Source organism: Petromyzon marinus, unplaced genomic scaffold (genome assembly GCF_048934315.1).
Source record: "Petromyzon marinus isolate PM22_M1 ecotype Great Lakes invasive population unplaced genomic scaffold, UKy_Petmar_22M1.pri1.0 PM_Scaffold_8, whole genome shotgun sequence".
Classification (NCBI taxonomy): domain Eukaryota; kingdom Metazoa; phylum Chordata; class Hyperoartia; order Petromyzontiformes; family Petromyzontidae; genus Petromyzon; species Petromyzon marinus.
Window position 1 is genome coordinate 2,580,586 of NW_027423688.1, and position 72,089 is coordinate 2,652,674.

The window sequence follows — 72,089 nt, forward strand, 5'->3', positions numbered from 1 at the left end:
TCTCCATCCCAAGTGCCTGGACGTGCCCCTCCGACTCCTTCAGCTACAGGCACGCACACGTTCCACAATGTTGGATTCATGTCTGGGGAAGTATACTGAATATGGTGTGCAGAATGTGGAAATATTTTCTGGGTTGGAAAAGACCCAGCTGTAATTAAGCCCGGCTTGCAAACAGATAAATAATTACCACTTAAGTCATTTAAACTCTGTGGTGTGCATATAGCTGTGTGTCTGCAAGCCTATATTGTTTCTCTAACAAATGCAAGCCAATCACATTTTAGAAAAAGTCCTGTAAACTGCAGCTGACTTTATAATTAAATTGTATTCATTCTAACTGAAAGTATTAAAATGTGAGAAAATACATTCGCAACTCTGAATCATGACAAATTATGAGAGGGAGTGAATTAGTTAAAGGCCTAGTCAGGGATTGCCTTGTCTAGTGTAATTACCTCATCCAACATTCACCTATCTGCAGACAAAATTAAGAGCCATGAGGGGAGGACCGATCCTGTGGTCACAATTATACCTTTTGCCATATAGAAATGCATTATCATACTACATTCGAAAAAAAAAACATTCTGGCTGTCTGCCTTCCTGGCTGCATCCATATTACTTATATAACCACTTCAGGTTTCAGCCACCTGTGATTAAGCCAGGTTCACATGTGCAGTGAGTTAATGATCTCAGCCTGATCATCAATGACTTCACAGAAAAGCCCATGAAAACAATGTCGGCTTTACACTAAATCGAGCTAAGTTCCAGCTCTGAAAACCAAAGATCAGACTGTTTTGTGATGAACATTACTCATTACTCTCCATAGCAGGGCAGATATCAAAGTATTTCCTCCTATTGTGTGGGTACCAGAGGGCACTTAAATATTTCTCAGAAGTAGTTATGTGATTTATGCTTCTGCAAACCATTCTCTAACATGAAACTTGAACCATCTTCTTTGGTTCTTTCGGTAAAGTCATGTAGAATGAGAATAAAATAATAAATTGATAAAATAAAATAACACAATAATATTCTCACGACGTTTCGGCCACAACACAAGCGGCCTTCATCAGGTTGTTGTGGCCGAAACGTCGTGAGAATATTATTGTGTTATTTTATTTTATCAATTTATTATTTTATTCTCATTCTACGTGACTTTACCGAAAGAACCAAAGAAGATGAATCATTGCAGTCACGAAAGCTTTAAATCGAAATGAAACTTGAATTTGGAGCTTTCGTGACTGCAGGAATTATTCTTTGGTGTTTTATTATTAATTTTATTATTTCTTATTTCTACGTGACTTTACCTAAAAAAACATTCTCTAACATGCGATGGTGCACTGCTCAGGCGATGAGGACAGGCCTCATGCACACACATGGAGGTGCGGGGGCTGCCGCATAAGGCTCTGGTTACCTGGTGCTGCAGCCCGGCGATCTGGCCGTGCATGCACTCCATCTCAGCATCCGTGTGCTGAAGTGTGTGCTGCAGCTGCACCACCTCCTGTGCCCTCGCGGCCTCCTCTGCCCTGGAGACTCCCAGCTCGGCCTTGAGAAAGTCCGTCTGTTGCTCCAGAGAATTGCCTGTCGGAAGGGACACAAAACCATGGCGATGAAGACAGTACAGCCACCAGTGGCAGCAGACAGAGAAGGAGCAGCAGCTCAGGAGGAAGAGTACCAGCAGCGGGAGTAGTAGCAGACAGAATAGGTCTGAGGTCCCTCAGACCTATTCACCAGCTTGCATGCAAACACAGGGTCCAGAATAATAATATATGCACAGGAAGGGCCTAGTGAGAGAGCAGTTAGTAAACCCAGTGCAGTCCTATGTTAGACAGCGGAAGTGGTCCACGTGGGAAATGAAGTAAAAACGAGGAATTACTCGTTTTAACTCGTAAAAAGAAGTTATTGGTGCACAGTGCTCGACAAAAATTAGTGTTCAATGGGTCCGTGGATTCAGAAAGATTTTGGAGCACAGGCCCCTACCCACCGGTCTCCTCGCAGCAAGCGTTAGCCTCCTGCAGTCGTTGCTGCAGCTCCAGTACTTCATGCCGCAGGTTGTCCACCTCGGTCTGCTGCACCTCTTGGTTGGTAAAGAGGTCGCGCATGTTCGCTCTCAGCTCCGCGGCCTCGGTGCCCAGCCGCTCGGTTTCAGTCCCGCGCTCTCGCGCCTCTTCCCGCGCCGCCACCAGGTCTGCCTCTGAGCGCCGCAGCAGCTCGTCACGCTCCTTCAGCGCCTGCGGGCGGAGACGGGCAGCATCTAAATTACACGTACTTACAACATGTAATTTGAATATATTAATAAATTGTTTAGCATTCATTCAAAATATTGAGAAAATAAGTGGGCTTGGGCAGGACACATTGCTGTTGCAAGAAGGGGGGTGGCTGTTGCAAGAGTGGAGGCCTCACCTTCTGGAGGATCGTGATGTGCACAACGTGAGCGTCGTACTCTGAATCGTCGTGCATATGTGATGCACGATATTCGGCCAGCTCTATGTATGCCAGATGCAGAGTCGCATCGTGCTCACGCCTCAGCTGCTCCTCGCGCTCGCCCCACCGCACTGCCTCCAACTCCACCTGCAGGCTGTTGATGGCCTGCGAGTGTGCCATTAGCTGCTCACGGGCAGAAGGGCACAGTGTCACAGGCACGTGCATGCATAGGTGGGCAGCCCTTCATCACAGACACATGCAGCGTGCAGATGAGGACAGGTACAGACATACAGACACACGGAGCATGTAGTTGTACAGAGAGATAAGAGACTATAGACATGGGCAGGAGGCACAAGAAAATAAATTACAGATGCAGAGACATACACACAAAGACACAAGCAAGTCATACAAATTTGGACACATTATGGAAAGACAGTGCATGTGGAGAGAGATGTACATAGCCAAAGGCAGAACATGCAGAGGGAGACAAGATAAGAATGCGGAGACACGGGCATTGAGTACAGAGACGCACATACAGGCGCCTCGCATGCAGACGGACGCACGTGCAGTGAATGCTTTTCAAGATGAAAATAAGAAATTGAGATTCTATTGTAAACAAATCAAGAACTACAAAAATATGCAAGGTAAACACCTGTGGTCTTATTGAACATACCACAATCACGTTTAAAATATTTAGAATGATAATAGAAAGTCAAAAAATAGAACCATGATACATTGTATACATCAATCAACGATTGGTAAGCGTGCATACAACATGGCAACGTTCTTCATCATAAGATAATGAAGAAACTCGTTGCACCCAAATGTTCATCTTCAAATTGAGTCAATATTCAAAACAAATAACTCACAACGCCTCCTCACACCATGTCGGTCATGGGAATGTGTTTGACTATACTTCCCCATGCTGGTCAGCACCGTACAGATGTATTAATCAATAAAACATAATACATGCACATTATGTGGGGAGATGCTATGATACAAAAATTTAGTTTGATCTGCTTTTATCTTTCGTTTTCAACATTATTGGGAATAAAACCATGGACCACTCGCTACAGTGAATTTAGCAAAATTTATTACGGAACCAAAATATAATTAGATGGGTTTTTTGTGCACTCATTTGCAACTAGGCTGAGACCACTATGCTTGAGAATCCGGTTTAATCACTGTGGTTGGGCAGCTGTAATCCACATTCAATCCTGGCATCTCAGCCATGCTGGCACAGCATGTCTGACCCCTGGGGCACCTAGCTACCTCCCAGAATGCACTCATTTAATGTGCCATTTCCTTGACGTTCAGATCGTAACTCTGAATAAAAACTCAACGCATGAATCAATAATGATGCACTTAATAGGGCAGAGCTTCTAAAAGGTGATGTTTCAGGCAATGGGCCTTCATCACATCAGAGAAGTCAAAGCAATATCCATTGCAGCGTTATTGACGAATATGTTGAGGTTTTGTTATCTCTGCTTGTGTGCCACGCAGCTTCACAACGTGAACACATTATTTGGGTCTTTCGGTAAGGCCATGTAGATACAAAAATAATAAAATAATAACAATATCACGACGTTTCGATCGCAACACAAGCAATCGTCATCAAGTGAAGGATATGGCAGGAGAGCTGCCGAGGCAGGAAAAAATATATGGCGGGAGCGCTGCTAAGGTAGGGAGTTAAAAAGGTTTGAGATGGGTGTAGCTCAAGGGTCAGTGGGCAGGGCTTGATGAAATTTGCATGTAAATGTAAGATCGGCGAAATCTTGACAAACGAAGTTTCACTTTAGCCGTGCTCCGTGTAACAAGGGGACAGGGGGGTTGGTGGTGGCCACAGTACCTCCTCAGCATGGTTTTTCTTAAGTTGGTGCAGCATCTCGAGGAGACTCTTCTCTGTCTGGCTCAGTGAGCCACGCAGGGTGGCGAACTGCGCTCTTGCCCTGCTCAGATTGTCCCGCAGGGTCGACACCTCCCGGGACAGGTGGTGCATTTCCTTTTCCGGCATTTCCAACTGCGACGGGAGCAAGGGCACATGGCACGGGCACGTTAGCTCCTCCCAGCGTAAATCCTGCCTTCAATCGCATCGTGACATGCCATTCGCCATCGGATGGTGGAGACAACACCATGGCACATGGCAAGTGAGGTGCCTAATACACAGGTATACACACATAGAACAGATGGGCTGACACCCACACACCCAAGCAAAGGCAACACCACGATTCCCCGCACAGCCTAAACAGAGTGGTAGAATGCGCAGCAGCGCTGGCCTAGGAAACGCACCCACATCATCTTCATTTACATTCGCTCAGCCAATGACTTACGTTTATTCGGGACCTCGGGGTCCCGCCATAAGGTTAATTTGATATTCAGTTTTATCACAGTACGCTCTGAGCCACACAGCGCTCGCCAATTTTTAAAAGACAAACTCGTCCGCCGACGTGTTTGCTCCTCCTTGGTCTCTCTGCCTTAGCCCCAAAATGTCTGGGAATGTCAACATGCCAGTGATAAGGCCGGTCGAGGTGAGTGAGCATATGGCGGTTACACTGGTGAGTACAGTACATAATACTTCCTGATGCTATTATTAAAAAAAAAATTCGTTTGATGGAATGTTTACCATCTGTTTTATTACTCTTATAAAATAGCGCTGATACTCCAATGAAGCCCTCATTTATTGTTCATAAGAGATAACGCTGTCGAGAAGTCATCCCCATATATAATGGTATAACCCTTTTCGCGCTGATTTCCTGAATGCTCACTTCTCCACATAGGCATCTTGAGCCCTAAGCGAGACTGCCTGTATTCATTTCAGCCTAAGTCGACATAGGGGAGTCCCAACACTGGCTCAGATATCCCTCGCCACTGGTGTTAGCAGGTATTTGTGGTTCATGCGGACTTGCTGCCTTGTAAAAGGTGTCAATCTGGTGTTGGGGCAAAGCTTTTTTTATCATTCCATACACGTTTGCATTTTAGCTGGTAAGTGGCAGAGTGGTGGCCTCCACTCCAGCCTAGATTTGTCTGTCCCCTACCTCTCTTACCGAGTACAACTCCTCTGACATCAAAACATGCTTCAAATCGCTTTAGTTCACAGTTCCATTTATTTGGTATAGCCCTGTGAGCCATTCAGCCCTTGAATCGGGTGCAACCGCAACAAACAAAAAACATGAACAAGAAAATATCTTAAACTATTGCCATTGTAGTGCGTATTAATGTGGTGCTGCACTCTGATGTTGTAGAACATTTATTAAAAAGTCTATTTAATTAAGTAGAACGTGTTGTCTATTTTTATTTAAAATTGCGCATTTTGATGTGACATCACATTTCTCAAACCCCCCCCCCGTCACACATCGTCACAAATGTCTGCCCCCCCCCCAAGTGCGTGACGTCATTTATGGACGGCCCCCAAGAGGTGGCACTACGCACCTACACTGTTGACACATTCATTGTCTCATGTGTTGCTTTCTCAACTGTGGTCTGTTGAAGAATATCATGTATATTCTTGCCGACGCAGATAAAGAAACACAGGTGCTCAGATCGCTGGCTTTGCCCGAATTACAGGCCACCACGCAGCGATAAGGAGCCCGCAGCGCTGACGTAATCAAATGCAGCGCTGACGTAATCAAATGCAGCGATGCCGTCATCAGATGCAGCGATTACGCCATCGACTACAGCGATGACGACATCGATTAGTGATGACGTCATCAATTACAGTGACGACGTCAATTTCAGTGAAGAAGGCATCGAATACAGTGATGACGTCATCTATGGCAGTGGTTACGTCACTGGCTTTACCCAAAAAGGGCGGAGCCAATGGCTCGGGCCTTATTGCGTCACCAAACGTCACGTGACCCCCAGGCACAGCTGCTGGGAAATGGCAGTTGACACGAGATGCTATCACCTTGGCAACGCAAACAAGGACCAACTGCCCAGAGAAAGCTTTCTCCGACTAAAATCCTTGATGAAACTCTCAATATGTGATCTTAAACTATGAACCTCGTTACCCACGCATCAAGCGCTCAATTTAAAGTAAAATTTAAATATTTTAAAAAATAATATTTTTTCTCGATGTGATCACAGTACTTTATTTGTTACTTCGTATAACTCCAACGCAAGAGGTGGCGCCACTCACCTCCACTGTTGACGAATTTGGAGTCTCCAGCGTCGCTTGCATCTGCTGCCGTCTCTTGAAGAACTTCATGGCTCCTGTTGGGGGCGCAAGAGACAAACGCAGCCGCTCAGCTCGCTCGCCCTGCCGGAGTGACGTAACGCCATTGGGGTCGGAGGTGAGTGCGCAGGAAGTGACGCAATTGGCCCCGCCTACCATGGGCGGAGCCAGATCACGTGCCCCCAGGCACCCTATGGGGGCAGAGGAAGCTGCCTCCGTATCAGCCAGGGCTCAAAGTTCTCGACGCGGCTTTTGCGTCTGCGATTTGAAACTCGGAACCTCTTCACCCACGTGTCGAGAGTTCAATGTTTGAATGCAATTTAATCGAGGCCACTGTCTTGGTATGGTACTTTGACTGTTGGTGTTTTGCCATCTTGCCCAAGCTTGGATTTGATGTTGACAAATCTACAAGAAGGTATGAGCTTGCACAGTTTGATTTTACATGACATTTATTCGTGACTTGACTACATTTTCTCAATCCTTACTCGAGTATCTTTAATTGCATTTTGTTGTTGATGCAACTGGCTAACCCGACCCTTCTGGACGTGTGTGAAAGAGAACGTCAAAACTCATGTAAAATACAGATTCTGATTTATCTACACGCACACGCAGAAGGCAAACGCGGGTACCTGGCCTCTATGCAGCAGACACGAGTAATTTATTATCTTTCAGGATGTTATTTAGAACTTTATTGAATGTTATGTCACCAACCAAACATCGAGCATAGCAACAAATATCATGCAACACTCCGGAGACGGACACCTCCCTTACCGACCTCACCTCATCCTCATCACCCCTAGCCTCGTCCTCCTCACCCCTAGCCTCGTCCTCCTCACCCCTAACCCCGTCCTCCTCACCCCTAACCCCTCACCTCGCCCTCCTCACCCCTCGTTCTCCTCACCCCTCGTTCTCCTCACCCCTCGTTCTCCTCACCCCTCGTTCTCCTCACCCCTCGTTCTCCTCACCCCTCATCTTCTCACCTCGTTCTCACCCCTCGCCTCATCCTCACCCCCGTTCTACTCACCTCGTCCTTACCGCTCGCCTCATCCTCACCCCTCGCCTCATCCTCACCCCTCACCTCGTCCACCTCACCCGTCGTCCTCATCCCTCACCTCGTTCTCACCCCTCGCCTCTCGTTCTACTCACCTCGTCCGTACCCCTCACCTCGTTCTCACCTCATCCTCACACGGCTACCTGCACTCTTTGTAGTAGATGTGAATAATTGACTATAATTCAGATTGTTATTAATAACTTTATTACATGTTTTGTCACGAATCAAACATCACCTCCTCCTCACCCTTCACCTCGTCCTCACCCCGTCCTCGCATCTCGCCTCGTCCTCCTCACCCCGTTCTCCTTCACCCCTCGTTTTCACCCCTCGCCTCGTCCTTCTCACCCCTCACCTCGTCCTCACCCCTCAGCTCGTATTCCTCACCCCTCACCTCGCCCTCCCTTCGTCCTCCTCACCCCTCACCTCGTCCTCGCCCCGTCCTCACCCCTTGCCTCGTCATCTTTACCCCTTAGCTCATCCTCCTCACCCTCACCTCGTCCTTCTCTAACCCCTCGCTCTCCTCACCTCGTCCTCACCCATCACCTCGTCCTCACCCATCACCTCGTCCTCCTCACCCATCGCCTCGTCCTCCTCAACCCTCGTTCTCACCCCTCGTTCTCCTCACCCCTCACTTCGTCCTCCTGACCCCTCACCTCGTCCTCGCCTCGTCCTCCTCACCCCTTGCCTCGTCATCTTTACCCCTCAGCTCATCCTCCTCACCCTCACCTCGTCCTCCTCACCCCTCACCTTGTCCTCCTCAGCTCGTCCTCTTAACCCCTCGTCCTCCTCACCTCGTCCTCACCCCTCACGTCGTCCGCTTGACCTTTCACCTCGTCCACACCCCTCACCTCATCCTCACCCATCACCTCGTCTTCCTCACCCCTCACCTCGTCCTTCTCACCCCTCATCCTCCTCACCCCTCGTCCTCGTCACCCCTCACCTCATCTTCCTCACCCCTCGCCTCATCTTCCTCACCCCTCGTCCTCCTCACCCCTCGACTCGTCCTCTCACCTCAGCTCGTCCTCCTCACCCGTCGTCGTCCTCACCGCTCACCTCGTCCTTCTCACCCCTCGCCTCGTCCTCCTCACCCTTACCTCGTCCTCACTCCTCGTCCTCCCCTCGCTGTCCTCACCATTTGCCTCGTCCTCCTCACCCCACACCTCGTTCTTCTTACCCCTCATCTTGTCCTCCTCACCACTCGACTCGTCCTACTCACCCCTAGCCTCGTCCTCCTCACCCCTAGCCTCGTCCTCCTCACCCCTAGCCTCGTCCTCCTCACCCCTAACCTCGTCCTCCTCACCCCTAACCCCTCACCTCGCCCTCCTCACCCCTCGCCCTCCTCACCCCTCGCCCTCCTCACCCCTCGCCCTCCTCACCCCTCGCCTTCCTCACCCCTCGCCCTCCTCACCCCTCGCCCTCCTCACCCCTCGCCCTCCTCACCCCTCGCCCTCCTCACCCCTCGCCCTCCTCACCCCTCCTCACCCCTCCTCACCCCTCGCCCTCCTCACCCCTCGCCCTCCTCACCCCTCGCCCTCCTCACCTCTCGCCCTCCTCACCCCTCGCCCTCCTCACCCCTCGCCCTCCTCACCCCTCGCCCTCCTCACCCCTCGCCCTCCTCACCCCTCGCCCTCCTCACCCCTCGCCCTCCTCACCCCTCGCCCTCCTCACCCCTCGCCCTCCTCACCCCTCGCCCTCCTCACCCCTCGCCCTCCTCACCCCTCGCCTCGTCCTCACCCCCGTTCTACTCACCTCGTCCTCACCGCTCGCCTCATCCTCACCCCTCGCCTCATCCTCACCCCTCGCCTCATCCTCACCCCTCGCCTCATCCTCACCCCTCGCCTCATCCTCACCCCTCGCCTCATCCTCACCCCTCGCCTCATCCTCACCCCTCGCCTCATCCTCACCCCTCGCCTCATCCTCACCCCTCGCCTCATCCTCACCCCTCGCCTCATCCTCACCCCTCGCCTCATCCTCACCCCTCGCCTCATCCTCACCCCTCACCTCGTCCACCTCACCCGTCGTCCTCAACCCTCACCTCGTTCTCACCCCTCGCCTCTCGTTCTACTCACCTCGTCCTTACCCCTCACCTCGTTCTCACCTCATCCTCACACGGCTACCTGCACTCTATGTAGTAGACGTGAATAATTGACTATACTTCAGATTGTTATTAATAACTTTATTACATGTTTTGTCACGAATCAAACATCACCTCCTCCTCACCCTTCACCTCGTCCTCACCCCGTCCTCGCATCTCGCCTCGTCCTCCTCACCCCGTTCACCTTCACCCCTCGTTCTCACCCCTCGCCTCGTCCTCCTCACCCTTCACCTCGTCCTTCTCATCCCTCAGCTCGTATTCCTCACCCCTCACCTCGCCCTCACTTCGTCCTCCTCACCCCTCACCTCGTCCTCGCCTCGTCCTCACCCCTTGCCTCGTCATCTTTACCCCTTAGCTCATCCTCCTCACCCTCACCTCGTCCTTCTCTAACCCCTCGCTCTCCTCACCTCGTCCTCACCCATCACCTCGTCCTCCTCACCCATCGCCTCGTTCTCCTCAACCCTCGTTCTCACCCCTCGTTCTCCTCACCCCTCACTTCGTCCTCCTCACCCCTCGTCCTCGCCTCGTCCTCACCCCTTGCCTCGTCATCTTTACCCCTTAGCTCATCCTCCTCACCCTCACCTCGTCCTTCTCTAACCCCTCGCTCTCCTCACCTCGTCCTCACCCATCACCTCGTCCTCACCCATCACCTCGTCCTCCTCAACCCTCGTTCTCACCCCTCGTTCTCCTCACCCCTCACTTCGTCCTCCTCACCCCTCACCTCGTCCTCGCCTCGTCCTCCTCACCCCTTGCCTCGTCATCTTTACCCCTCAGCTCATCCTCCTCACCCTCACCTCGTCCTCCTCACCCCTCACCTCGTCCTCCTCAGCTCGTCCTCTCAACCCTCACGTCGTCCGCTTGACCTTTCACCTCGTCCACACCCCTCACCTCATCCTCACCCATCACTTCGTCTTCCTCCCCCCTCACCTCGTCCTCCTCACCCCTCGACTCGTCCTTCTCACCCATCGTCCTCCTCACCCCTCGTCCTCCTCACCCCTCGTCCTCCTCACCCCTCGACTCGTCCTCTCACCTCAGCTCGTCCTCCTCACCCGTCGTCGTCCTCACCGCTCACCTCGTCCTTCTCACCCCTCACCCCTCCCTCGCCTCGTCCTCCTCACCCTTAGCTCGTCCTCACTCCTCGTCCTCCCCTCCCCTCGCTGTCCTCACCATTTGCCTCGTCCTCCTCACCCCACACCTCGTTCTTCTTACCCCTCATCTTGTCCTCCTCACCACTCGACTCGTCCTACTCACCCCTCACCTCACCCTCCTCACCCCTCGTCACCCCTCGTCCTCCTCACCCATCGTCCTCCTCACACATCGTCCTCCTCACCGCTCGTTCTCCTCACCCCTCGTTCTCCTCACCCCTCAGCTCGTCTTCCTCACCCCTCACCTCACCTCGTCCACCGCACCCCGCGCCTCGTCATCCTCACGCCTCGCCCACCTCACCCCTCACCTCGTCCTTCTCACCCACACCGCGTTCTTCTTACCCCTCACCTCTTCCTCCTCACCCCTCGACTCGTCCTTCGCACCCCTCACCTCCTTACCTCTCGTCCTCCTCACCCCTCGTTCTCATCACCCCTCGTCCTCCTCACCCCTCGCTCTCCTCACCCCTCGTCTTCCTCACCCCTCGCTCTCCTCAACCCTCGTCCTCACCTCGTTTTTCTTCTCACCCCCCGTCCTCACCCCTCGCTCTCCTCAGCCCTCGCCTCGTCCTCCTCACCCACACACCTCGTTCTTCTTACGTCTCACCCCCCGTCCTCCTCACTTCTCATCCTCCTCACCCCTCGCTCGTCCACCGCACCTTGCTCCTCATCCTCCTCACCCCTCACCTCGTCCTCCTTACCCCTCACGTCGTCCGCTTGACCCCTCACCTCGTCCTCTTGACCCCTCACCTCATTCTCACCCCTCACCTCATTCTCACCCCTCACCTCGTCCACCTCACTTGTCCTCAACCCTCACCTCGTTCTCACCCCTCACCTCGTCCTCACCCCCACAGCTCGTTCTTCTTACTCCTCACCCCTCACTCTCCTCAGCCCTCGTCCTGCTCACTCTCGTCCTCCTCACTCTCGCCCTCCTCACCCCTCGTCCTCCTCACCCCTCACTCTCCTCACCCCTCGTCCTCCTCACCCCTCGTCTTCCTCACCCCTCGTCTTCCTCACCCCTCGTCCTCCTCACCCCTCGTCCTCCTCACCCCTCGTCCTCCTCACCCCTCGTTCTCCTCACCCCTCGCCTCGTACTCACCCCTCACTTCATCCTCCTCACCCCTCACTTCGTCCTCCTCACCCCTCACCTCGTCCTCGCCTCGTCCTCACCCCTTGCCTCGTCATCTTTACCCCTCAGCTCATCCTCCTCACCCTCACCTCGTCCTCCTCACCCGTCACCTCGTCCTCCTCAGCTCGTCCTCTTCACCCCTCGTCCTCCTCACCTCGTCCTCCTCACCCCTCAGCTCGTCTTCCTCACCTCGTCCTCACCCCTCAGGTCGTCCGCTTGACCTTTCACCTCGTCCACACCCCTCACCTCATCCTCACCCATCACCTCGTCTTCCTCACCCCTCACCTCATCCGCTTTACCCCTCAGCTCGTCCTCCTCACCCCTCGTCCTCCTCACCCCTCAGCTCGTCTTCCTCACCCCTCACCTCGTCCTCCTCACCCCTCGTCCTCCTCACCCCTCGCCTCATCTTCCTCACCCCTCGTCCTCATCTTCCTCACCCATCGTCCTCCTCACCCCTCGTCCGCCTCACGTTTCACCTCGTCCTCCTCACCCCTCAACTCGTCCTCACCTCTCACCTCAGCTCGTCCTCCTCACCCGTCGTCGTCCTCACCCCTCACCTCTCCCTCGTCCTCCTCACCCTTAGCTCGTCCTCACTCCTCGTCCTCCCCTCCCCTCGCTGTCCTCACCATTTGCCTCGTCCTCCTCACCCCACACCTCGTTCTTCTTACCCCTCATCTTGTCCTCCTCACCACTCGACTCGTCCTACTCACCCCTCACCTCGTCCTTCTCACCCACACCGCGTTCTTCTTACCCCTCACCTCTTCCTCCTCACCCCTCGACTCGTCCTCCTCACCCCTCGACCTCCTCACCCCTCGCTCTCCTCACCCCTCGTCTTCTTCACCCCTCGTCTTCCTCACCCCTCGCTCTCCTCACCCCTCGTCTTCCTCACCCCTCGTCTTCCTCACCCCTCGTCTTCCTCACCCCTCGCTCTCCTCAACCCTCGTCCTCACCTCGTTTTTCTTCTCACCCCCCGTCCTCACCCCTCGCTCGTCCACCGCACCCTGCTCCTCACCTCCTCACCCCTCGTCCTCCTCACCCCTCGTCCTCCTCACCCCTCGTCCTCCTCACCCCTCGCTCTCCTCAGCCCTCGCCTCGTCCTCCTCACCCCCACACCTCGTTCTTCTTACTTCTTACCCCCCGTCCTCCTCACTTCTCGTCCTCCTCACCCCTCACCCCTCGTCCTCCTCACCCCTCACGCCTCATCTTCCTCACCCATCGTCCTCCTCACCCCTCGTCCGCCTCACCTTTCACCTCGTCCTCCTCACCCCTCGACTCGTCCTCACCTCTCACCTCAGCTCGTCCTCCTCACCCGTCGCCGTCCTCACCGCTCACCTCGTCCTCCTCACCCCTCACCTCTCCCTCGCCTCGTCCTCCTCACCCTTAGCTCGTCCTCCTCGTCCTCCCCTCCCCTCGCTGTCCTCACCATTTGCCTCGTCCTCCTCACCCCACACCTCGTTCTTCTTACCCCTCATCTTGTCTTCCTCACCACTCGACTCGTCCTACTCACCCCTCACCTCACCCTCCTCACCCCTCGTCCTCCTCACCCATTGTCCTCCTCACCCATTGTCCTCACCCCTCGTCCTCCTCACCCCTCGTTCTCCTCACCCCTCAGCTCGTCCTCCGCACCCTTCACCTCCTCACCCCTCGTCCTCCTCACCCCTCGTCCTCACCCCTCGCTCTCTTCACCCCTCGCTCTCCTCAACCCTCGTCCTCACCCCCACACCTCGTTTTTCTTCTCACCCCCCGTCCTCACCCCTCGCTCGTCCACCGCACCAAGCTCCTCACCTCCTCACCCTTCGTCCTCCTCACCCCTCGTCCTCCTCACCCCTCGTCCTCCTCACCCCTAGCTCTCACGCCTCGCTCTCCTCAGCCCTCGCCTCGTCCTCCTCACCCCTCGTCCTCCTCACCCCACACCTCGTTCTTCTTCCTTCTCACCCCCCGTCCTCCTCGCCCCTCGTCCTCCTCACCCCTCGCTCGTCCACCGCACCCTGCTCCTCATCCTCCTCACCCCTCACCTCGTCCTCCTTACCCCTCACGTCGTCCGCTTGACCCCTCACCTCGTCCTCTTGACCCCTCACCTCGTTCTCACCCTTCACCTCGTCCTCCTCACCCCCACAGCTCGTTCTTCTTACTCCTCACCCCTCACTCTCCTCACCCCTCGTCCTCCTCACCCCTCGTCCTTCTCACCCCTCGTCCTCCTCACCCCTCGACTCGTCCTCACCTCAGCTCGTCCTCCTCACCCGTCGTCGCCCTCACCGCTCACCTCGTCCTCCTCACCCTTAGCTCGTCCTCACTCCTCGTCCTCCCCTCCCCTCGCTGTCCTCACCATTTGCCTCGTCCTCCTCACTCCACACCTCGTTCTTCTTACCCCTCATCTTGTCCTCCTCACCACTCGACTCGTCCTTCTCACCCCTCACCTCACCTCACCCTCCTCACCCATTGTCCTCACCCATTGTCCTCCTCACCGCTCGTTCTCCTCACCCCTCGTTCTCCTCACCCCTCAGCTCGTCATTCTCACCCCTCACCTCACCTTGTCCACCGCACCCCGCGCCTCGTCATCCTCACGCCTCGCCCACCTCACCCCTCACCTCGTCCTTCTCACCCACACCGCGTTCTTCTTACCCCTCACCTCTTCCTCCTCACCCCTCGACTCGTCCTCCGCACCCCTCATCTCCTCACCCCTCGTCCTCCTCACCCCTCAGCTCGTCTTCCTCACCCCTCACCTCACCTCGTCCACCGCACCCCGCGCCTCGTCATCCTCACGCCTCGCCCACCTCACCCCTCACCTCGTCCTTCTCACCCACACCTCGTTCTTCTTACCCCTCACCTCTTCCTCCTCACCCCTCGACTCGTCCTCCGCACCCCTCATCTTTCTCACCCATCGTCCTCCTCACCCCTCGTCCGCCTCACCTTTCACCTCGTCCTCCTCACCCCTCGACTCGTCCTCACCTCTCACCTCAGCTCGTCCTCCTCACCCGTCGTCGTCCTCACCGCTCACCTCGTCCTCCTCACCCCTCACCTCGTTCTTCTTACCCCTCATCTTGTCCTCACCACTCGACTCATCCTACTCACCCCTCACCTCACCTTCCTCGCCCCTCGTCCTCACCCATTGTCCTCCTCACCGCTCGTTCTCCTCACCCCTCAGCTCGTCTTCCTCACCCCTCACCTCGTCCACCGCACCCCGCGCTTCGTCATCCTCACGCCTCGCCCGCTTCACTCCTCACCTCGTCCTTCTCACCCACACCGCGTTCTTCATACCCCTCACCTCTTCCTCCTCACCCCTCGACTCGTTCTCCTCACCCCTCGTCCTCCTCACCCCTCGTCCTCCTCACCCCTCGTCCTCCTCACCCCTCGCTCTCCTCACCCCTCGCTCTCCTCACCCCTCGCTCTCCTCAACCCTCGCTCTCCTCAACCCTCGCTCTCCTCAACCCTCGTCCTCCTCACCCCTCGACTCGTTCTCCTCACCCCTCGTCCTCCTCACCCCTCGCTCTCCTCACCCCTCGCTCTCCTCACCCCTCGCTCTCCTCAACCCTCGCTCTCCTCACCCCTCGTCCTCCTCACCCCTCGCTCTCCTCACCCCTCGCTCTCCTCACCCCTCGCTCTCCTCACCCCTCGCTCTCCTCACCCCTCGCTCTCCTCACCCCTCGCTCTCCTCACCCCTCGCTCTCCTCAACCCTCGCTCTCCTCAACCCTCGCTCTCCTCAACCCTCGTCCTCACCCCCACACCTCGTTTTTCTTCTCACCCCCCGTCCTCACCCCTCGCTCGTCCACCGCACCCTGCTCCTCACCTACTCACCCCTCGTCCTCCTCACCCCTCGTCCTCCTCACCCCTCGCTGTCCTCACCCCTCGCTCTCCTCACCCCTCGCTCTCCTCACCCCTCGCTCTCCTCAGCCCTCACCTCGTCCTCCTCACCCGTCGTCCTCCTCACCCCCACACCTCGTTCTTCTTCCTTCTCACCCCCCGTCCTCCTCGCCCCTCGTCCTCCTCACCCCTCGCTCGTCCACCGCACCCCGCTCCTCATCCTCCTCACTCCTCACCTCGTCCTCCTTACCCCTCACGTCGTCCGCTTGACCCCTCACCTCGCCCTCTTGACCCCTCACCTCATTCTCACCCCTCACCTCGTCCACCTCACTTGTCCTCAACCCTCACCTCGTTCTCACCCCTCACCTCGTCCTCACCCCCACAACTCGTTCTTCTTACTCCTCACCCCTCACTCTCCTCACCCCTCGTCCTCCTCACTCCTGTCCTCCTCACCCCTCGTCCTCCTCACCCCTCGTCCTCCTCACCCCCCGTCCTCCTCACCCCTCGTTCTCTTCACCCCTCGTCTTCCTCATCCCTCGTCCTCCTCACCCCTCGTCTTCGGCACCCCTCGTCCTCCTCACCCCTCGTCCTCCTCACCCCTCGTCCTCCTCACCCCTCGTCCTCCTCACACCTCATCTCGTCCTCCTCACCCCTCATCTCGTCCTCCTCACCCCTCACCTCCTGACCTCGTTCTTCTTACCCTTCACCTCGTCCTCCTCACCCCTTGCCTCGTCCTCCTCACCCGCTCCTGACACGGCCAACGCACACGCCCATGGCAACCTCACTTAGGGCACGGCACACCGACTTAGCATCACCCTCATTTATACCTCCACGTTTATCGGCCTCGTTCTATCGTGACGGCCAAGACGCTGGACGTTTGTGATAAAAAAAAAACTTCGTAGCTCATCGGATTCCTCCTCCAGTGTACAAATAAATATCACGGCTCTGATCTCTTTGCGGCGCCGCAGTGGCGTTCATCACTCGCCGCCTCCCCATGGCACGACTACGACGCCCTCTGTTGGACGCTGTGTGTCATCAACATTGTTGCCTGTGATTACACTCAACACATCGTTGTTGTTGTGATTACACTCAACACAACGTCGTTGTGTGTAATTACACTCAACACAATGTCGTTTTGAGTGATTACACTCAACACAACGTTGTTGTTTGTGATTACACTCAACACAACGTCGTTGCGTCTCATCAATATTTTTGTGTGTGATTACACACACAACAACGTTGTGTTTAATCACACAACAATGTTGCGTGTAATCACTCACATATTGAGTGATTACACACTCGGCGTGTGTCTGTAGCAGTTGTACGTGTGCCGCTTGTCGTAGATGTTCGCGGTTTGATTCCAGCGGCCGCCCTGTTTAATGCTACAGGCGTGTTCACCGCAAAGACACCATGTGCCGTCTGCTTCAGTGGACGTTGAAGATCCCAGCGTCATGGACCAGATTAACCGAATTAAATACAATTGCCCGCAAATTACCCAGTTGGAATATACTGTGCCTAGTAATCATTGCTGGAAAATGTGGTAGAACCCTCCTGAAACTGACCACCCACCCCCTCGTGTGGCATGCTAGCCTTAATAGGTGCTCGCTAACAGCACTTATTTATCGAACAGACTGTTAAATGAAGGGACTGTGTCTTCATTTCAGTCCGTGACTGTGTAACCTGGTACATAAGGCTGCCGCGGTGGTGGGATGTTAACTCCTTCACCTGGTATGTAATATGTCGTGGGTTCGATCCGGACCCTGACGCCTGTATATTTGGAGTTTGCATGTCTCTCTCTCTCCCGTGGTCGCGTGGATTGTTCTCCAGGTCTTCCATTTTTTCACTCCATATTTAGAAACATGCGTTTAGAGCAGGAGTCTCAAACTCAACTTACCTGGGGGCCGCTGGAGGTAGAGTCTGGGTGAGGCTGGGCCTCATCAAGTATTCCAAAAAAAAGTGCAACTGATCCAATCTTCTCAATCTTTATTAATAACAGTTCAGAACATGAACGGTTCTTCAGAACATAGGCTTCTCTTACCTACTCCATGCTTCCAGAGACCTGGCAGCGCTTCCTCTTCTTACACAGCTGAGCCACATTTGGCTTGAGGGAGGAAGCAATTGAGACCCTCAGTATGGCTTGAAATGCTCATCAGTAAGTTTGGACCTGTACTTTGACTTATTAAAGTTCATGGTGCAAAAGAGCTTTTCACACAGATATGTGCTCCCAAAAAGGCACATGGTCCGCTTGAACATCCTGGAAAGCTCAGGGAAGGTGGGGGTGATATATTTACATGTTTTTTATCCCAATACCTGAGTATTTGGGATCTTATTTAGTATGCCCTTTCTATATATTCTGAGAGGTATTTGAAAACTTTATCATTGTTCATGCTTTTTTTTTAGCACTTCGTTTTTCTTATCATTATTAAATTCATCAATCGTGTTCTCTCTCAGGTGTTTATACCTTTCACATTCATAAATAAAGTGATCTAGATTTTCTTCTTTTTGTTCACATCCTACATATCCTTCTGCTCTACCGAATCTCTCTGGATGCCATTGAGCTAACTCTGGTGTCCATGTTACTCCATCTGTCTTAATTCTTAACATCAAGTGCATTGTCTCATGTTTTATATCTTTTAATTTCTTGCTCTTTTTGATTAAATTGTTCTTGGTAAATTATTTTCTTTTGCGATTGCACATATCTGTCCTTTTTCCTTTTCTTTGTTTCTCTTGTAATAATAATAATAATCTATAACTTCTTTATAATTTTCAGGTTCTAACCAACATTTGGCTTTTGTTCTTGCCACCCATCTCATGCTATTTGCTATCCATGTAATTATTTTCCCTTTCCTATTGCAACACTCTGTTGTTTTTATTAGGTCACTGATTACACTTGTTGAGTCCGCCCACTTCCTAAGTCCTCTGTACCTTGCACTGGGTGACAGGATATATTTTCCTTCCACTTGGTGTCACTCCGGAATCACGTTTCAACCAAGTGACTAACGTTGCTAATTCGCGTTGGCTAACTTGTCAACAAACACCGGAAGCTGGCACGAGCCTGAGCTATGGTAAAAAATATATAATAATTAATAAATAAATAAAAGTTGATGTCAAATAGTGGGCCAGAAAATATCGTTCCGCGGACCACAATTGGCCTGCGGGCCGCGAGTTTGAGACCCCTGGTTTAGAGTATTGTACTGCTATAAATTTCCACAAGATGAGCCGCTCCGTTAAAACTAACATTTGTGACCAGATCGCTTCTTAAAAAGAGCTATATGGCTCACTTACCTGGTAAAATAAAAAGTTACATTTCAAATAATCACCACGGTAATGTGTCACCCACACGACCTTGAACTTGAGGCATCGCGCAGAACGCGGCATGCAGTGTGGGGTTAGCTGGGTGGTGCAGGGAGATGCTACTACTTACAGAGGGGGGCGGGGCAGGGGGGGACTGAGTCCTCTTGCATAATTGACTTGCGGATTGACCGATGCATAGACGAAAAGATAGCACGTGAATGAATGAGTGTACGGCTGGACTGCAAATGAATAGACAATATTCTTCATCGCCATTTAAAAAAAAAACTTAACATTGTAATCCATCACCCTGTACATCTGCTGAACCAACGTATCCTACAGCAGCATATGAGTGTGTTTTCATACATTGCCTGAGTGTGTGTTTCTTGCGTATGATCGGTATGTGTTTTACGCATGATCCATATTTTATATCACACAAGATATTTGCCTGTTTTTCTAATGATCTGCACATGTTTCACGCATAATCTCTGGGTTTCACAAATGTTCTGTGTGGGTGGCCGGGACCACCCTCAGCTGCCTTTTTCTCCCGAGTTGCGATGTGTACACATCGTACCAGATACTAATTTAAGGCTGAACCGACCTCTCGAGATCCAGGACGCAGTGGTGATGGTGGCTGTAAGCGGGACTCGAGCTCGGGTCGCCTCGTCCTCCTCACCCCTCACCTCGTCCTTCTCATCCCTCAGCTCGTATTCCTCACCCCTCACCTCGCCCTCACTTCGTCCTCCTCACCCCTCACCTCGTCCTCGCCTCGTCATCTTTACCCCTTGCCTCGTCATCTTTACCCCTTAGCTCATCCTCCTCACCCTCACCTCGTCCTTCTCTAACCCCTCGCTTTCCTCACCTCGTCCTCACCCATCACCTCGTCCTCCTCACCCATCACCTCGTCCTCCTCACCCATTGCCTCGTCCTCCTCAACCCTCGTTCTCACCCCTCGCCTCCTCCTCACCCCTCGCCTCGTCCTCCTCACCCCTCGTCCTCCTCACCCCTCACCTCGTCCTTCTCATCCCTCAGCTCGTATTCCTCACCCCTCACCTCGCCCTCACTTCGTCCTCCTCACCCCTCACATCGTCCTCGCCCTCGTCATCTTTACCCCTTAGCTCATCCTCCTCACCCTCACCTCGTCCTTCTCTAACCCCTCGCTCTCCTCACCTCGTCCCCTCACCCATCACCTCGTCCTCCTCACCCATCGCCTCGTCCTCCTCACCCATTGCCTCGTCCTCCTCAACCCTCGTTCTCACCCCTCGCCTCCTCCTCACCCCTCGCCTCGTCCTCCTCACCCCTCGTTCTCCTCACCCCTTGCCTCGTACTCACCCCTCACTTCGTCCTCCTCACCCCTCACTTCGTCCTCCTCACCCCTCACCTCGTCCTCGCCTCGTCCTCCTCACCCCTTGCCTCGTCATCTTTACCCCTCAGCTCATCCTCCTCACCCTCACCTCGTCCTCCTCACCCCTCACCTCGTCCTCCTCTGCTCGTCCTCTTCACCCCTCGTCCTCCTCACCTCGTCCTCCTCACCCCTCAGCTCGTCTTCCTCACCTCGTCCTCACCCATCACGTCGTCCGCTTGACCTTTCACCTCGTCCACACCCCTCACCTCATCCTCACCCATCACCTCGTCTTCCTCACCCCTCAGCTCATCCGCTTTACCCCTCAGCTCGTCCTCCTCACCCCTCGTCCTCCTCACCCCTCAGCTCGTCTTCCTCACCCCTCACCTCGTCCTCCTCACCCCTCGACTCGTCCTTCTCACCCCTCATCCTCCTCACCCCTCGTCCTCCTCACCCCTCGTCCTCCTCACCCCTCGTCCTCCTCACCCCTCGTTCTCTTCACTCGTTCTCCTCACCCCTCTCCTCGTCCTCCTCACACCTCATCTCGTCCTCCTCACACCTCATCTCGTCCTCACCCCTCACCTCCTGACCTCGTTCTTCTTACCCTTCACCTCGCCCTCCTCACCCCTTGCCTCGTCCTCCTCACCCGCTCCTGACACGGCCAACACACACGCCCATGGCAACCTCACTTAGGGCACGTCACACCGACTTAGCATCACCCTCATTTATACCTCCACGTTTATCGGCCTCGTTCTGTCGTGACGGCCAAGACGCTGGACGTTTGTGATAAAGAACTTCGTAGCTCATCGGATTCCTCCTCCAGTGTACAAATAAATAAATATCACGGCTCTGATCTCTTTGCGGCGCCGCAGTGGCGTTCATCACTCGCCACCTCCCCATGGCACGACTACGACGCCCTCTGTTGGACGCTGTGTGTCATCAACATTGTTGCCTGTGATTACACTCAACACAACGTTGTTGTTGTAAGTGATTACACTCAACACAACGTCGTTGTTAGTGATTACACTAAACACAACGTCGTTGTTAGTGATTACACTAAACACAACGTCGTTGTTAGTGATTACACTAAACACAACGTCGTTGTGTGTAATTACACTCAACACAACGTCGTTTTGAGTGATTACACTCAACACAACGTTGTTGTTTGTGATTACACTCAACACAACGTCGTTGCGTCTCATCAATATTTTTGCGTGTGATTACACACACAACAACGTTGTGTTTAATCACACAACAATGTTGCGTGTAATCACTCACATATTGAGTGATTACACACTCGGCGTGTGTCTGTAGCAGTTGTACGTGTGCCGCTTGTCGTAGATGTTCGCGGTTTGAATCCAGCGGCCGCCCTGTTTAATGCTACAGGCGTGTTCACCGCAAAGGCACCATGTGCCGTCTGCTTCAGTGGACGTTGAAGATCCCAGCGTCATGGACCAGATTAACCGAATTAAATACAATTGCCCGCAAATTACCCAGTTGGAATATACTGTGCCTAGTAATCATTGCTGGGAAATGTGGTAGAACCCTCCTGAAAAGAGCCAGTAGGGCTATCCTGGGTAAAACTGACCACCCACCCCCTCGTGTGGCATGCTAGCCTTAATAGGTGCTCGCTAACAGCACGTATTTATCGAACAGACTGTTAAATGAAGGGACTGTGTCTTCATTTGAGTCCGTGACTGTGTAACCTGGTACATAAGGGTGCCGCGGTGGTGGGATGTTAACTCCTTCACCTGGTATGCAAGATGTCGTGTGGTCGATCCGGACCCTGACGCCTGTATATTTGGAGTTTGCATGTCTCTCTCTCTCCCGTGGTCGCGTGGATTGTTCTCCAGGTCTTCCAGTTTTCCCCTCCATATTTAGAAACATGCGTTCAGAGCAGGAGTCTCAAACTCAACTTGGGGGCCGCTGGAGGTAGAGTCTGGGTGAGGCTGGGCCGCATCAAGTATTACAAAAAAAGTGCAAGTAATCCAATCTTCTCAATCTTTATTAATAACAGTTCAGAACATGAACGGTTCTTCAGAACATAGGCTTCTCTTACCTACTCCATGCTTCCAGAGACCTGGCAGCGCTTCCTCTTCTTACACAGCTGAGCCACATTTGGCTTGAGGGAGGAAGCAATTGAGACCCTCAGTATGGCTTGAAATGCTCATCAGTAAGTTTGGACCTGTACTTTGACTTATTAAAGTTCATGGTGCAAAAGAGCTTTTCACACAGATATATGCTCCCAAAAAGGCACATGGTCCGCTTGAACATCCTGGAAAGCTCAGGGAAGGTGGGGGTGATATATTTACATGTTTTTATCCCAATACCTGAGTATTTGGGATCTTATTTAGTATGCCCTTTCTATATATTCTGAGAGGTATTTGAAAACTTTATCATTGTTCATGCTTTTTTGAGCACTTCGTTTTTCTTATCATTATTTAATTCATCAAGCGTGTTCTCTCTCAGGTGTTTATACCTTTCACATTCATAAATAAAGTGATCTAGATTTTCTTCTTTTTGTTCACATCCTACATATCCTTCTGCTCTAACGAATCTCTCTGGATGCCATTGAGCTAACTCTGGTGTCCATGTTACTCCACCTGTCTTCATTCTTAACATCAAGTGCATTGTCTCATGTTTTATATCTTTTAATTTCTTGCTCTTTTTGATTAAATTGTTCTTGGTAAATTATTTTCTTTTGCGATTGCACATATCTGTCCTTTTTCCTTTTCTTTGTTTCTCTTGTAATAATAATCTATAACTTCTTTATAATATTCAGGTTCTAACCAACATTTGGCTTTTTTTCTTGCCACCCATCTCATGCTATTTGCTATCCATGTAATTATTTTCCCTTTCCTATTGCAACACTCTGTTGTCTTTATTAGGTCACTGATTACACTTGTTGAGTCCGCCCACTTCCTAAGTCCTCTGTACCTTGCACAGGGTGACAGGATATATTTTCCTTCCACTTGGTGTCACTCCGGAATCACGTTTCAACCAAGTGACTAACGTTGCTAATTCGCGTTGGCTTACTTGTCAACAAACACCGGAAGCTGTCACGAGCCTGAGCTATGGTAAAAAAAATATAATAATTAATAAATAAATAAATAAATGATGCCAAATAGTGGGCCACAAAATATCGTTCCGCGGGCCACAATTGGCCTGCGGGCCGCGAGTTTGAGACCCCTGGTTTAGAGTATTGTACTGCTATAAATTTCCACAAGATGAGCCACTCCGTTAAAACTGACATTTGTGACCAGATCGCTTCTTAAAAAGAGCTATATGGCTCACTTACCTGGTAAAATAAAAAGTTACATTTCAAATAATCACCACGGTAATGTGTTACCCACACGACCTTGAACTTGAGGCATTGCGCAGAACGCGGCATGCAGTGTGGGGTTAGCTGGGTGGTGCAGGGAGATGCTACTACTTGCAGAGGGGGGCGGGGCAGGGGGGGACTGAGTCCTCTTGCATAATTGACTTGCAAATTGACCGATGCATAGACGAAAAGATAGCACGTGAATGAATGAGTGTACGGCTGGACTGCAAATGAATGGACAATATTCTTCATCGCCATTTTAAAAAAAAACTTAACATCGTAATCCATCACCCTGTACATCTGCTGAACCAACATATCCTACAGCAGCATATGAGTGTGTTTTCATACATTGCCTGAGTGTGTGTTTCTTGCGTATGATCGGTATGTGTTTTACGCATGATCCATATTTGATATCACACAAGATATTTGCCTGTTTTTCTAATGACCTGCACGTGTTTCACGCAATAATCTCTGGGTTTCACACATGTTCTGTGTGGGTGGCCGGGACCACCCTCAGCTACCTTTTTCTCCTTAGTTGCGATGTGTACACATCGTACCAGATACTAATTTAAGGCTGAACCGACCTCTCGAGATCCAGGACGCAGTGGTGATGGTGGCTGTAAGCGGGAATCGAGCTCGGGTCGCCTCGTCCTCCTCACCCCTCACCTCGTCCTTCTCATCCCTCAGCTCGTATTCCTCACCCCTCACCTCGCCCTCACTTCGTCCTCCTCACCCCTCACCTCGTCATCTTTACCCCTTGCCTCGTCATCTTTACCCCTTAGCTCATCCTCCTCACCCTCACCTCGTCCTTCTCTAACCCCTCGCTCTCCTCACCTCGTCCTCACCCATCACCTCGTCCTCCTCACCCATCACCTCGTCCTCCTCACCCATTGCCTCGTCCTCCTCAACCCTCGTTCTCACCCCTCGCCTCCTCCTCACCCCTCGCCTCGTCCTCCTCACCCCTCGTCCTCCTCACCCCTCACCTCGTCCTTCTCATCCCTCAGCTCGTATTCCTCACCCCTCACCTCGCACTCACTTCGTCCTCCTCACCCCTCACCTCGTCCTCGCCCTCGTCATCTTTACCCCTTAGCTCATCCTCCTCACCCTCATCTCGTCCTTCTCTAACCCCTCGCTCTCCTCACCTCGTCTTCACCCATCACCTCGTCCTCCTCACCCATCACCTCGTCCTCCTCACCCATCGCCTCGTCCTCCTCACCCATCGCCTCGTCCTCCTCAACCCTCGTTCTCACCCCTCGCCTCCTCCTCACCCTTCGCCTCGTCCTCCTCACCCCTCGTCCTCCTCACCCCTCACCTCGTCCTCGCCTCGTCCTCCTCACCCCTTGCCTCGTCATCTTTACCCCTCAGCTCATCCTCCTCACCCTCACCTCGTCCTCCTCACCCCTCACCTCGTCCTCCTCAGCTCGTCCTCTTCACCCCTCGTCCTCCTCACCTCGTCCTCCTCACCCCTCAGCTCGTCTTCCTCACCTCGTCCTCACCCCTCACGTCGTCCGCTTGACCTTTCACCTCGTCCACACTCCTCACCTCATCCTCACCCATCACCTCGTCTTCCTCACCCCTCAGCTCATCCGCTTTACCCCTCAGCTCGTCCTCCTCACCCCTCGTCCTCCTCACCCCTCAGCTCGTCCTCCTCACCCCTCGACTCATCCTTCTCACCCCTCGTCCTCCTCACCCCTCGTCCTCCTCACCCCTCGTCCTCCTCACCCCTCGTCCTCCTCACCCCTCGTCCTCCTCACCCCTCGTTCTCTTCACTCGTTCTCCTCACCCCTCTCCTCGTCCTCCTCACACCTCATCTCGTCCTCCTCACACCTCATCTCGTCCTCACCCCTCACCTCCTGACCTCGTTCTTCTTACCCTTCACCTCGTCCTCCTCACCCCTTGCCTCGTCCTCCTCACCCGCTCCTGACACGGCCAACACACACGCCCATGGCAACCTCACTTAGGGCACGGCACACCGACTTAGCATCACCCTCATTTATACCTCCACGTTTATCGGCCTCGTTCTATCGTGACGGCCAAGACGCTGGACGTTTGTGATAAAGAACTTCGTAGCTCATTGGATTCCTCCTCCAGTGTACAAATAAATATCACGGCTCTGATCTCTTCGCGGCGCCGCAGTGGCGTTCATCACTCGCCGCCTCCCCATGGCACGACTACGACGCCCTCTGTTGGACGCTGTGTGTCATCAACATTGTTGCCTGTGATTACACTCAACACATCGTTGTTGTTGTTGTAAGTGATTACTCTCAACACAACGTCGTTGTTAGTGATTACACTAAACACAACGTCGTTGTGTGTGATTACACTCAACACAACGTCGTTGTGTGTAATTACACTCAACACAACGTCGTTTTGAGTGATTACACTCAACACAACGTTGTTGTTTGTGATTACACTCAACACAACGTCGTTGTGAGTGATTACACTCATCACAATGTCGTTTTGAGTGATTACACTCAACACAACGTTGTTGTTTGTGATTACACTCAACACAACGTCGTTGCGTTTCATCAATATTTTTGTGTGTGATTACACACACAACAACGTTGTGTTTAATCACGCAACAATGTTGCGTGTAATCACTCACATATTGAGTGATTACACACTCGGCGTGTGTCTGTAGCAGTTGTACGTGTGCCGCTTGTCGTAGATGTTCGCGGTTTGAATCCAGCGGCCGCCCTGTTTAATGCTACAGGCGTGTTCACCGCAAAGACACCATGTGCCGTCTGCTTCAGTGGACGTTGAAGATCCCAGCGTCATGGACCAGATTAACCGAATTAAATACAATTGCCCGCAAATTACCCAGTTGGAATATACTGTGCCTAGTAATCATTGCTGGGAAATGTGGTAGAACCCTCCTGAAAAGAGCCAGTAGGGCTATCCTGGGTAAAACTGACCACCCACCCCCTCGTGTGGCATGCTAGCCTTAATAGGTGCTCGCTAACAGCACTTATTTATCGAACAGACTGTTTAATGAAGGGACTGTGTCTTCATTTGAGTCCGTGACTGTGTAACCTGGTACATAAGGGTGCCGCGGTGGTGGGATGTTAACTCCTTCACCTGGTATGCAAGAGGTCGTGGGTTCGATCCGGACCCTGACGCCTGTATATTTGGAGTTTGCATGTCTCTCTCTCTCCCGTGATCGCGTGGATTGTTCTCCAGGTCTTCCAGTTTTTCCCTCCATATTTAGAAACATGCGTTCAGAGCAGGAGTCTCAAACTCAACTTACCTGGGGGCCGCTGGAGGTAGAGTCTGGGTGAGGCTGGGCCGCATCAAGTATTCCAAAAAAAAGTGCAACTGATGCAATCTTCTCAATCTTTATTAATAACAGTTCAGAACATGAACGGTTCTTCAGAACATAGGCTTCTCTTACCTACTCCATGCTTCCAGAGACCTGGCAGCGCTTCCTCTTCTTACACAGCTGAGCCACATTTGGCTTGAGGGAGGAAGCAATTGAGACCCTCAGTATGGCTTGAAATGCTCATCAGTAAGTTTGGACCTGTACTTTGACTTATTAAAGTTCATGGTGCAAAAGAGCTTTTCACACAGATATGTGCTCCCAAAAAGGCACATGGTCCGCTTGAACATCCTGGAAAGCTCAGGGAAGGTGGGGGTGATATATTTACATGTTTTTATCCCAATACCTGAGTATTTGGGATCTTATTTAGTATGCCCTTTCTATATATTCTGAGAGGTATTTGAAAACTTTATCATTGTTCATGCTTTTTTTGAGCACTTCGTTTTTCTTATCATTATTAAATTCATCAATCGTGTTCTCTCTCAGGTGTTTATACCTTTCACATTCATAAATAAAGTGATCTAGATTTTCTTCTTTTTGTTCACATCCTACATATCCTTCTGCTCTACCGAATCTCTCTGGATGCCATTGAGCTAACTCTGGTGTCCATGTTACTCCACCTGTCTTAATTCTTAACATCAAGTGCATTGTCTCATGTTTTATATCTTTTAATTTCTTGCTCTTTTTGATTAAATTATTCTTGGTAAATTATTTTCTTTTGCGATTGCACATATCTGTCCTTTTTCCTTTTCTTTGTTTCTCTTGTAATAATAATCTATAACTTCTTTATAATATTCAGGTTCTAACCAACATTTGGCTTTTGTTCTTGCCACCCATCTCATGCTATTTGCTATCCATGTAATTATTTTCCCTTTCCTATTGCAACACTCTGTTGTCTTTATTAGGTCACTGATTACACTTGTTGAGTCCGCCCACTTCCTGAGTCCTCTGTACCTTGCACAGGGTGACAGGATATATTTTACTTCCACTTGGTGTCACTCCGGAATCATGTTTCAACCAAGTGACTAACGTTGCTAATTCGCGTTGGCTAACTTGTCAACAAACACCGGAAGCTGTCACGAGCCTGAGCTATGGTAAAAAATATAATAATTAAAACATAAATAAAAAATTGATGTCAAATAGTGGGCCACAAAATATCGTTCCGCGGGCCACAATTGGCCTACGGGCCGCGAGTTTGAGACCCCTGGTTTAGAGTATTTTACTGCTATAAATTTCCACAAGATGAGCCACTCCGTTAAAACTAACATTTGTGACCAGATCGCTTCTTAAAAAGAGCTATATGGCTCACTTACCTGGTAAAATAAAAAGTTACATTTCAAATAATCACCACGGTAATGTGTTACCCACACGACCTTGAACTTGAGGCATCGCGCAGAACGCGGCATGCAGTGTGGGGTTAGCTGGGTGGTGCAGGGAGCTGCTACTACTTGCAGAGGGGGGCGGGGCAGGGGGGGACTGAGTCCTCTTGCATAATTGACTTGCGGATTGACCGATGCATAGCCGAAAGGATAGCACGTGAATGAATGAGTGTATGGCTGGACTGCAAATGAATGGACAATATTCTTCATCGCCATTTTAAAAAAACTTAACATTGTAATCCATCACCCTGTACATCTGCTGAACCAACGTATCCTACAGCAGCATATGAGTGTGTTTTCATACATTGCCTGAGTGTGTGTTTCTTGCGTATGATCGGTATGTGTTTTACGCATGATCCTTAGTTGATATCACAAGATATTTGCCTGTTTTTCTAATGATCTGCACGTGTTTCATGCATAATCTCTGGGTTTCACACATGTTCTGTGTGGGTGGCTGGGACCACCCTCAGCTGCCTTTTTCTCCCGAGTTGCGATGTGTACACATCGTACCAGATACTAATTTAAGGCTGAACCGACCTCTCAAGATCCAGGACGCACTGGTGATGGTGGCTGTAAGCGGGAATCGAGCTCGGGTCGCCGGATTCATTGTAGCGCAGCGTGCTAAACCCACACGCTCACAGACAGGACTCCAGCTCATCCACCTCGCGCACCTTTGCCAGGAACTTCCAATTGTGGAGCGACGAGCAAATGAAGCGACCCGACCTCCCCTCGGGATACGATGGCTGGCAGGTGGTTGAAGCTATCCGGCAGGAAGCGAGTGCAGGTAACGCTCACCTGAGCGTTGCGAGGCGTGCCCCGCAGGTGGTATCACGTGGGACGATGGATGTGCGACCACGCTATGGCCCTTTCACGATTCCGCTGCTGTATGGGGACCGCCACAACCTAGCGGATCGTTGCGGTGTATTTGACCATACTTCACCACGCTGGTTGGTTGCAGGTGTGGGGAGCGGCACAGTGCAAGGGTTCATGTTGCTGGACTGCCCCTTTTCTGATCATGTGACCCTTGCCAGATTAATTCTGCAAATGCGCAATCGCCGAGCCATGCGACAGCACCCCCGGTTTGCCACGTGTAGCTCTTGTAGACGATGACAACAAACACGCACCCTGCTCTACGGAGCCTGACAGCAGTCATGATGGTGGTGGTTTGCGTGGTACCTTACCATCAGACAAAAAAACTAAACAATTTTGTATTTTACCCGGTAAAGCTCACTGAGCTATATAGATGTTTCTCTGAAGCGACCTGCCTATCACAAATGATAACTCAACGAAGTGGCTTATCACGCGGAAATGTATTCTAGCCTCGATATTACAGCTGAATACAAATCCTCAGAGGGTACCCACGAGCCCGGGCAGCAAGGGGGCAGTTGGCAGATGGTAAGGGGCCAAGGAGCAAGGGGGAGGATGGAGAAGGGCAGCGGGGAGTGGAGCAGTGGTGTGGCACGTTCGAGTGATGCAAATATTAACTGATTTGTATTGAATACAATTAGAACAATTTACACCGGTGCGTTGATCGATATGATCTTGATTATAATGTTAACGATAATTATGTTGAGATTAGGATATGCAGGAGATAGTGATTATAATGATAATGTCTCTACGCATGGTGATGGTAGAGAACTATTAATCTGGTGATGATGTAATGATGATGGCTTGGCAAGTTGAAGATGGTGATGATAGTGCTCCTGCTAGTGGTGGTGGTAATTCAGATGATGATTATGATGCTGCGACTTGCTGTAGCTGCTTATAATAATAATGATGCTGCATCTGCTGCTGACGATGATGATCCCCCCCACCCTCGTCCACCCCCGCAGGTTCTGAGGATCACCGCATGGTGGTGCAAGCACTGAGCCTGCTGAAGCGCGGGAGTGCGGAGAGGCGACCCCGCGAGATGGAAACAGGAGGGACAGGGTCCTCCTGGGGGGATATCGTGAGCGGCGCAGGGGGTCCTAGCGGGGTCGAGAGGGGAGGAGACACAGCGGATGGACACCTCATTGTTCCCCCCGACGGGGACCCTAATGGGGTCCCAGTGGGCGGGGACTCGGGTGGGAGATAACGGCCGAGGTTCGCGTGGCGAGAACAAACGCGCGACCCCGTGTGCGCGTGAGCGTGCGGGGCCACGAGGGCACGTACACGGGACCCAACCTCGGCGGGTTCGAGGAGGCCCTCCTGGAGCTTGGACTGCACGAGGCTTGAGACGGAGGTAGGTGGCTGAGGGGTTGGGTGAGCGACAGGTTGGGTGAGTGAAGGAGGCATTGATTGATTGCGTGGGTAGAGGGTGAGTGGGTAATGTTGAGTGAGCGGGTGTATGTGGTTGAGTTAGTTGGTAGGTAGCCGAGTGGGTGAATGTGGGAGGTTGAGGGGGTGAATGAATGGTTGGATGAGAGAGTGGGTTGGTGAGTAGGTGGGTGAGTGTGGGAGGTCGAGTGGGTGAGTGAGGGGGGTCGAGTGGGTGAGTGAGACGGATGGTGAGTGGGTGGGGGAGTTTGAGTGGGTGAGTGGATGCGTGGGTGATTTGGTAAGTGCATTGTTAATTGTGTAAATGGCTCGGTGAGTCAGTGAGTGCGTGCATGGCTGGGTAAGTGAGAGGATGAGTGGGTTGGGGAGTGCGTGAGTGGGTTGGGGAGTGCGTAAGTGGGTGGGGGAGTGAGTGGGGGAGCGAGTGGCGGGTTAGTGATTTAATCAATCATCGTGTGATTGAATGACTGAACGGAGGGGTAGGTGAATGAGTGTTTGTGGTTTAGTGAGTGTGTGTGTGGATGAGTTAGTGGGTGGGTGAGTGGATGATTGTGGGAGGTTGAGGGGGTGAGTGGATGTGTAATTTAATGGTTGTATGGGTGGGTGAGCGTGGGAAGTTAAGTTGGTGTGTGAATGAGTGAAGGGGTGGGGGAGTTGAGTGGGTAGGTTGTTGGATAATTGGGGTGAGTGAGTGGGTGAATTATTGGGTGGCTGAGTGGGTGTCCGGGTGAGTTAGGGGGTGGGTCAATATGGGTGGATGGGTGATGGAGTCGGTGATTGAGTTTGTAAATTGAGTGGGTGATTGAGTAGTAGGGTGAGAGTGGGTGGTTGGGTGGGTGGAGGTGAGAGGTTGGGTGAGTTGGTGGGTGGGTGAATGAGTGGATTGATCAGTTAGTGTGTGGTTGAGTGGGTGGTTGTCTGAGTGGGTGAGAAGATGGGTCGTTGAGTGGATGGGTTATAGATTGAGTGGGTGGTTGTGTGATTGATTGGCTGAGCAAAGGGGTGAATAAGTGGATTTGTGTGGTTGAGTTACTGGTTAGGTGGGTGAGTGCATGAGTGTGGGAGGTTGAGAGTTCGTTGGTGAGTGTTTGAGTTAGATATTGAGTTGGTGGTTATGTGATTGAGTAGGTGAGCGGAGGATTGGGTGAGTGAATAGATGTTTATGTTTGAGTTAGTGGGTGGGTGATTGGATGAGTGGGAGGGTAATTGGATGAGTGGGAGTTTTAAATGGTGAGTGAATGGGTGATTGAATGCTTGGATGGGGGGTGAGTGATTGAATTGGTGGGTACGAGATTGAGTGGGTGGCTGGGTGAGTGGGTTAGTGAGTGGGTGTGTGGGTGTGTGTGTGTAGATTAGTTTGGTATGAGATTGAGTGGGATGCTGGGTGAGTGGTTGAGAAGATAGGTGGGCAAGTTAATGAGTGAGTGGGTGGGTAAGCGGAGGGGTGAGTGACGGGTTGGGTGAGTGAGTGAATGGGTGAGTGACGGCTGGGTGGGTAATTTAACATGGGAATCTTCTTTGGTTCTTTCGGTAAAGTCACGTAGAATGAGAATAAAATAATGAATTGATAAAATAAAATAACATAACACAATAATATTCTCACGACGTTTCGGCCACAACACAAGCGGCCTTCATCAGGTGAAGGGACGAGACTGTCTGGTAGGACAGCGCTGGAGTGGCGCTGTCCTACCAGACAGTCTCGTCCCTTCACGTGATGAAGGCCGCTTGTGTTGTCGCCGAAACGTCGTGAGAATATTATTGTGTTATGTTATTTTATTTGATCAATTTATTATTTTATTCTCATTCTACGTGACTTTACCGAAAGAACCAAAGAAGATGAATCATTGCAGTCACGAAAGCTTTAAATCGAAATTTAACATGGGAAATTGAGTGGGTAAGTTAGCGTGTAAGTGAGTGGATGGTTGAGTCAGAGAGTGAGGCGCCAAGGTGGTGAGATGTTCACTATTTTGCCTTGTATACAGGAGGTGGTAGATTCGATCCCGACCCTGTCGCCTGTATATTTGGAGTTTGCAAGTTCTCACCCGTGGTCGCCTGGATTTTGTTCTAGATCCTCAGGGTTTTCCCTCTGCATTTAGAAGCAACATGCGTTTAGAGGATTTGGCTGCAATAAATGTATCTGTGATAAGCCACTCGTATATCTATCATTTGTAGCCAGGTCTATTCTGAAAAGGATCTATATAGCTTAATGGGCCTTGCCTGGTGAAATAAAAAGTAAATTTCAGTTTAAAGCTTTCATGACTGCAAGGATTCATCTTCTTGGTTCTTTCGGTAAAGTCACGTAGAATGGGAATAAAATAATAAAATAAAATAAGACGATAAAATTATCACGACGTTTTGGCCACAACACAAGTGGCCTTCTTCAAGTGAAGAGACAGGTAGACAGGTCTGTCCGGAAGACAGCTTGAATGAACGCTGACATGCAAGGACCGCGTCTATTAAGCTGTGTGGGCGGAGTTAAAATATGAATTTGCATGTTACCTGCATCACCTCCGGAGAGGAGGAGGGAGGGGGCTGGGAACACAGGCAGAGAGGAAACAAGAAAAGGGGCAAGTGCAACAGCCAAGGTGCGCTGTTGTGTCCTGAGTTGCCTTATGACTATGCTGTAAACTGGACTACTATATAATACAATATTATACCTTCCAATCTAAACTACATGGTATAACATCACATCATAGACAAATTCCACTTTTGAATTATACAATGCGTTACTTTACACTACCCTATACTTTAGATTATAAACTATTAGACTTGTGATATTACACTATGTCTTATTCTATGAACCCAACTATATACCACACTGATGTATATTCATTATGCAATTACGATGCTATATATTGCCTTATGAGTTATGTTAAACTTTACAATGTTATACTATTAATTATTATACTACATGTTGTAAACCATACCATTGACCGTGGTGTGAGAAGTATTAAGAGGCAGTGCCAGCGAAAGGGCTGCGGTCTGAAAATCACCATAAAATACAATCAATTAAGAACCGAAATGGTTTAAAACATCTTTCCAATGGTTACTAAGCCAGAATCCATCTTCTCGGTTGAAATTGTCTCTGTGCTTGTATATGTGGATGGCCTCATGAACGAATCTCTCATGGTAGCTGGTTGGCTTGCAACGAACCTCTGTCTTGGAGAAGTCAATGTCATGTGAGCCCACTGAATTATAACAGTGATCTGCCACGGCAGAGGAGTTCGTCCTACCGTGTTTCAAGTCTGCTTTATGTTCGCGGATGGGGTCCAATATATGTCGTATGGTTTATCCAATGTAGCTGCTACCACAGAGGCACTTTAGTTTGTAAAAGCCCAGGTACTGTATGTCTGGAACCACATCCTTTACAGATGGAACCAGATCACGGATTTTTTGTACTGTGTTGAATCGGACCTGGATCTTGTGTTTATTCAGGATTTTGGAGATATTTTAGTGACCCCCGCAATGTACAGTGAGGGAAAAAAGTATTTGATCCTCTGCTGATTTTATACGTTTGCCCACTGACAAAGAAATGATCAGTCTATAATTTTAATGGTCGGTTTATTTGTGGTGAAGGTTGTTTTGAAAACGAGCTATGTAGCTCATTGGGCCTAACCTGGTAAAATAAACATAATTTAGTGTGTAGGTGAGTGAGTGGCGTGTGAGTGAGTGCATACGTGTGTAGGTGAGTGGGCGGTGGGTGAGTGAGATATTGGGTTAGAGATGTAGTAGTGGATGGCTTGCTGAGTGGGTGAGTGGCTCTGTGGTTAAGTTAGTGGGTGGTTGAGGTAGTGGGTGGTTTAATTAATAGGCGATTTAGTTTGTGAGTGGTTGAATTATTGGGTGGTTGACTGATGGGTGGGTGAATAATTCCGTGGTAATGGGTGAGTAGATGAGTGGGCGGGTGGTTGGGTGAGTGGGGGATTAGAAATTGAGTGGATTGCAGGGTAAGTGGATGTGTAAGTGGGGTGGGTAAGTAGGTGAGTGGCTGAGGGAGTGGGCAGCTGGTTGGGTGAGTGGGTGGGTTAGAAATTGAGTGGGTGGCAGGGTCAGTTGATGTGTAAGTACTGGGTGAGAAGGTGAGTGGCTCATTGAGTAAGTGAGTGGATGGGCGAGTAGGTGAGTGGATGGATGAGGGAGTGAGTGGGTGGGTGAATTAGTGGGTGGGTGAGTGGATGTTTGGGTGGGTGGATGAGTGAGTGAGTGTGTGGGTGAGTGAGTGAGTGTGTGGGTAGGTGGTTAGGTGGTTAGTGTGTGGGTTAGAAGTTGAGTGGGTTAGTACCTGAGTGAGTGAGTCGGCGGGTGGGTTGGTGAGTTCGTTGTTGGATGAGTGGGTGAGTATTAGTGGGTAGGTATGTAGGTGAGTGATTGACTGTGTGGGTGGGTGAGTGAGTGAAGAGATGGGTAGGTGGGTTGGTTGGTGGGTGCGTGAGTGAGTGAGTAAGTGGGTGCGTGAGTGCATAAATGGGTAGGTGAGTGAGTTAGTGGGTATGAGATTGCGTGGGTGGTTGGGTGAGTGGTTGAGAATTAATTTTGATGAGTTAGTGGGTGGGTGATTCGGTGAGTGAGTGGTTGGGTTAGCGTATGGGTAAGTGAGCAAGTGGTTGGGTGAGTGTGTGGGGTAGTGAGTGATTGAATAAGTGGGTGAGTGAGGGGCTGGGTGGTTGGCTTGGCTAGTGAGATTGTGGGTGGGTAAGTGAATGGGTGTATTGGTCGGTGAGTGTGTGAGTAAGTTAGTCGGCACGTGATTGAGCGGGTGGCTGGCTGAGTGCGGGAGAAGATGGGTGGGTGAGTTAGTGGGTAGGTGAGTTGGTGCGTGGTTGGGTGAGTGAGGGGGTGGTTGGGTGAATGGGGGAGTGACTGGTGGGTGGGTAAGTTAATGTGGGAGGTTGAGTGGGTGAATTAGTGTGTAATTGGGTGAGTGGGTCAGAGAGCGGGGTGCCACTATGGTGAGATATTAACTACCTCACTGAGTATACAGGAAATCGTGTATTCGATTCTGACCCTGCTGCCTGTATATTATGAGTTTTAATGTTTTGCCTGTGTCCTCGTAGATCTTTCTCCGGGTCCTCCAGATTTATCCCTCCGCATTTAGAGTCAAGATTTGTTTAGAAGAAATGTCAGCTTGATAAGCCACTTCGTTCACGTATCAGTTGTAACCAGATCACTTCTAAAATGTTTTATATAGCTCTGTGGGGCTTACCTGGTAAAATACAAAATAGTTTAGTTGTAGTTTATTGGATGGGTGATTGGGTAGGTGGGTAGTTCGGTGCGTGGGTGGGTTAGAGGTTGAGTAGGTGGCAGGATGAGTGGGTGGGTGAGTAGATAAGTGGCTGGTGAGCAGGTGGGTGAGTGAGTGCATGAGTTATAGATTAAGTGGGTGAATGGGTCAGTGTGTGATTTGGGGCATGAATAGGTGATTGGGTGGGTTAGTGGAGTGTTGAGTGAGTGGGTCGTTGAGTTAGTGAGTGGGGGGTATGCAGGTGGGTTCGTAGGTAAGTGGTTAAGCGAGTGGCTGGGTGTGTTGATGAGTGAGTGGGTTTCGCGATTGAGTGGGTGCCACGGTGATTGGGTTCATGAGTGCTTGGCTGGGTGTTTGAGTGGGTGGGTGGGAGGCTGAGTCAGAGTGGAGCGCCAGGGTAGCGGAATGTTAACTCCCTCGCCATTTGTATAAGACATTGTGGGTTCGATCCCGATTGTGACGCCTGTATATTTGGAGTTTGCATGTTCTCCCTGTGGTTGCATGGATTTTTCTCTGGGACCTCCGAGTTTTTCATGCATATTTAGAAATATATATTTAGAGGCTTTGGCTGCTATAAATGTCCACGTGATAAGCCACTTCTTTGAGCTATCATTTGTTTGCCACGTCGTTTCCGACAAGGATCTATATAGCTCAGTGGGCCTTACTTGGTGAATTTTAAATAATTCAATTGTAGTTGAACTATTTTAAGTGAATAGGTGGATGAGTGGGTCGGTGGGTTGGTGAGTGGCTGGTTTAGTAAGTGAGAGGTTGGATGAGTGGGTGGGTGGTTGAGTTGTTGGTTTAGAGATTCAGTACGTGGCAGGGTGAGTGAGTTTGTGGTTGAGTTGTTGGTTTAGAGATTCAGTACGTGGCACGGTGAGTGAGTGGGTGGGTGGCTTTACGAGTCGGTGGGTGGGTGGATAAGTCAGAGAATGGGGCGCCATGGTGGCTAGGAGATGTTAACTGCCTCGCCTGGTATATTGGACTTCGTAGGTTCGATCCCGACCTTGACGCCTGCTGTATATTTGAAGTTTGCATGTTCTCCCCGTGGTCGTGCAGATTTTTCTCCGGTTTCTCCAGTTTTTCCCTGCACATTTAGAAACATGAGTATTTTGAGCATTTGGCTGCTATAAATTTCCCTGTGATAAGCCACTTCGTTAGGCTATCATTTGTGGCCAGGTCGGTTCTGAAAAATAGCTCTGGTAAAATAAAAAATGGTTTCATTTATAGTCTACATAGGATTGACTTCCCAGGAAGGTAACACTCATTGTATAAACCCCAGAAGAATATTGTTTTGAGTCACCCAAACCAGAATGTGAACTGATATATATTCGTATTTTCAAGCGAGGTTCTCGGCCACAGACCACCTGGACAAATATGATGTAGTTTAGTTTGCATATGAATTATTACTTGGGGTTTGTTGACATGGTAAAGTTAATGTTTTCTTTGACAGGTCTATTGTGTTGTACACTCTGACAGGGGCTCAGGCTTGTTGGGGCAGCATCTGGCTGAAATGCACCTTCACAACAGAAGATTGGAGAGAGGCTTCACAAGGAAGAGAAAACTATCGGTATTGAATCATGAAATTGTAAAACATGTGGAAAACTAGGCCCACCGATCCAACCCTAGCATCATGTCAACTATGTATTATGTTGACATTCCTTCGCACTGAGAGTAGGCATGCCAATGGGATCTAATGAATATGTGTTAACAGGCGATTTGTGTGTAAACAAACACACATTTCATACAGCTGTTTATTAATCGTAAAAATCAAGCGATTGAGCTAGTGAATGAGATACACACATGCTGTCATTATTTCATACATGAACACAACCAGTGAGCCAGCGGTCATGATTTTCCACACCTAATCACATTCATCTCTTTGTTTTAGCCATCTTTGTGATGAAGGGAACTGTATTGTTCATGTGTGTGAAATGTACTTTTATATGAATTATGTTGGGTAATATATGAAAGTCCATCAGGGCAAACTCTTCTGCAAAGGAGACTTAGAGAATTCAACATTGCGTCCCTTTATATTTTTGCTAATCGCAATATTTTTCGATTTAAAGCTTTCGTGACTGCAGGAATTCATATGCTTGGTTCTTTCGGTAAAGTCACGTGGAAGGGAAATAATAAAATAATACAAATAAAACATTATATAATAAAATTTTCACGAAGTTTCGGCCACAACACAAGCAGACGTCCTCAGATGAAGAAACAGAGCTGTCGGAAAGACAGCGTCTTAATGAACACTGGGCAGTGAACACTGGGCAGTGTTCATTAAGACGGTGTCTTTCCGACAGCTCTGTTTCTTCACCTGAGGACGGCTGCTTGCGTTGTGGCCGAAATGTCGTGAGAATTTTATTATATTATGTTTTATTTGTATTATTTCCCTTCTATGTGACTTTGCCGAAAGAACCAAGAATATAATCGCAATATGTTCAGGAGATAAATGTCAAGGTCTGCTAGCCAAAAGAAGGCTTTAGGAGAGAGTTCATGTAGTTTTGCTATTCATTCATTAAAGGGCAATAGAGTAAATGCTCAAATAAATGTTTTCAGCTAATTTTGTATATACGCTAGATTTACAAGTCTATAATGTACAGAAAATACCATGGTTGGCCAGACCATCGCTCGACATCTGCATGTGGCTCCTGGGCAGTTCAAGTGTGGCTCTGCAGAGGCGCTGCTAATTTGTAACTCTTCAATTTAACTTTATATGAAGTGAGAACAATCTGGTATCGGAGGCAGGCCATGAGTACTCCCAGGGCACTGAGATTTCTAAACTCAAAATTCCACAGCCAGTCGACACGAGTCAACTTCTGTATGGCTAATCTTTATCTCTTGTGGCTCCCGCGGCCATCTGAAGATTATGGTATGCTGCTGGTAGGGTCAGGAAAGTTGGTCACCCTTGGTATATATCTGTATATGGGTTGATGATTTTGTGCAATGTTCAGCTGCTCCGTCACGACAGGGGTCCCAGTCAGTTTGAGACTGCTAAATTAAGGTTCTCATGTGCTTTACAGATTTTGATAAAAATTTCAGTCTTGAATTTCTCCCAACAGGTATGGACCCTGGGCAGGAGGATGTAGAGTATGTGGGATTCATACGGCTATATGCTGTGGTTACATCCCACATGTGATCTCCGCTTTAAAGTCATGAAACTGGTTGTAGCCCATTTAAATTTTAATATACCCATTTAACACGTAGGCTTTCGCGGCCAATATCATCCATAATATCGTTTTTTTTTGGGTTAGATCGTTGAAATATAAATTTGTCGTTAAACCCGCCACCACCGACACAGCCAATTCGTAAGGTTTGTCACATAAACAGAACATTCCAATTCGTGAAGGGCTCACAAGTGACGTAATCACATCTATCCCTCCAAGGAATGAAACAGGAGGATTTCTCTACGAATTTGGCTGTCCACCTAATGATGATAGTTGTAATTACTGGCGAAACGTCATACTCAGATTGTAAATGTTGTGGATTTTCTCTCCAACACTTCTGTTTGCTGTACAAGTAGCGGATTGGCATGTTCCGTTTACGTGACAACCTTACTAATTGGCTGTTAGGTGGTGGTGGGTTTAACGGCTCATTTATTTTTATGCGATCTAACCCAGAAAAACTATATTATAGATTTAATGTACCCTTTTGTTGAAGGACAGCCTGGGTGACCAAAGTTTTATAGGAACGGCAATAATGTTTACTTGATTAAATTAGTTTTATCATGGAGCGGTGAAATCAGCTGTTGTTCAGATGTCAGTCTAATTAGTATTACATCGTAGAAATATGAGAGTCCTTTGTGTAATAGTCTATTAACCACTGATGATGGTAACATTGGTTTAAGGTTACATTTTAAGAAGAACTAGATTGGCGTACATTTTATCTTGCATAAGTACACAAATTTATAAAACAATATATTTGATAAAAAAAATGCATATATTTTCTTCCATTGCACACAGTTGTACCATTGATAACAGGGCTCACAGTTACAACTGACATCACCAGATGTCACTCAAGTTCCCTCAGAGATCGATCTTGCATAACCAGTGTTCACATAATCAGTTATGTTTTCGCTAATTACCAATTACACTCAGCCGGGTTTGACAGACTTGTATGAATATATGTTGAACTTCCTTTCCACCGTACATAGCCAACCGTGCTAAACGGAGGTGTGGGAATTAAGTGCAGAACCTATCGTTAGGATCAATGCTGTTGTATTTTTTATGAGGATATCAATTGGTGGCTGAAATGAGATGTTCAAAGACTACACCATGATAATCGGTACATAACATGAGTGTCGAATTATGTCTTAAGAATTACCCAGCCATTTGTACGTAAATTTCAACGTTGCTGGGTGACATCTTAAGTCCGTGTTCTTCATTGCAAGGCCCGCGGGCCGGTGGCAGTCCCTGGTGTCCTTTTTACTGCGACCCCTGACGTGCAGTCCCCGACAATACACACAAGTGAAAACACCCCATCATGCTGTCAAACCCCCCAATGGTTTTAAATGTGAGGTGGCTCTTTCACTGATAATGTCTTATTCGCGAAAGTGGCCCCCCTCCGAAAATGAGTGAATATCCCTGTTTTAGGTCAAGGATTGGCCAAATAAAGTAGGTATTATTTGCTTATGTTTCTAAATGTCCGTAATACAACTATATTTATGCCACCAGCTGAATGAGTGGCAGGAGGACTGGGTGACGTTCTTCTCACGGCAGCGACTGCAGCTTCAGCTGGACATGATAGAGAAGGACTACGGTGAACGGGAAACCCGCGAGCTCTGGTCTCGGCTTCAGGTTCGTAAGCTGTTTCACTCTCGCCCTTAACCCTTTCCTGTTCCGAGACGACTGCTCATTTCAGGATGGGTCTCGTTCACCGAATCTCGGGACGCGCAAGCGGTTCAGCGGTAATTTTATTTAGAGAGGCATAGCGCCGTTGTTTTTAAAGACATTGTACTTGCCACAGAGCACCGTAGCGACAGGACAGCACTCTGTTATAGCTGGTACCAAACTGTGCTACACACCTTCCCGCACGGCCTTGTGGGATCCTCGGTACTAATAAAGTTTTTTAATATTTACTTCCTATTACGTTCCGATGGCGTACACGAGATTCAGCGGTGAACGGGATGCACCCCGCAACTTGCAGTCATCTCGGAGCAGGAAAGAGTTAATACATGCAGCAGTGTAGCTCATCATTTGCACAGCCATATGGGAAACCCATTTGATCGCAGTGGGTTTTCGAGTTGACTTTAAAGGTAAAGTGGTGTTTCACACGCAGGCTTTCGCGACCAATATTATTCATGATAAAGTTTTTTTTGGCTTAGATCGTGTCAGTGTAAATGCGTCGTACACCCACATCCACCCAACACAGCCCATTAGTAATGTTTCTGACATGAACAGAACGTGCCATTTATGTTATTGCTTCGGCACTCTGGTGTGTTAGAGAGGAAACGCAGAACATATTCAAACGAGTACGACCTTTCGCTGGTGATTACAACCAGCATCAAGCAATTGCCAGAAGCGTTCTGACTTCTGGCAATTGCCTAATGGCAATTGGAGTGGGTGTACGACGCATGTAAATTTATGCGATCTAACTCGAAAACAACGTTATCATGAATAAAGTGGTGTTGTTTTTTGCGTGGTGTGCAGCTTCGGTTGGGGGATTTTTTTCCGGGATGTAGAGGTGGTTCCGGCACTGCTCCACGGTGACCTATGGACTGGGAACGCTGCAGAGATTAATGAAGGGCCCGTGATCTTTGACCCAGCCTCCTTCTATAGGCACTCGGAGTACGAGCTTGCCATCACTGGGTAAAAAAAGCTACAAACAACCAAAACAATAGCAGCAACTGCCGTTCACTGCCCTGTCTGTGGCATGCAAGGTTCATTCGTATAACCTCTGTGGCAAGGGCTGGCTCATTAAATAAATAACAGAGACCAGGTAGAGTTGTGGTTGAGATCTCTACATGCTGAGGTCTCCACCCTCTATATTTGCTAACTTACAAAGACTCATCCTTCCTTGCTAAGGCTTTTTGGGCAAATCCTGTTAAAGCTGATACGGTGCACAAAACAATAGTGGAACGATAAAACTCTTATTTATCCACGGCGCTTGAGGATGCTTGAATGTTCCAGAAACTCAGTTTGTCGAACAAGGAACCCCTGGTTCAGAGACAAGTTGCCACTGATGTGCTTTACCAGGAATCCAAGCTGAAGATAATTCATTACACGTCAAATGGAATTCAAACCCTCAGAGCTGGGATATGCTTCAGTGAACAAAAACACATTTGACATTATGTTTACTGAGCAGCCATTGGTGACCAAGTTGAGACCACAGCATTCCTGCCCTCAATTCGCAGGAACGTTTGTTGATAGATGGCTTACTGGATTTTGAATGGAGGACCTCAATGGCATTGGCTCGGTGCTCTGACATTGAAATTAACCTCGAGCCACTCAATTACCTGCATTACGTTGAATTTGTGAAAATGTTAATTTTGATTTTAAAGCTTTCGTGACTGCAGTAATTCATATTCTTAGTTTTTTCGGTAAAGTCACGTTGAAGAGAAACAACAAAATAATAAAATATATATAAAACAATAAAAAATTCTCACGACGTTTCGACCATAACTCAAACGGTCGTCTTCAGGTGTGTTGGTTCGCATAAATTAATTTTTAAACGGCGCATTTATTTATTTATAAAAACCGTTAGCGCCACGCGCAACGATTTGGCAGTTTACCCAGGACTAGTCCATCTATATTCTGAAAAGAGGAGGGGGGAGACGAAATTTTGTATAATGTATGCTGTCTGAAAGCCACTGTAAGCGTGAACAATCAATTAAGACCTGAAATGGTTTATCAAATCTTTCCAATGATTGCTAAGATGGAATCCATCTTCTCGGTTGAAATTGTCTCTGTGCTTGTATATGTGGATAGCCTTATGAACGAATCTCTCATGGAAGCCAGATGGCTTACAAAGAACCTCCGTCTTGGAAAAGTCAATGGCATGTGAGCCTACTGAATTATAACAATGATCTGCCACGGCCGAGGTGTTGGTCCTACCGTGTTTAAGGTCTGCTCTGTGTTCACGAATGCGGTCCGAGACATGGCGTTTGGTTTCTCCAATGTAACTACTACCACAGAGGCAACTTAGTTTGTAGACACCAGGGTATTGTATTCCGGAATCACATCTTTTACAGACGGAACCAGATCACGGATTTTATGTAATGTGTTGAAACGGACCTGGATCTTGTGTTTATTCAAGATTTTGGAGATCTTTTTTGTGATCCCAGCAATGTAGGGTAATGTGATGGTTTTGAAAGGCTCCTCAAGAGGGTTCTTCTTCATGGTTTGAGTGATAGCTTTGCGGATTGTATAGTCGGAGTAACCATTAGCCCTAAGAGCTTGGTGTACGTGCTTGAGTTCACTGCTTGTGTGTTCCTGGTCGGATATGCATTGGGCTCTATGATACAGAGTCTTGATGAGAGAATTCTTCTGTGATGGATGGTGGTGGGAATCCGGTTTCAGATAAGCATCCGTATGGGTAGCTTTCCTGTAGACAGAGTGGCTCATTGAACCATCAGGTCTCTTTTTAATTAGGACATCCAAAAAAGGTATCTTGCCATCTATTTCGACTTCCATGGTAAATCTGATGGCTGGGTGTATGGAATTGATGTGGTCGAAGAATTGGTCTAGAGCAGGCCGGCCATGTGGCCACATGACAAAAGTGTCATCCACGTACCTCTTCCATAAGGTTGGGCGCAGAGTGGCAGTCTGGATGGCGTCAGTCTCAAATTTCTCCATGAAAATGTTAGCTATAACTGGAGAAAGGGGGGAGCCCATTGGGGTGCCCTCAGTTTGTTTGTAGAAAGTTCCATTCCAAGTGCAGTATGTATTGGTTAAACAATGTCTCACCAGGGGGGGTACCTCAGTGTTTAGTCCTTGATGAACTAAGTCTTCAATGATTGCAATGGTGTCAGGTACAGGAACCTTGGTGAATAAGGAAACTACATCAAAACTGACAAGCAGGTCGTCTGGGGACAGGGAAATACCCTTGATTGTCGATACCAGGTGAGTAGAATTTTGTTCTGAAGACGACCGTTTGAGTTATGGTCGAAACGTCGTGAGAATTTTTTATTGTTTTATATATATTTTATTATTTTGTTGTTTCTCTTCAACGTGACTTTACCGAAAAAACTAAGAATATGTTGTTCATTGTTATGTTGTTCGTGCTGGAACAGCAGCATTGTAAGATTTTGAATGTTTGGTGTTGTTTGGGTACAGGATGTTCCAGCAGCTTTAGCTCTACGCTTCACTCATCCTACCACGCTCTCATCCCAAAGTCACAAGGCTTCGGCAAGAACCAGAAGCTCTAGCAACTCTTCCACTACCTGAACCACTGGAATCACTTTGGGACAGGATACCGAGGGTCATCCATCTCCACCATGCGCAGTCTCCTCAAGTGAATGAACGGTGCAGGAAATCGTGGGCTATGGTGTATGACTATAAAAATTCTTATCGGCCATGATATACATTGTTGAATAAAGGCCTTCCCTAAGCCACCACTCAATCTCACAAAACTAGTCCATTTAAATGCTGTGCAATGCCCTAGGCATTCCACGTGAGTGTGACCGGGGGTCCCTTTGTTCCACATCCTGGCCGTGATCTCCACGCGAAAACTGGGTCAGTTAATGTCCGAATCAGAATCTTTAATTAGGCTGGACGAATCTGATGAGCTATTAAGCTCTTTTTCACAGATGTCCAGTCGGGGCGAGTCAGAAAGTTACAACAACAAACAACAGTACAAACAGATGGGAGGGCAAAGTAAAGGAACGCGAAGCAAATTTTGACTTAACTTTCGTGACTGCAGGAATTCATATTCTTGGTTCTTTCGGTAAAGTCACGTAAACACCAAACAAAAACAATAAAATAAAGACCGCTTGTGTTGCGATTGAAACGTCCTGGGTTTTTTGCTTTTATTATTTTCAATTTATTTTTTATTTGTTTTTTTATTGATTTTTTTTATTTAATTTGAATTTTATTTCTTGTTTTCTATTTACGTGACTTTACGGAAAGAACCAAGAATATGAACGCTAAGCAAGTCATGAAATAAAAATATATAAGAGTTCAAATTGCATTAGTGCATCAATTCCTGCCAAAATTTTTTTATCACCAAATGCCATTTTGGGCAAGGCAGCATAACAAAAACAATCCCAGATGTTTGACTAGTACCAGTTACAGTGTATGTTTTGTTGTTGTTTTGCTATGGGAGTAAACCCTTGCAGAGAAAGGGACCAGAATTAGGAAAGCGAAGCCAGGCACTCCTTCAGAAGATGCCATGCACGGGCGTGACCACTGCACCACCCTGACGCCCAAACAAATGGAATTCAAATAATCTGCAATACTGGCAAATAAACCCTATTAGTATCAACCGAATGTCTGGACAATCTGACCCCCTCTACACAAGCAACAGCTGAGAGTCAACGCTGTGATGCTGTGCGATTGGTGCAAGCGACCCATCGTTGTGTTTTAATGTTGAGCGGTTAAACTTGCACTGTTGTGGGGTGAGGTCAAGGCCAATGGCTGCTTCCAGCGGTGTCAAGATCAGCGTTTTGAAGAGGCTCACGAAGGATGATACTTGGCAGTTGGGTGCAGTCTCCCTCCATTAACAACAGAGGGCAGAGGAGCGACGCTCACAACAATTGGCTGAGCACTGGGCGTATACAACGCATGAAGTCGGCAGCAAGTTTATCTCAGGGAGTTGACCCGCACACGACAACTGGGTCTGTCCCGCGTGTTCACGCTATAACGCGGTTGCCTTCATTTAGGGAACGCGCACCGCCATAAGGCGACTTGTGAGCGGTCGACGCCGAACTACTTTCTTGAGCTGCGCGGTTGAGCGAGACGAGACGGTAACGCGGCGGCGTCCCCCCAAGTTATTTGTAACCCAATTCTGACTGCGCGTGGACATTTATTACGGGGGAAATATTTTCGCTTAGCGCGGCACTTTTCAGGAACGCATCTACTGCGTTAAACGAGGACCCGCCGTACAGGTGCTGTGCACTGTACTCGGAATCAAAATCTGTTTTGACCCTGGAGAAATCCGAAGCGCTATCAAGCTCTCACTCACAGGTGTCCAGTAAGAGGCGGTGGGGGGGTCACCAAGTGACACGCAGCTTTACCGTGGAGTAGACCGCGAGGACGCCAACGTCACCTAGGCAACGCCGCCCCCCTCTGGCTCTGCCTGCCTCGCTCTGTGCACGTGAGGTGTCAACCACGTGACGCGGGCCACTGCGCGCGTTACGTCACCGCTCACCGTGGGGGCCCCTCCGCTACGTCCACATCGTACAGTCGCACATTCATTAATAGTTACTCTTAATCATGTTTATGGTCATCGTCATTAAAGGTGAGTTTAATGATAATACTACTACACAATGTGTGCATTAATATATACGGCATGAATAAAACGCACCTGTAAATATCCTAAGTAAGTTTGACCTGACATTATTGCACAACAATTGCCCAGCCACCGTGGGATGTTTATCCTCCAATGTGTATCTGGCTCTGACCTGACTTATATAAAAGTGCAGCTCTGCAATTGCTTGGTCACACCACCGCTGGTGAAAAGACCTTCATGAGAGCAAACTCTTTACGAGTATTTGGTCTACTTTTCCATATAACAATAGGTTTTACCCTTTCTGGCAATACAACAGGTGTCAAGATGTTAAAACACCAAACAGAATCCTCATTCAAGGAATCCTGTCTGCATTAACCACACGTACTTGTGGTGAACATTCTTTGAAACTGATTAGTCCACACCAGGAAGGTCCCATATTCTACTTTTCCACGTTGACCAGATGTGTTGGAAGAGCCGGCTGAAAGCCACACTTTGCTGCATCACACACGACTTGCCGATCAGCTGTGGTGTGCCCATTTAGCGACCTCTGGTCTGTGAGTTCAGTTTACTAACCATTAACAGCATGGCAGCTTTCTAATTGGCTTGTGTGACAATTCACCTGTGTCATTATCTCTTGCACTGCCTGAAATAAGTTTTGGCGTAAGGGAGGGAAATTATGACTCACCCACCTGCACCTGCCTTGTGCTCCCAGACACCTAAGGACCTTACTACCGCTGTGAGAAATTGACGGGCGTAGACTGCTGTATGGCGATGATGTATTCACGTCGTTCCTGCTGTTTTCCTCTTTTGCTAGGTGATGCAATTGGTGTGCCAACACCTCCAGATGCAGTTCCTGAAGGACCTGGGCATTCGGGACATGTTCGTTTTGCCTGTGATGAATGAATTTGTCCGAACACACAGGGAAGTCAGCCTGTTCATCGAGGTGCGTTTCCCATGTTTATTTCACTCGATTGGTCGTCTGTTTGCAAGGTCATGCTCTGCCCAGAGGTCACCCACTGAGATTTTTTTTACCGTAACATTACCGTCACTTGGGTTTGGTGATCGATTCAACGGGGCAAAAATATTTGTAAGAAGCGTAAACATGGCAACGTGATCATTGTCAGACCACGGAGGACCTTCAGAATGCCGAGTATGATCTTTAAATTGATCCTGGACTCGTTCGGGGGATATTTGAACAATTTGAATATTGGGGCGATATTGTCTTGCTACGGGTCTGAGTGAGAAGTCTCCCAGCGGTTTTTTGAGTCCATAATCGAGATTTTTGGGTTAGAGCACGTAAACATGCACTCAATGATACACTAAATATGCACTATTTATTTATATATATGCTAAATTATTTTGTTGATATGTAAAATCTGACTTTAACATAGCCACTTCCATGACCAGTTACATGCTAATTCCTCACATTAACATTATGTTAATCTCCCATTTACATGCTAATTTCTGACTTTAACATCCTGCTAATATATCACATTAGCATAGCTACTTCAATGCTAAATCGTTCTGTTGATATGTAAACTCCTTTGTCAAGGTGCTCCGCTCCTCCCACCCAGCTTAAAATACGCTGCCAAGCTTAGCAGTGTTCATTGGAGCGCTGTCTTTCCGACAGCTCTGTTTCTTCACCTGAGGACGGCTGCTTGTGTTGTGGCCGAAACGTCGTGATAATTTTATTTAATAGTTTTTATTTTATTATTTTATTATTTCCCTTCTACTTGACTTTACCGAAAAAACCAAGAAGATGAATCCCTGCAGTCACGAAAGCTTTAAATCGAAAATCAACACACGTGGTACGAAACAAGTATCGTATGTTATAAGAATAATATAAACATGCAATATTCACGGCAATGGCAGTGTTGTTCAGCGTGCCCTGCTGTGGAAGCCAGCCACATGAGTTTGATAACCAGTCATGGCTAGTATCAGTGGAAAGCAAAATCTGAACTGGTTCAATGCTTTGCTGACCCAGACTGAGCAGTATGGAGTGCTAATAAGTTAACCGGATGATACATTATTATTTGGCAATGCTGCTGCTGCGTTGGCAGTGGTGCCCAAGAACAATTAACTAAAAAACTCAACACATTAGTCAGTAATGTTGTGGCCTCAATAGACACAACATTATATGCAACGTTTCGGGCCATGGTCCGTCTCCCATTTGTACAATGAAAAAGGGCCATTGCCCAAAAGTCTACATTTTTTCATTTTTATTTAATTTTAAGGTCATTGTTATTGACGAACGTGTTGAGTTACCATGATAATTAAGAACAGATTTTGGTAGAAAGGTCCTGTTACTATGATGAATGTATCCTCTAGACAAACATACAAATTCATCACAGGGTTGCCTAAAGCTTGCCAATAGAAAATAATGCCGATTAAGTTGTGGGCACCCGACATTCACTTGCCCTGCGGCCACTCCCTCAACGACACGAGTCGCATTGACTCAGGGTCCCGCGGGTAGTTCCATGACTCGGTGGTCCAGGAGAGTGGCACGAGCGATGCGGGCATCAGCTGGGCGCCACAAGGGCAGCCATGCTTCGAGTCACTCGCACAGCTCCCTGTTCAGCACGACGTGAACGCATTCCCAGCCTTCTGATCTATGTGGCTTTTCCGAATCAAGCAAATTGTCACTGATAATTTAGCACATTTGCTATGCTATTTAAAAAATATCTAGCGATTCATTTTATATAGCGTCGTTCATGATAATTGCATCTCAGAATTTCTGAGGAGCCAAAGACCAAGCTGGAATATTGCAAGGGAGGTGAGCCTGCACCAACAATTGCCCTGCATTTCTATATATGTTCAGATGTTGCCAGCCAATTAGTGAGTGTGTATATATGTGGAAGGAAACTGGAGCACACAGATAAGTCACTGCTGAGTGCATTAATCACCCTTTGTGAGATTTGACGCAGCATGTAATTAAAATATATTTCCAATTTGTCTTCGGGTGATTTTGTAGGTGTTTGTTTTAAGCAAGAGGAGAGTGGAGTTTTAATGCCATGTCCTGAATGGGCCTTCCATTACAAAGTCCTCATTCAGGATCCCAGTCCCACAACATTTCAAGCCTCCCTCTCAGTTCTACTGCTCTTTGCACTGAACATTTAAACCTACTTATTGGGCCTTCTGATATGCCCTCTTTGGTATCATGACATGCCATTTCCTATACTGGATCATTGTAATCATCGCTCCATCATGCCTCCTTGTCAGTCAGTAAACTTCTAACATTGGTGTCGTGTGTGTCTGTTGCAGGGATACTCTGGGGGGCCCTTTCTTTGCCAGGACTCAAACGGCCGCTGGTTGCTTTCTGGAATCACCAGCTGGGGTGTTGGCTGTGCACGGGAATACCAGCCAGGTGTCTAGCGCACAGTCGCCAAGTTCATGGACTGGATTCACCAGAACATGCAGTAGTCTCTTATACATTTCTGCACAAGCAGAATACTATAGATCAGGGATATAAATATTATGGGAACTAAACATCAAAATAATTAATTAAGGCAATAAATATATTTTTCTAAAACTGATTTAAAGTTAATGTTAAAAGGTTAATTTAATGAGCTGAATGCTATATTTTAACTGCACCATAATGCAAAAAAAAATTCCAAGTGAACACAGATTTTGGGTCAAATCAGAAAAGTATTTTTTTTACATGCGTTGTCAATAGCGTTTTTATCTTTTGGGTTTGCCACACATGTCAACGGGCCTGGCAAAGCAAACATGAGCATGATGTTGGCATTGGCAGGAGATGAAGACAGAGCTTGCTATTTTTCAATGTTGCTTAATTCTTTCAAAACTGACACAATGGACAATGAATGCACTGTCTAAATATTTGGCCCAACCTGATTATACATGCTAGCAAAGTGAGTGTTGTCCAAACTACGTATGATACATTTATATTCTTGTTATATTTTGACCTGGGTCATCAACTCGCATCTCCCATACATTAATTGCCATGGATGTTGAGCAGTAGGGGTACTCAGAGGGGGTCTATTGGCCTTCTAGGGGACCACTGCAATGATCGGGGCATCCAGAAGGGATGATGAGTTCCACAGGGAGAACGTCCTTTACAGAGGTTGTCTTAGAGTATGTCCATGGCAAGGTTATTGGTGATTATCTTCACCTCCCCCGGTCAACACAGTCCATGAGTTTGTGAGTTTTGCTTTACTAACGACGTGAAAACAAGACTGGTTTGCACAAGGAGCCTGCAAAAATTTTATTTGGAAAACCTCATGAAACGTGATGCATGGCACTTATCTGAGACGCCCCTTATCTGAGACGCCCCTGTGTAAATGGCGTGATATCAAGACCATTATTATCATAGTGAACTACATGACGTGTGTAAGAAAACTATATAAACATCTATTGGAAACATTTCATGAAAATATGTACAAAAATGAACACTTTAATAGTGTTTCATGGTATTCCAAAAATTTAGACATATTTGATTGGTTAAGATGGTTTACTCGTTGGGATGATAAATGGCAATGATCCTTCATCATGTAAAAGACTGTAAGCTGCTTTCAAAAATATATATTTTTTGAAGATCGTATTCACACTCTGCAACAGTCTATTTTCCACATCAAACCATAACGTGTCTGTCGACTGCAATTGAAAATTGATGCATGCTTAGTAGCGATCGGGTGAATAAACATTGCAATGTGTCACATGTTCGTGTCTGGGTGGCTTTTGCTTGAGATTAGGGATCTTGTGAAAAAAGTTATAAGACTTTATATGAAAACCTCCACAGAGGCCGATTTTGACACTGTTGGTACAAGTCATCAGAAAGTCCAATTAGCTCCAACCACATCCTTCTGAACCGCATAATTCCATCTCTCTTCTAGCCTATGACACATCCATTTAGCCCCATCCAGCCAAACAAGCTGTATCATGGGACCTTTTTCCAGAATCAAAGTGTGAAAAATAATAAAAGGTTTTATCCTTTCTGGCAGTAAAGCAGGAAGTGGTGTTAAAATGTTCAAACAACCAATTAGAAACCTGTTGCAAGGAATCAAGTTACTGCATTAACCACACACGTGACTTGTGGTCAATATGCAAACAAACATGCTCTGATAATATTTGAATTGTCTTTGAAACTGATTGGCCTACACCAGAGACAGCCTTCTTTATGACCTAGTCTCACCACCAGTGTCAGATCAGAGATCGCCAAAAGGCGAACAGTGCAAAGGCAATGCCACACGTATCGGAGCATTTATAGCTAACCACTGCCCACCGCTCCCCAATCACTCGGTGTGCTAACCGCGGTGCCACCACTCCCCCCTCACAATGTGCAAACCACTACGCCACCAATCTCCACATTCTCACAGTGCGCTCACCGCTGCGCCACCGGTCCCCACTCACAGCTAGAATATGAATTAAATGTCCACAGTCATCGTTTTCTGATTTCCGAAATAATACGAGTTGCATTTCATTCAACATTGGGGAGGGGTCTGCCCTTCATTTAAGGCCCTGGCTGCTTACAGAATTGTCACAGACTGTTTTGCCTCAGCAGCTTTCCTCTTTTCTCCTGATGATGATCGAAACGTCGTAGTTTTTTGTTATTTTTAAAAATTATTTTCTCTCAACTTATCTACGTGACTACCGAAAGACCCAAAGAATATGATTTCATGGATGTTTATGAGGTCTGTTGCTGAGGGTTTCAAAGAAGTGGAGGCCTCTCTCAGTACATAAGAGTGAGGGGTTGTAGGTTTCGGCTTGGGTCATGGGTACGGGTTATTTTTTGGCATATTTTATTTTAAAAAAATCGAATTCCAACGTCGTGGATATTGTGATGTTTGGATTATTGACGGTAGAATTAATATTATTGCGAATATTTCTTATATTCTCGTTTTATGCCACTGATTATTGATGTAAAAAATAGGTTCAAATTTAAACGGCATGCAAAGAAGGTTTCAGTTAATTATGAAACAATTCGCAACTGTTGATTTATGTGTTGTAGTGTATGATTGTCTGCTCGACTCAATTTCTGAGGATCTCACGTTTATTTCTATATTATTGTACATTTTACAGTAGTGCTATAAAAATGAAATGAAAAAAATGTTAGCTTTTCACCACAAACAAGGCTACAATGGTTATGATATTGTGATAATTAGATTTTCACCACAAACTAGGCTACAATGGTTATGATGTGATAATTTGATTTTCACCACAAACAAGGCTACAATGGTTATGATATTGTGATAATTAGATTTTCACCACAAACTAGGCTACAATGGTTATGATATTGTGATAATTAAATTTTCACCACAAACTAGGCTACAATGTATTCTTAGTTTTTTCGGTAAAGTCACGTTGAAGAGAAACAACAAAATAACAAAATATATATAAAACAATAAAAAAAATTCTCACGACGTTTCGACCATAACTCAAACGGTCATCATCAGGTGTGTCGGTTTGCATAAATTTATTTTGAAAACGGCATAGTTATTTATTTATATATATAAAAATAACGTTTGCGTCACGCGCAACGATTGGCTGTTTGCCAGGACTAGTCCATCTATTTTTTGAAAAGAGGAGGGGGGAGACGAAATTTGTTTTTATGTATGCTGTCTGAAAGCCACTGTAAGCGTGAACAATCAATCAAGAACTGAAATGATTTATCAAATCTTTCCAATGATTGCTAAGATAAAATCCATCTTCTCGGTTGAAATTGTCTCTGTGTTTGTATATGTGGATAGCCTCATGAACGAATCTCTCATGGAAGCCAGATGGCTTACAAAGAACCTCCGTCTTGGAAAAGTCAATGGCATGTGAGCCTACTGAATTAGAACAATGATCTGCTACGGCCGAGGTGTTGGTCCTACCGTGTTTAAGGTCTGCTTTATGTTCACGAATGCGGTCCGAGATATGGCGTTTGGTTTCTCCAATGTAACTACTACCACAGAGGCAACTTAGTTTGTAGACACCAGGGTATTGTATGTCCGGAATCACATCTTTTACAGACGGAACCAGATCACGGATTTTATGTAATGTGTTGAAACGGACCTGGATCTTGTGTTTATTCAAGATTTTGGAGATCTTTTTTGTGATCCCAGCAATGTAGGGTAAAGTGATGGTTTTGAAAGGCTCCTCAAGAGGGTTCTTCTTCATGGTTTGAGTGATAGCTTTGCGGATTGTATAGTTGGAGTAACCATTAGCCCTAAGAGCTTGGTGTACGTGCTTGAGTTCACTGCTTATGTGTTCCTGGTCGGATATGCATTGGGCTCTATGATACAGAGTCTTGATGAGAGAATTCTTCTGTGATGGATGGTGGTGGGAATCCGGTTTCAGATAAGCATCCGTATGGGTAGCTTTCCTGTAGACAGAGTGGCTCATTGAACCATCAGGTCTCTTTTTAATTAGGACATCCAAAAAAGGTATCTTGCCATCTATTTCGACTTCCATGGTAAATCTGATGGCTGGGTGTATGGAATTGATGTGGTCGAAGAATTGGTCTAGAGCAGGCCGGCCATGTGGCCAGATGACAAAAGTGTCATCCACGTACCTCTTCCATAAGGTTGGGCGCAGAGTGGCAGTCTGGATGGCGTCAGTCTCAAATTTCTCCATGAAAATGTTAGCTATAACTGGAGAAAGGGGGGAGCCCATTGGGGTGCCCTCAGTTTGTTTGTAGAAAGTTCCATTCCAAGTGAAGTATGTATTGGTTAAACAGTGTCTCACCAGGGGGGGTACCTCAGTGTTTAGTCCTTGATGAACCAAGTCTTCAATGATTGCAATGGTGTCAGGTACAGGAACCTTGGTGAATAAGGAAACTACATCAAAACTGACAAGCAGGTCGTCTGGGGACAGGGAAATACCCTTGATTGTTGATACCAGGTGAGTAGAATTTTGTACCGCAGAGGTGGTCTTTCCAGTGAAAGGACGCAGGATTTCAGACAAAAAACGAGCTAGTTTGTAGGTGGGGGAGCTGATAGTAGAAACTATGGGACGAAGAGGTGTATCAACTTTATGTATTTTTGGTAAGCCATATAATCTTGGTGGCCTGGCAGCAGAAGGTTTCAACGAAAACTGTTTAGATTGATCAATTAATGCGGTTGAATCAGAAATTATTTTGTTGGTTTGTGTGACGAGGCTGTTGGTGGGATCTCTTTTTATTTTTGTATAACTACCATTGTCGAGTAATTCTTTAATTTTGTTGTTGTATTCTATTTTATCCATGATAACAGTAGCATTGCCTTTGTCAGCTGAGAGAACTACAATATCATTCCTCTTTTTTAATTTATATAATTCAAAACGCTCATCTTTGCTGAGGTTGCTAGCTGGCATCTTAGCGTTTTTGAGGGTTGCAGCGATTTCAGATCTTGCTACGTCTGCAGCGATGTGACCCAGGCCCCTGAGAGCAACGTCTACTTGGGCAATTATATCATTAACTGGTATGTGTTTAGGTGTGACTGCAAAGTTTAGACCTTTAGCTAAAACGGATTTCAGACCATCGGAAATAGAACTGTTACTGCGATTAATTACGACTTTATTAACGTCTAACTTTTTGGTGTGTGGGTCCGGTCTTTTGTTTAAGAGGAGGTTAAATTTGGAAATCAGGTTTTCCTTACATTTGGTCGACATAGTAGCAGCTGAAGAGGCAGTCATATTGTCTACATGTTCCCAATCCGATGTGGACATTATTGCCGTCAATGATAAGTGTGATTTGTAGAGTGTCTTGTCTAACTGATCTAGTTCTGTGCGTATAAGTCTGATTTTTTCTGAGATAAGAGCTAAGCTAGTTTTGAAAAGAATTCGTTTCGCATTAGAAGAAGTTACAGTAGCAGAGGTGAGTGTAAATGCGATTGGTATTACCCCAGAGTCGCGGCATCTCTTCAGGAAGGTGAGAGACTCGATCAGCTGAGCTTTCTTATCCCGGAGTTTGTTGAAGGATCTTAAAGTTATGTGAAAACCCTCCCCGTAGAGGCGATTAAATTTTGATTTAAAGCTTTCGTGACTGCAGTAATTCATATTCTTAGTTTTTTCGGTAAAGTCACGTTGAAGAGAAACAACAAAATAACAAAATATATATAAAACAATAAAAAAATTTCTCACGACGTTTCGACCATAACTCAAACGGTCATCATCAGGTGTGTCGGTTTGCATAAATTTATTTTGAAAACGGCATAGTTATTTATTTATATATATATAAAAATAACGTTTGCGTCACGCGCAATTCTTTTCAAAACTAGCTTAGCTCTTATCTCAGAAAAAATCAGACTTATACGCACAGAACTAGATCAGTTAGACAAGACACTCTACAAATCACACTTATCATTGACGGCAATAATGTCCACATCGGATTGGGAACATGTAGACAATATGACTGCCTCTTCAGCTGCTACTATGTCGATCAAATGTAAGGAAAACCTGATTTCCAAATTTAACCTCCTCTTAAACAAAAGACCGGACCCACACACCAAAAAGTTAGACGTTAATAAAGTCGTAATTAATCGCAGTAACAGTTCTATTTCCGATGGTCTGAAATCCGTTTTAGCTAAAGGTCTAAACTTTGCAGTCACACCTAAACACATACCAGTTAATGATATAATTGCCCAAGTAGACGTTGCTCTCAGGGGCCTGGGTCACATCGCTGCAGACGTAGCAAGATCTGAAATCGCTGCAACCCTCAAAAACGCTAAGATGCCAGCTAGCAACCTCAGCAAAGATGAGCGTTTTGAATTATATAAATTAAAAAAGAGGAATGATATTGTAGTTCTCTCAGCTGACAAAGGCAATGCTACTGTTATCATGGATAAAATAGAATACAACAACAAAATTAAAGAATTACTCGACAATGGTAGTTATACAAAAATAAAAAGAGATCCCACCAACAGCCTCGTCACACAAACCAACAAAATAATTTCTGATTCAACCGCATTAATTGATCAATCTAAACAGTTTTCGTTGAAACCTTCTGCTGCCAGGCCACCAAGATTATATGGCTTACCAAAAATACATAAAGTTGATACACCTCTTCGTCCCATAGTTTCTACTATCAGCTCCCCCACCTACAAACTAGCTCGTTTTTTGTCTGAAATCCTGCGTCCTTTCACTGGAAAGACCACCTCTGCGGTACAAAATTCTACTCACCTGGTATCAACAATCAAGGGTATTTCCCTGTCCCCAGACGACCTGCTTGTCAGTTTTGATGTAGTTTCCTTATTCACCAAGGTTCCTGTACCTGACACCATTGCAATCATTGAAGACTTGGTTCATCAAGGACTAAACACTGAGGTACCCCCCCTGGTGAGACACTGTTTAACCAATACATACTTCACTTGGAATGGAACTTTCTACAAACAAACTGAGGGCACCCCAATGGGCTCCCCCCTTTCTCCAGTTATAGCTAACATTTTCATGGAGAAATTTGAGACTGACGCCATCCAGACTGCCACTCTGCGCCCAACCTTATGGAAGAGGTACGTGGATGACACTTTTGTCATCTGGCCACATGGCCGGCCTGCTCTAGACCAATTCTTCGACCACATCAATTCCATACACCCAGCCATCAGATTTACCATGGAAGTCGAAATAGATGGCAAGATACCTTTTTTGGATGTCCTAATTAAAAAGAGACCTGATGGTTCAATGAGCCACTCTGTCTACAGGAAAGCTACCCATACGGATGCTTATCTGAAACCGGATTCCCACCACCATCCATCACAGAAGAATTCTCTCATCAAGACTCTGTATCATAGAGCCCAATGCATATCCGACCAGGAACACATAAGCAGTGAACTCAAGCACGTACACCAAGCTCTTAGGGCTAATGGTTACTCCAACTATACAATCCGCAAAGCTATCACTCAAACCATGAAGAAGAACCCTCTTGAGGAGCCTTTCAAAACCATCACTTTACCCTACATTGCTGGGATCACAAAAAAGATCTCCAAAATCTTGAATAAACACAAGATCCAGGTCCGTTTCAACACATTACATAAAATCCGTGATCTGGTTCCGTCTGTAAAAGATGTGATTCCGGACATACAATACCCTGGTGTCTACAAACTAAGTTGCCTCTGTGGTAGTAGTTACATTGGAGAAACCAAACGCCGTATCTCGGACCGCATTCGTGAACATAAAGCAGACCTTAAACACGGTAGGACCAACACCTCGGCCGTAGCAGATCATTGTTCTAATTCAGTAGGCTCACATGCCATTGACTTTTCCAAGACGGAGGTTCTTTGTAAGCCATCTGGCTTCCATGAGAGATTCGTTCATGAGGCTATCCACATATACAAACACAGAGACAATTTCAACCGAGAAGATGGATTTTATCTTAGCAATCATTGGAAAGATTTGATAAATCATTTCAGTTCTTGATTGATTGTTCACGCTTACAGTGGCTTTCAGACAGCATACATAAAAACAAATTTCGTCTCCCCCCTCCTCTTTTCAAAAAATAGATGGACTAGTCCTGGCAAACAGCCAATCGTTGCGCGTGACGCAAACGTTATTTTTATATATATAAATAAATAACTATGCCGTTTTCAAAATAAATTTATGCAAACCGACACACCTGATGATGACCGTTTGAGTTATGGTCGAAACGTCGTGAGAAATTTTTTTATTGTTTTATATATATTTTGTTATTTTGTTGTTTCTCTTCAACGTGACTTTACCGAAAAAACTAAGAATATGAATTACTGCAGTCACGAAAGCTTTAAATCAAAATTTAATCGCCTCTACGGGGAGGGTTTTCACATAACTTTAAGATCCTTCAACAAACTCCGGGATAAGAAAGCTCAGCTGATCGAGTCTCTCACCTTCCTGAAGAGATGCCGCGACTCTGGGGTAATACCAATCGCATTTACACTCACCTCTGCTACTGTAACTTCTTCTAATGCGAAACGAATTCTTTTCAAAACTAGCTTAGCTCTTATCTCAGAAAAAATCAGACTTATACGCACAGAACTAGATCAGTTAGACAAGACACTCTACAAATCACACTTATCATTGACGGCAATAATGTCCACATCGGATTGGGAACATGTAGACAATATGACTGCCTCTTCAGCTGCTACTATGTCGACCAAATGTAAGGAAAACCTGATTTCCAAATTTAACCTCCTCTTAAACAAAAGACCGGACCCACACACCAAAAAGTTAGACGTTAATAAAGTCGTAATTAATCGCAGTAACAGTTCTATTTCCGATGGTCTGAAATCCGTTTTAGCTAAAGGTCTAAATTTTGCAGTCACACCTAAACACATACCAGTTAATGATATAATTGCCCAAGTAGACGTTGCTCTCAGGGGCCTGGGTCACATCGCTGCAGATGTAGCAAGATCTGAAATCGCTGCAACCCTCAAAAACGCTAAGATGCCAGCTAGCAACCTCAGCAAAGATGAGCGTTTTGAATTATATAAATTAAAAAAAGAGGAATGATATTGTAGTTCTCTCAGCTGACAAAGGCAATGCTACTGTTATCATGGATAAAATAGAATACAACAACAAAATTAAAGAATTACTCGACGATGGTAGTTATACAAAAATAAAAAGAGATCCCACCAACAGCCTCGTCACACAAACCAACAAAATAATTTCTGATTCAACCGCATTAATTGATCAATCTAAACAGTTTTCGTTGAAACCTTCTGCTGCCAGGCCACCAAGATTATACGGCTTACCAAAAATACATAAAGTTGATACACCTCTTCGTCCCATAGTTTCTACTATCAGCTCCCCCACCTACAAACTAGCTCGTTTTTTGTCTGAAATCCTGCGTCCTTTCACTGGAAAGACCACCTCTGCGGTACAAAATTCTACTCACCTGGTATCAACAATCAAGGGTATTTCCCTGTCCCCAGACGACCTGCTTGTCAGTTTTGATGTAGTTTCCTTATTCACCAAGGTTCCTGTACCTGACACCATTGCAATCATTGAAGACTTGGTTCATCAAGGACTAAACACTGAGGTACCCCCCCTGGTGAGACACTGTTTAACCAATACATACTTCACTTGGAATGGAACTTTCTACAAACAAACTGAGGGCACCCCAATGGGCTCCCCCCTTTCTCCAGTTATAGCTAACATTTTCATGGAGAAATTTGAGACTGACGCCATCCAGACTGCCACTCTGCGCCCAACCTTATGGAAGAGGTACGTGGATGACACTTTTGTCATCTGGCCACATGGCCGGCCTGCTCTAGACCAATTCTTCGACCACATCAATTCCATACACCCAGCCATCAGATTTACCATGGAAGTCGAAATAGATGGCAAGATACCTTTTTTGGATGTCCTAATTAAAAAGAGACCTGATGGTTCAATGAGCCACTCTGTCTACAGGAAAGCTACCCATACGGATGCTTATCTGAAACCGGATTCCCACCACCATCCATCACAGAAGAATTCTCTCATCAAGACTCTGTATCATAGAGCCCAATGCATATCCGACCAGGAACACATAAGCAGTGAACTCAAGCACGTACACCAAGCTCTTAGGGCTAATGGTTACTCCAACTATACAATCCGCAAAGCTATCACTCAAACCATGAAGAAGAACCCTCTTGAGGAGCCTTTCAAAACCATCACTTTACCCTACATTGCTGGGATCACAAAAAAGATCTCCAAAATCTTGAATAAACACAAGATCCAGGTCCGTTTCAACACATTACATAAAATCCGTGATCTGGTTCCGTCTGTAAAAGATGTGATTCCGGACATACAATACCCTGGTGTCTACAAACTAAGTTGCCTCTGTGGTAGTAGTTACATTGGAGAAACCAAACGCCATATCTCGGACCGCATTCGTGAACATAAAGCAGACCTTAAACACGGTAGGACCAACACCTCGGCCGTAGCAGATCATTGTTCTAATTCAGTAGGCTCACATGCCATTGACTTTTCCAAGACGGAGGTTCTTTGTAAGCCATCTGGCTTCCATGAGAGATTCGTTCATGAGGCTATCCACATATACAAACACAGAGACAATTTCAACCGAGAAGATGGATTTTATCTTAGCAATCATTGGAAAGATTTGATAAATCATTTCAGTTCTTGATTGATTGTTCACGCTTACAGTGGCTTTCAGACAGCATACATAAAAACAAATTTCGTCTCCCCCCTCCTCTTTTCAAAAAATAGATGGACTAGTCCTGGCAAACAGCCAATCGTTGCGCGTGACGCAAACGTTATTTTTATATATATAAATAAATAACTATGCCGTTTTCAAAATAAATTTATGCAAACCGACACACCTGATGATGACCGTTTGAGTTATGGTCGAAACGTCGTGAGAAATGTTTTTATTGTTTTATATATATTTTGTTATTTTGTTGTTTCTCTTCAACGTGACTTTACCGAAAAAACTAAGAATATGAATTACTGCAGTCACGAAAGCTTTAAATCAAAATTTAGGCTACAATGGTTATGATATTGTGATAATTTGATTTTCACCACAAACTAGGCTACAATGGTTATGATATTGTGATAATTAGATTTTCACCACAAACTAGGCTACAATGGTTATGATATTGTGATAATTTGATTTTCACCACAAACAAGGCTACAATGGTTATGATATTGTGATAATTAGATTTTCATCACAAACAAGGCTACAATGGTTATGATATTGTGATAATTTGATTTTCACCACAAACTAGGCTATAATGGTTATGATATTGTGATAATTTGATTTTCACCACAAACTAGGCTACAATGGTTATGATATTGTGATAATTTGATTTTCTGCCACCAATTTACAATTAGATTCGTTGCTTCGCATATTCCCTGATATTTTGTTTAGACCGCAAGCGTGTATCCATTTAAACTTTTGCTAACTAGCTTGTTTATGTCATCTAGAATATGAATACAATTTTCACCATCATCGTTTTCTTATTTCTGGGACAATTGTGCCCTAAATAATAGGAGTTGCATTACATTCAGATCTTGGCTGATGACGTAGATGAATCCAGTCTGTGATGTCACAGTCATGTGGGAGGTACCTTTGACATCATGATGTCTATGACGTCATGCACCACGTGTCATTCATATTGGAAGAGCTGCGTTTATTGGTGGCTGTGTTTCTTGTCTCAGCTAAAATAAGCGTGATATTATTTAGCCTCGTGGTTATTAAAGCCTCCACTACTGTTGATGAAACTGAAATTATTCTCAGCAGTTGTCAGCCTGCACATCATTTAACCGGTGAGCCTGAAAGGGGTGGTTTAAGGATTGTTTGCGTGTTAATGGGGTTTTCATTGAGGCTTTCAAGGGTGTGGGGGTCTCACTCACTACATGAGCATGAGGGGTTTGGGGGTTTAGCTCAGCTTATGGTAACGTGTTGTAACAAATACGTTTAAATATATAATTTTAACAAATGTTATTATAAAATCAAACTACAATGTCGTGGATATTGTGATTTTTGGATTCTTGACGGTAGAATTAATATTGATGTAGATATTTCTTACATTGTTGTGAGAATTAGTTTCAAATAGAAACGGCATGCAAAAGAGGTGAACATTAATCATTAAACAATTCCCAATTGTTAATTTACGTGTTACAGTGTATGATCGTCTGCTTGACACAATTTATTATTTTCTCTTTTATTTCTATAATATTGTAAATGTTACAATAGTTTTTTCATAATAATGCAGATACTCCTGCATTTTGTCGTGTTATTCAACAATTATTTAATTGATGGAAAACATTGTTTGTAAAGCAAAATTATGTAAATGCATTTACAATTAAATAATGTGCAACTGGACGTGATTATTTCGCATTCTAGTTTTTAAAAGATGCACAACCGGTGATAAAAGTAAAGTTAATCTCGTCAGTTGTGAGCCTGGTCTTCATCACATCTGAAAAGTGAGCCCGACACGGGCGTTTTAAAAATGATCAGGGATCGTTGTTAATAATTAGGGGTGAAAAGTTGTGGTTATGGGCTACAGGCTGAGTTTTAGTGTTTGGGGATAGAGTGAAGGGTTAGAGTTCACAGTTATAATTAGAGGTTGGAGTTTGCCATACAGGCAAGTGTGATACAGTTACGGTTTAGAACTTAGAGTTACGGTTGTGTATTAGGGTTTGTGTATTAAGGGTTAGTGTTCGGTATGACGGGTTAGGGTTGCCTATCAGGTGTTCGGGTTATGCTTGAGTAATAGTATTTTGATGTTTGGGCGAGGGATATTACTCAGGTAATTCGATTGGTTGACCTCTGAATAGATTACCCGTTATGTTCCTGATTTCATCAGGTCTCAGAAGCTAAGCAGGGTCTAGCTTGGGGAGTGATTGGATGTCCTAGCATTGGGTGGCCACCACGTGCTATAAATGGTGTAATAGTCATTGTGAGCATTGGAGGGCAGTGCAGAAAAATATTTTCTTTTGCAGTCTCCCCGACCTTCACCAACCCACACTGACCAGCGTTTTTAAGTATGGTTACATAACCCTCATCATCCATGAGGCATTGAGAGGCCTTTATCAACCAGTGTATTAATACAAATGGGTTCTACATGAACATGGTTAAGTCTGACGATTATGTTCAATGGAATAGTGGATTGGAATAAACATGTGTGAGTGGGTGAGTGAATGAGTGAGTGAGCGGGTGCACAAGTGAGTGAGTTGGCAGTCAGCAAGTAAATGAAGGGGCTTGTAAATCAACATGCACAAGAGTGAGTGACTGGTACTGTGAGTGGAAAATGGTAATAATTGAGAGGATGAGTGATTAATTGAGTTGATAAATTTGATCCTTGTTCTAACCCCTCCAGGCCACCACCATCAAACAGACACAACACCTACAACATGGACAGACAACTTAAGTGGGCTGATATCTTGGAGCGCTATGAGAGTAAGTTACATATACCTACATAAAATAGTTTGTTAGAATCAGAATATTTATATATTCTGGAGAATTCTGATGAGCTATAAACTTACTTTTCACAAATTACTAGGAAATGCAGAGGAGATCTCCATAATAATGGCATTCAGCAGAACTGGCTTGGTGGGTAAGGGATTAGACACTGATCCAGCATGGCAGAGAACGTTTATTAAGCTCTGGGTTTCAGCAACCTATAATTAAACTAGGGTCTCAAGTTTATGGAATGAATGATCTCAACATGCTCACAAAAATATGACATGTAAAGTGTTAATGCCATGTGATGAATATTTCTCAATAGCAGGGCCTGTAGTGTGATAAGAGGTAACTAGAGGGATCTCAGAATGAGTTCTGTGAAATCTCCATGTGCTTCGTTCTCTAACCCATCACTCATCCTTTGAATGAAATGTCTGTGCTCCGTAGTCCGGAAGTCGCAGCTCCAAACGACCACGTGGGGGGACATTATGGACAGAGTTGACCCTTTCCCGAACCAAGGTGACAAGAATGGCGACCAAAAGGTGTGTATGTGGTCGGTGAGGGTCAAGGACACCGTCTGTACACGATAGCACACCATGCCACCACACGATAAAACTACAACATGACTACACATCACATCACCAAACCATCTCTCCACACCACCTTTCCCATCATACCACCCCACCATCCAGTCAATAACCCATCACAGAACCTGACCATGTGTCTACACCATCACATGACACGATCTCTCCATAACATTCCAACACATCACATCTAAATACCACCACATCATCTCCCGACATCACCCCATCTTGCCACCATGTCACGCCATATCCCACTCGTGCATGCACATCAATTGGCCTTTTTTTCAGGCAGTGACGCGACCTCTGTCTGTGAGCTCATTGGAAGGTGCTATTCCAGTTGCCCACGATGAGCGCTGCTGTTAGATTTTTCCAGATTATGGGCAGCTAGATCCTTTCAATGGAACATTCTGTGGCACCTATTGCCCGTGATGAATGTTAATAACAATCGCCATTAAATTATCGCAGTTGATCAAGGCCTCAATGGGGTTCATGAGGTCTGTGGGGTCGATAGGTGTCTGTGGGAATATGAGGGTGTAACATGTATCATTAGTTTGTAGGGTTTAGGTGAATTAGTGGTTAGGGCTACATTAATGCTGTGTTCAAAAGTACTGATTGGTAAAGGTTTGTTTTAACATCGGGTGATTGTGTATGTGTGTGCTCAGCATATTTGGTGTGTGCTCAGCATATTTGGATGAGTCAATATACATGTTTGCGTCCATGCATAGGTGTGTGAGTATGCATTTGTGTATGGGTGGAAATGCATGTTTGCGTGCGTGTGGGTATTATTTTGTGCATGTGTGTGCATGTTTGAATGTTCCTGTGCTTATCGTTGCGCATATGCACGAATAGAAGCAGCTCAAGTGTAGGCGCCCCAAGAACCAGAGGAGCATTCGGGAGGTGAATAACCTCGGCGAGGTGAAGCCTCTCTAGGAGGAGAAGCACTTCACCAAATTGAAGCACCACTGCCTCCGGACCACGGCCACCAGCACCACCGCCAGCACCACCACCAGCACCACCACCAGCACCACCACCAGCACCACCACCAGCACCACCGCCAGCACCACCAGCACCACCACCAGCACCACCACCAGCACCACCGCCAGCACCACCACCAGCACCAACACCAGCACCACCACCAGCACCACCGCCAGCACCACCACCAGCACCACCACCAGCACCACCACCAGCACCACCGCCAGCACCACCACCAGCACCACCGCCAGCACCACCACCAGCACCACCGCCAGCACCGCTGCCAGCACCGCCGCCAGCACCGCCGCCACCTCCTCCGCTACCGCTACAACCACCACTACCACTCCTGTGCAGGGCCCAATCACACTGCACATTGGAGAAGATGTCTTTAGAGAAGGAGCCGCTGAGCCAGGGTAAGCAACTCTGCGTGTGTCCTGTGTGTATTTATTATTATTGTTTACGCAGGATAAGCATCAGTGAGTCTCAAGACCTTTTTTCAGCAGGGTCCTGCCAAGTTTTGTTAGTAATCGGGAACAAAATGACTGTTGTTTGCGATCCTAATTGAGTGATTTGCATTGCTTATGTGGGTTCAGTTATGGGGAGAAAGCTGCAGAGCCCACCCAGAACAGGGGGAGAGAACAAACTCCACACAGAGAAAGTGGCCCAGTTGGGAATCGAACCCAGATCCCTCTAGTTATGAGGCAAAGATGTTCCAGCTCTGCCACCCGCACAAACACACAGACAATGCAAACCCCACATGTACATTCGGCGATAGAAATGTTCTTCATAATTGCTTTCTGGTTGAGACCACGTAACAATGCGGTAATATATTCACCATGTAACCCTACATCCACTATATTGTTGCCAGACTAATGCCCGTTTCCTGGCCAACTACCAAGTGTATTTTTACTGCACAAGGATAGCTGCCATTGGGAGGAGGGGGGTGCCCCCTTTCAAATGCATTGAGACGAGAAATGCAAGATGTGAGTGGCTCATCACGTGTAAAGCGCTCTGAGATGCCATCAAAGTCAAAGGGGGCAACTTAGTCGACCACAAATCACCATGGATATTTTTCCACAATCGTGCATGGGTGAAGCGGGCCAGCGATAGCGGGTTCATCACTCACTGCTTACAGTTCAGCTCTGGCATCCTGCCCTGGGTATTAGTGCTGCTGCGTAAACCACAAAGACACGCACACCCTCTCCTTCATAGCACACGTTAAAAATATCCCCTGATGTCATTGGAAATGAATATGCCATTGTGTGCCAGGGATCAATTATAGTACACATATACAAATGTCACTGCAAGTTATTCCATTGGATTTACACAGCAATGCCAGCCGCTACTGTGAAAGTACAGCAGTCTGTGTTGGATTCAGCAGCACCTTTCTTCGTGCTAGCCTTGCATTGAGAGAATGACAGCTGCAATGCCAAGCGTACTCACTGATTGTGATGTTTTGTGTGGTTATTAAATTCGAATTAATCCGCCACACAGTCCACCTACAGATTGTAAGGAGACGACTGCGATGTCTGCCATAGCAGGAAGGTTGAACGGTGTCATGCGCGTCTCTTCAAAGAGCGGAGTCAGCGCAGCAATCCTCGCAGGCCGTTGAAGAGAAGAGAGAGGTTGTGGAGAAGAAGATGAGAGAGGAAGTGAAGGAGGAGGTGAAAGAGGAAATGGAGAAGGTGGAGAGGGAGTTGGAGAAGACAAATGAGGAGATAGCGGTGGAGGACGAAGAGGACGACAAGGAGATGGAGGAGAAGATGGCTGTGGAGGAGGAAAAGGAGAAGATGGTGGTGGTGATGGTGGTGGTGGTGGTGGAAGAGATGGTGATGCAGGAGGTCGAAAAGACGGAGAAAGAGAAGACGGAGGAGACAGAGGAGGCGACGGGGAAGGAGACAGAGGAGGAGACAGAGGAGGAGACAGAGTGGCAGGAGGCGGTGGTAGTGCAGGAACGAAAGGGCCTGGCTCGTGTGGCGAACGCGATCCGTGTGCTCTTCCGCAGCATGATGCTGTTTGGTTGCGGCCGGTCGACCGCACAGTTGGAGTGATGGAGGTGCCACTGGGACCGCAGCCGGGGAAGGAAACTGAGCAGCAGATGCCAGGACTGTACTGGACACTGACTGCTGCCAACAGACTAACTCTGTTAAGAGTTAGCATCAATCCAATGCATTATGTAATAATTATCATTGTTGTTTTTATTATAAACTTTATGACATAAACCTATGAGGAAACAATGTAACTTTGCATTGCTTGTGAGCGCTGCCTGGGTTGGTTCAATGTGCCTTGGCTCGTGTGCAGTGTCCCGGCTGTGTGTGCGGCGGTACAATGACAACTATGTCATGAGAGAAGTTTCAGGCAATGGCCCTTCTTCAGAACGTGTACAAGCAGTGGTGGGAAAAGATCATCAGGCGATTCGTCTGACACATCCACCCCTTCACTGCCCCACTGCCCCTCTGCCAAGCTGCTTCCGCTGTCCTGCTGCCCCTCTGCCCACTGCCCCATTGCCTCACTGCCCCTCTGCTCCGCTGCCCCACTGCTTTGATGCCACTCTGCCCTAATGCCCCGCTGTTCCATTGCTCCACTTTCCCACTGCCATCACATCCATCACGAAGCAGCGAGACGTCCATACCACCTCATTAAATATTACCCTGATGTGCACGCAGAGAGAGAGACCCTCGTTTAGCATTGCATACTGGAGGGGGCTGCTGTGATGCAATGGCTCGTAAACTTCACTGGCAATGGAGAGATTGCTGGTTCCACCTTCTGGCACAGCAGTTGAAACAAATGGTCGAGTATCTGAAGTTCCCCTGCCTCTGTCCGCCAAACAGTACAACTGGGTACACCATAATCGAGTGGCAAGTTGCGTGTGGTAGGTAAAAGTGTGGGTACTCCTTCCTCTTCAAAATCATCTGACGAGTATGGAAGAATAGACCAAAATATCGTTCAAACGCCTTTCTAGAGGTCTCTATTGTGTAAATTCTTCTTGCCAGCAGAGGCATGAGAAAGCAATTGCAGGACTGCTCCACAATATCAATTGTCTTGGCAAAGTATTCCAATAATGCTTCTTACTAAACAGGCTGCTTATGTATTTAACATGGGGGGGGGGGTGTTGATTGTTTAGAAATGGTCCAGTGGCTCAGAGGTCAGAGCACTAAAATGGGGTTGAATCCAGGCATTCACCTACGATTAAAGCAGGTTCTCAAGTCTGGTGAATTAATGGTCTCAGCGCGGTTGCCATTGACTGCACATTATAAACCATCACATTACTGCTTGGGTGAGTGGGAAATTGAGTAAGTGGGTGGGTAGGTGGTGGATGAATGAGTGCATCGGTGTGTGGATATGTGGGTGAGTGGATGGGTAATTGGATCAGTTGGTGCCTGGGTGAGTGGATGGTTGGTGGTTGAATGGGTGGATGGGTAATTGAATGAGTGGGTTAGTGTGTAAATTGGTGGATGTGTGAATGTGTTAATGAGTAAGTGGATGGTTGAGTTGGTGAATGATTAGGTGGGTGGATGAGTGAGTGGGTGGGTCAGTGAGTTAGTTTGAATGAATCAGTGGTTGAGTGGCTAATTAAATGAATGGGGAGCTGGATACATGATTTGGTGCTTGGGTGGGTCAGTGGGTAATTGAGCGAGTGGGTGAATGAGTATAGGGGTGAGTGGATTTTTGAATGAGTGATTGGGTGAATGGGTGAGTTCGTGAGTCTGTGTGTGAGAGGGTAATGGAGTGGTTGGATGTGTGAGTGGGTAAATTAGTGGGTGAATGAGTGGTGGGTGAGTGGGGAGGTGATTGAGTGAGTGGGTGAGTTAGCTGGTGGGCAAGTGGGTGCGTGGGTGGGTGGGTGGGAGAGCGGGTGGATGAGTTAGTAGGTGGGTGAGTGAGTGAGCGGGTGAGTGAGTGAGTGGGTGGTTGGGTGAGTGGGTGGTTGAATGGGTGGGTGGGTGAGTGGGTGGTTGAATGGGTGGGTGGGTGAGTGGGTGGGTGAGTGAGTGGGTGAGTGGGTGGGTGAGTAGTTGAGTGGGTGGGTGAGTGGGTAATTGAGTGAGTGGGTGAATAAGTACGTGGGTAAGTGGTATTTGAATGATTGAGTGATTGGGTGAGTTGGTGAGTGTGTGTATGAGTGAGTGAGTGGGTCAGTGAGAGTGGGTGGGTGGGTGAGTCAGAGTGGATGGGTGAGTAGGTGGGTGGATGGGTGGGTGAGGGTGAGTGGGTGGGTGGGAGATTGAGTGAGTGGATGAGTGGGTGGGTGAGTGAGTGTGTCGATATGTGGTGAGTCTGTCCCTGGTGAGTGTCTCTGGTGAGTCTGAGGACCAGACACTGTTCTGACCATTCCGTCCCCTTCGAGCGCCTTGCTGGCCTTCATCGGGGCTCACTACCAACACGAGCTGCCCCAGATATGTATATAAGAATCAAAATCTGAATATGTAATCATACTGGAGGAATCCGATGAGCTATAAAGCTTTTTTCAGAGATGTCCAGTAGGGACGGCTTTGTGCGATACAGCAACAAGCAATACAAAAAAACCGATCGGAGTGCAAGGTATAGGAAAAGTAAACAAATCACTAAAAAAAGAATAAACTAAGCAATTTTTAAAAATATTATCAGGTAAAGTCCAATGAGGTATTAGCTTATTTTTCAGAAGCCACTTGACCACAAATAATAACTCATGTCTGGGGGCAGCTATTGAAGGCTGAATTTCTTTCTCACCGTACATAGCCAACCGTGCTAATCGGAGGTGCCGGGGAAGGACACCAAAAGTATTAGGTTAGGGTCAGGGCTATAGGGTCAGGGCTATAGGGTCAGGGCTATAGGGTCAGGGTTATAGGGTCAGGGCTATAGGGTCAGGGCTATAGGGTCAGGGCTATAGGGTTAGGGCTACAGGATGTAGGGGCACTGCAGGTTCTCCACATGGCACGTGATGCCCTCTAGTGGACAAACGCATAACTACAGCTGCTGCTGCAGCTCAAGGAACAAGATATCCGAGCTGTACAGCCTCCACATCGCCACTTCTCCACGCACACAATGCGAGTGGTGCTACTCAGCCGCACAAGCTTCTAAGAGTGCATCTCATCATCAACATTAACTCAACACAAGCAGCACCCTGAAACAGGCTTCGTCTCTCAGTGTCTCATCAGCAGTCAGGCTCGTTTGAACTGATGAACTGCCAGATGTTACTGAGATGGGGGGGGGTTCCATGTGGAGGACGTAACCTGTTCATGATTATTGAGGGCGGCTGTTCGATGTGGAGTGACGTCACTTGTTCATGATTATTAGTGAGGGGGGGAGTACTGCATCTTGAGTGACGTCACCCGCTTATGATTATGAATGAGGGGTGGGGGTGTGTCCATTTGGAGGACGTCACCTTCTCATGAATATTAATGAGGGGGGCTGGTCGATGTGGAGTGACGTTACGAACGTTAAGGACATACATTCCTGGGTGATTACAGTAGATATATAACAACAACCGCCATTCGCCACTAAGTGGCGGTGATGTCACCACGACGCTTGTGCCAGGCCATGTGCACCTTGAGGCCACGTGAAGTGTCGAACGCCCGCTGGCAGGAGGTCACGGGGCAGACCCAGGTGCCACGGGTCGACTGACTGAGATGACTGAGATGACTGGCTGATGCACCACCTGTGCCCCCTATTGTGCCAACCTGCTGTGCCCTAGCCACCCGGCGCTCCGCTCGTTGTTGTGAGCGTCGCTCCTCTGCCCTCCATTGTTGTTGGAGGGCGACTACCTCCAAATGCCCAGTAGCGTCCTTCATGAGCCTCCTCCACAGAGGCCGATTTTGACACTGCTGGTACCAGTCATCGGAAACTCCACTCAGCTCCACGTCCTCCTGTACCACATCACTCCATCTCTTCTCTAGCCCGTGCTGCGCCCGTTTAGCCCCCTCGATCCGGCCGAACAAAAGCTGTTTCGGCATGCGGTGGCTGGGCATGCGGGCTACATGACCCAGCCATCGCAGCCTTGCCCGCCGGAGGAGCTCACCGATGGGACCTTGCCCAGATCTTTCAAGGATTTGTGAGCTCCTCACACAATCCAGTCTGGTTAAACCCAGAATGGATCGTAGGCAGGCCTGTCTAAATGTTTCTAACCGGCGAAGATGTTCCATTAGGGGGGTCCACGTTTCGCAAGCGTAGAGAAGTGAGGAAATGACCGTGACCGAGAGGCTTTCAAGGGTGTGGGAGTCTCACTCACTACATGAGCATGAGGGGTTTGGGGGTTTCGCTCAGCTTATGGTAACGTGTTGTAACAAATACGTTTAAATATATAATTTTAGCAAATGTTATTATAAAATCAAACTGAAAGGGGTGGTTTAAGGATTGTTTGCGTGTTAATCGGGTTTATTATTGAAGCTTTCAAGGGTGTGGGGGTCTCACTCACTACATGAGCATGAGGGGTTTGGGGGTTTAGCTTAGCTTAAGGTAACGTGTTGTAAGAAATACTTTTGAATATACAATTTTAGCATATGTTATCAGAAAATCAAACTGCAATGTCGTGGATATTGTGATTCTTGGATTCTTGACGGTAGAATTAATAATGATGTGGATATTTCTGACATTGTCGTTTTATGTGACTGATTATTGATGTAAAAATTAGTTTCAAATAGAAACGGCATGCAAAAGGTGAACATTAATCATTAAACAATTCCCAATTGTTAATTTGTATTGCAGTGTATGATCATCTGCCTGACACAATTTATGATTTTCTCTTTTATTTCTATAATATTGTAAATGTTACAATAGTTTTTTTCATAAGATGCCATTTTAAAAATATAATTTTACATTGTCACCTCAAACTAGACTCAAATATTCATAATATTGTGGTAATTGGATTGTCTGCCATCAAATTAAGACAATTAGATTCGTAACTTGGAATATCACTTCATATATTGCTGTTTCTAACATTGTTTAGACCGTAACCGTGTAACCATTCAAAACGTTGATAACGAGCCTGTTTAAGTCATCTAGATTACGAATAAAATGTACACAATCATCATTTTCTTATTACTGGGACAATTGTGCCCGAAATAATCTGAGTTACATTACATTTAACATTAGGAAGGGGTCTGCTGTTCAGGTCAGATCCTGGCTGATGACGTCGTTGTCTCCAGTCTGTGATGTCACAGTCATGTGGGTGGTACCTTTGACATCATGATATCTATGACGTCATGCACCACGTGTCATTCATATTGGAAGAGCTGTGTTTATTGGTCGCTGTGTTTCTAAAATAAGCGTGAGATTATTTAGCCTCGTGGTTATTAAAGCCTCCACTATTGTTGATGAAACTGAAATTAATCTCAGCAGTTGTCAGCCTGCACATCATTTAACCGGTGAGCCTGAAAGGGGTGGTTTAAGGATTGTTTGCGTGTGAATGGGGTTTTTATTGAGG

At 47.2% G+C, this 72,089-nt stretch overlaps 1 long non-coding RNA gene across 4 annotated transcripts; it reads left to right on the forward strand.

The window, feature by feature from the left end:
* Positions 1-6,627: 6,627 nt before the first annotated feature.
* LOC142923877 (uncharacterized) lies at positions 6,628-51,014 on the forward strand. 4 transcript variants are annotated; one of them, XR_012940924.1, is made up of 8 exons: positions 29,140-29,239; positions 30,288-30,676; positions 37,433-37,523; positions 40,627-40,749; positions 44,227-44,415; positions 47,154-47,282; positions 48,099-48,147; positions 49,069-51,014. It is a non-coding gene; the product is annotated as an uncharacterized LOC142923877 (long non-coding RNA). The 4 variants fall into 4 exon arrangements; XR_012940922.1 differs by lacking the exons at positions 47,154-47,282; positions 48,099-48,147; positions 49,069-51,014 and adding an exon at positions 41,602-44,013 and having other exon boundaries at positions 44,227-45,373; XR_012940921.1 differs by lacking the exons at positions 47,154-47,282; positions 48,099-48,147; positions 49,069-51,014 and having other exon boundaries at positions 44,227-45,373.
* The last annotated feature ends 21,075 nt before the right edge of the window (positions 51,015-72,089 follow it).